We start from the raw sequence: 72089 nt of genomic DNA on the forward strand, positions 1-72089 counted from the left end.
GAAGCTGGAAGGAGAATTCGAAGGAACGCCAAGATCAAGGGATGATTACATTCCTACAAGAGGCGACCGTGCCGACATTAGGAAACCCATTGACAATCTTCAAACTGAAGGGCAATTTGAAGGAACTCCAAGATCAAGAGATGATTATCAACCTACCAGAGGTGACAGGGCAGATGTTAAGAGACCTCAGGATAACCTCAAGCCGGAAGGACAATTTGAGGGAACCCCAAGGACTAGGGACGATTTCAAACCGACACGTGGTGATCGTGCTGATGTCAAGAAACCTAGGGACAACCTTCGACAAGAAGGACAGTTTGAGGGAACGCCGAAATCAAAAGATGACTTCCAGCCCACAAGAGGTGATCGTGCAGATATCAAAAAACCAAAAGACAATTTGAAAACTGAGGGAGAATTCGAAAGGCCTCAGCCTCAGGAATATGGCCCTGGGGATCGAGCTGAAATCATTAAGCACCCAGACAACCTCAGATTGGAAGGGGATTTTGATCGACCCCAGCCCCAAAAGGTAGGACCGGCAGAAAGAGCTGACATCAAGAAACCTATAGATAACTTGAAGCTGGAAGGAGAATTCGAAGGAACGCCAAGATCAAGGGATGACTACATTCCTACGAGAGGCGACCGTGCCGATATTAGGAAGCCCATTGACAATCTTCAAACTGAAGGGCAATTTGAAGGAACTCCAAGATCAAGAGATGATTATCAACCTACCAGAGGTGACAGGGCAGATGTTAAGAGACCTCAGGATAACCTCAAGCCGGAAGGACAATTTGAGGGAACCCCAAGGACTAGGGACGATTTCAAACCGACACGTGGTGATCGTGCGGATGTCAAGAAACCTAGGGACAACCTTCGACAAGAAGGACAGTTTGAGGGAACGCCGAAATCAAAAGAGGACTTCCAGCCCACAAGAGGTGATCGTGCAGATGTCAAAAAGCCAAAAGACAATTTGAGACAGGAGGGTGAATTCGATGCTCACAGAAGTCGAGATGATTTCTTGCATGTGAGTGGTGAGCGAATGCCTGTTATAAAACACGTGGATAATTTGATATCTGAAGGAGATTTTATCGACAGCAGAACAAGTGATGATTTCAAACTCGTTAAAGGTGAACGTGCCGAGATAACGAAACACTTGGACAATATAAAACTGGAAGGAAATATAGAAATTTATCGGTCAAGAGATGATTACAGTACAGGCAATACAGACAGAGTTGAAATCAAGAGATACGAAGATAATCTTAGAATGGAAGGTGAATTCCTTGACTTGAGGACGAGAGATGATTATAAAATATGTGCTTGTGAACGTTCTGAAGTGAAGAAATATGACGATAATTTGAAACTAGAGGGTGAATTTGGTGGACCCAGGACACGTGATGACTATAAGCCAGTTCAAGGAGAACGACCGGAAATGAAGAAACATCCGGACAATTTAAAACTTGAAGGAGAGTTTATTGATGCTCGGTCCAGAGACGAATATGTCACCACTATGGCAGAGAGAATGCAAATAATTAAGCATGAAGATACTCTTAAATTGGAAGGAGAATTCCGTGTGCAAAGGACACGAGATGATTTTACAGGATTGAAAGGAGAAAGAGCAGAAGTTACAGTTCACAAAGACAACTTGAAAGTGGGGGGAGAATTTGTAGAACATCGGTCCCGAGATGATTATAAGTTTGTAAGAGGGGAACGAACAGAGGCATTCAAGTATGAAGATAACCTGAAACTTGCTGATGCCGAGTTTGGTGGAACGAGAACTAGGGATGATTACAAAACTGTGCCTATTGAACTGGTGCAACCAAAGAAACACGCAGACAATCTCAAAATTGAAGGAAATTTTGAAGGTAGCCCACTTTCTAAAGAAGATTTCAAGCCCGTTCAAGGAGAACGAGCTGAGATCTCGAAACATGAAGACAGTCTCAGAATGGAAGGAGAATGGGAGGTACATCGATCTCGCGATGACTACTGTGCTGTGAAAACAGAAAAAGTAGACATAAAGAAACACGAAGACAATCTGCGGGTTGAAGGGGAATTTGTCGATCATAAAGCCAGAGACGATTACAAACCAGTCAAGTTTGAGCGTCCTGATATCAAGAAATATCCTGATAATCTCAAACCGGAAGGTAGGTTCGTAGGCTCACGTACAAGTGATGATTTTCAACCAAGGAAAGGAGAAAGGCTAACACCTGTAAAACATCCAGACAATTTGAAAATGGAAGGCGAGTTCATAAGGCCAGAAGACAAGAAGCCAGTTGTAGGGGAACGGGCTGAAATCAAAAAATATCCTGACAATCTGAAACCAGAAGGTGACTTTGGAGGCCCAAGGTCACGTGAAGATATGACTCCCCAGAAAGGTGAAAGGCCATCACCTATTAAACAGCCTGATAACTTGAAATTAGAAGGCGACTTTGATAGACCAGTACATAAGAAGCCAGGGTTTGCTGATCGTCCTGATATAGTAAGACATCCAGACAACCTAAAACCAGAGGGAGGTTTTGGTGGCCCAAGAACTCGGGATGATTTTACACCTGGGAAAGGAGAAAGGCCTTCACCCATCAAACACCCAGACAATTTGAAATTAGAAGGTTACTTTGAGAGACCGTTAAAGGAGGCACCTGGTCCTAGTGATCGTGCTAATATTGTCAAGCATCCAGATAATTTAAAACCTGAAGGAGAATTTGGAGGGTACAGAAGTAGGGATGATTTCACACCTTGCAAAGGAGAAAGGCTGGAGCAGGTGAGGCATGCAGACAATTTAAAATTGGAAGGTGATTTTGAGAGGCCTAGTAAAGTAAAGCCTGGACCAGGGGAACGTGCTGACATTGTTAAACATTCTGATAATCTCAAACCTGAAGGAGAATTTGGTGGTCCCACATCCAGAGAGGATTTCCAGCCAAAGACAGCAGACAAACAAACACCCATTAAACCAGCAGACAACCTTAAGATAGACGGTGAATTTAGTGATCATCGCCCTCGAGATGATTTCAAACCCATTCACGGTGTAAGACCAAAGATGAAGAAACAGAGTGATAATCTGAAGCCTGAAGGAACATTTGAAGGGTACAGAACACGTGACGATTTCAAGCCTGTGAAGGGTGACCGATCACAAATTGTGAAACACCCAGATAACCTTAAAACTGAAGGGGAGTTTGAGGCAAGTCCTATATCAAGGGAAGCCTTCAAATATGTGAAAGGTGAACGCAGCGAAGTTAAAAAATACCGTGATAATTTGAAAGTTGAAGGAACATTTGATGACAAAAGATCCCGAGATGATTATACTGTTGTAAGGGGAGAAAGAGTCGAGGTAAAGAAACATGAAGATAATTTGAAGCCTGAAGGCACTTTTCAGGACACAAGAAGCAGAGATGACTATAGTGCAATAAAAGGTGAAAGAATGGAGGTGAAGAAACATAATGACAATCTGAAGATAGAAGGCAAATTTGAAGGCAGAAGGTCTCGAGATGATTTTAAAGTAATGCGAGGGGAGAGAGCTGAAGTGAAGAAGCACCCTGATAACCTGAAGGTAGAAGGAAGCTTCAGTGGGACTCCCAGTTCAAAAGATGACTATAAATCAGTTACAGGTGAACGAGTAGAAGTCAAGAGGTACCAAGATAACCTGAGAATTGAAGGTGAAATAGAGATACATAGATCTAGAAATGATTATAATGCCATTAGAGGCGAAAAATTAGAAATAAAAAAATACGAGGACAATCTGAAGATTGAAGGTGACTTCACAGACAGTCGTTCACGGGATGATTATAACCATACTGGAAAAGGCGAGAGGTTGCCAATTAAGAGACATCCTGACAATCTAAAAATTGAGGGAGAGTTTGAGGGGTCACGATCTCGAGATGACTACCGGCCAGGCAAAGGAGAGAGGCATGGAATAAAGAAACATCCAGATAATCTAAAAGTTGAGGGTGAATTTCATGGAAGCCCCAGATTTAAGGAAGACTTTAAACCAGGAAGAGGCGACAAAGTAAACATCAAAAAACCTCAAGATAATCTAAAAATTGGTGGTGACTTCCAAGGGGTATCATTACAAAAGACACAATTCAAAGAGGTGAAGGGAGAAAGAGCAGAAATTAAGAAACACACCGATACACTGACTGTGGGAAGTGGAACTATGGACATGAAAACTACTAGCAAAGATACTTTCCAACCAAAGAGAAAAGATTCTGTACCTGCAGCAGGTAGGTGTACTGGAACTGCCAACAGAAAACAGCATATGCAGTCACAGATAACTCTTGGAGATGATCATGTTTACGTGGCAGTGACCAATAAGACATTATATGATGCATCAAATAAGTCAGCACATGAAGACAAGACCCATAAACAGAATCAAAATACCAAGAGGTCTGCCGTCTCCACAAAAGAAACAAGAACAGAGGCTGATGGAACTACCGTGACAGTGACGAAGGAAGTCATAGGACAGGAGGCCAAGGCAACTGGCACTAAATCCTTTCAGCAACAAAGCATTACCCAGGCTATCAGTGGTACCTTGGGTACACAATCTTCATCTAGTACCATACAATATGAAGCTAAGAAACCTGAAATGTTATCAAAACAAAATGACATTTCTGATTCCTCTAAATCAGTCCACCTGTCAACAGCTAATATTTCTGATAAAAAATCTCATTCAGCTGAACTACACACATCAGCTGAATCAAAATGCCAATCCACAAACATCCAATCCTCCACTTTTGAAAGGAAACATTGCAAAACCCATGCCAACAGCAGTGAATTTAAACAAGCCATCAGTGGCTCTTCTGACAACAGCATTCACAGTACCGTCAGTGACGTTGGCATTAAATCAGGTAGTCATCACAGGAGAAGTGTTATAACTTCTTCCTCTACTGATGCTAGTAATGCAATTCTCCATCGAAAGAGCACAACAACCTCAACAGAAGCTCTGCATACTATCTCCTCAGCTGCATCAGCTCAGAGGAAAAGCATTTCCAACCTCTGTGAACTGGGTCAGTATATCAGCAACTCTTCACAGAGCCAGGACAGGAGAAGTTTAAGTGCCCTTCACAGGCAGGGTGTGTCCCCTGGAGAAGTACTTCACCAGCAGAGAAGTGGTCATGATGTTTCCACCACCCTATCCTCATCTGAGCAACAAAGTCGTCAGGGAGCTGTTCAGAGAAGCTCGGCATGGTCCTCTTCATCCATTCAGCAACTGCAGCAACATACACGCTCAGAGAGAAACACGAGAAAGGATAATCTGTTTGTTGGAGATGGAGCATTCCATGGACAGAGTGAAGCAAGGGCATATGGTAATTTCCACACCAGTACTGGCACAACAGAGCGTGTTACTCAAACTCGACATGCCAACACTTCCCATATAATGCTTGGAGATCACTCTGCTTCCTCCTCCCATACAGCTTCCTCCTACAAAAAAGAATTTGTCCCTAAGGTTACAGGACCTTGTCCTGCCACCTTACTTGAAACAAAAGAGCCTCCATTTAAACACACAAGAGACACACAGAAACATCGGTTTTACCTGCCAGTTGTTTCAAACTAGACTGTGAAATCATTACACAGATATATATGACATTCTCATGCATAATTCTTGTATGCTATCATACACAGTCTCACATCATTATGTATTGTACTCTATATACTCTAGCTCTCTGATAATTTTTCGGTTGATGATATATGATTTCTAGAGAAAATGCACTTAATTTTCCTTTACTATTTTCATAAATTATATGGCTTCCAGTCCATTCTTACACAGATTAATTTCTTTTTTTAATACAGCTTGAACTACAGAATATATAATAATTTACATTGAATCATAATACTCTTGCATTATATATAACTGCCTAATACAGTCACATTATAATACTATATAATACATCTGCAAATATGCCATGAAATTAAATCCATGGTCCCAGATTTTGTAAACACTGGTGAATGGTCCTTCATATACACATATCTTCAACCTTAACAACCAGCAGTAAATCTGTGATAGCAAGCCTACAATCCCTTGTTTTGTGTTTTATAAATGCCTCCAAATTTATACAATACTGAGATGTTACAGCTTCAGATTAATGTATTACATATATAGCAAATTTTTAATCACAGAATGGTGAAAGCCGTTATTTTAATAACAGAACTAAAGTGGTTTTGGAAGGAAATATTAAGACGCTTTTGAAGTTATACATATGTCAAGATCATTTTTAGTGTGTATATATATGCATGTGTGTGGCAGCTTGAGTGACATATATATATAGGTAAATATATTCCTCATCATAGCATGAAGAATTTTTACACACATATTTTACTGCTTGAAAGGGTGTAATAATTACACAGACAATTTCAAATTACATTTTACCACATTCCCATTGGTTTTGACTTGTCACACAAGAAAATACCTGCAAATTATATTCAGTTGGAAACTCCGAAATAAAAACTTTTGTAGAAATAAATAAGAAAAACAAGTTATGTTTATGAACACAAGACTTTGGAATTCGTTCAGTCATGGCTTCTAATAGCACTTTTGTTTTTACTCACCATTCATATTTAATTTTATGTCTAATCTTTAGGGTTTTGTTTTGATACAATGCACTTGTTTGTTATTTAACAGCTTAATTTTAAAAGTATGATTACTTAAGTTTGCAACATTTCAATGTAAAATATGTTAAAATATGGACAACTAATGTTCATGTCATTATATCTGCTTCCACAGTGTCTGATGATGTTAAGATTCAATAAATTAATGTAAATTACAAGTTTTCTTTCCTTAATCTTTTAAGAGTCTTTGCGGGTAAAGGGTGGCTGGTGCGTAAGGCTATCCACCTCACCACCATCTGTGAGCTGAGTGTCCATGATCTGTTACAGGGATGGATTTATCCTTTTTTTAAGTTTTTTTTATAGCTTTTGGTTTTTACACCACCATGTCACTCAGAAAATGAAGTTGTGTCATAAATGTGCTTCACTGCATAAACCATGCACTAGCATGTTCCATATCAGCAGTCAGCTTATAATAGGAAACACAAGTTTCGTAATTCAGCAGTCCAGAGCTATAGTGTCCTATGTATCATAGAACATCTGCAAGTTCTGCCAGCACTGAAAGACTAAATATTCCAAATTAATCTGTTCACTTAAAGCAGGAGATCTTAACCTTTTAAGACAAAGGACAACATTCACCCTTTCTTTTCACTTCATGAATTGTCAGGTTATTTAATTTACTGACACTTCATTACAATTTCCCAAAAATATACATACAACACAAAAGTTCAAACATTACTCAATAATTATCATATACAAATCGGTTGATTTGTCAAGATAGGGACCAGTGTGAGGCTCTTATGTACATGGTAGTGGACCTTTCAGTTCTGTATAAGGCTGAATAACTGAGCAACTGCTAGCTTTTCAAGAACGACACTGCTCAAAGGAGTTAGTTATTTTTATCAGTTATTCACTTACAATTAAATATTTAATTTTCAGTTTCATAATCTGAATGATGCAATATTACAAAATAATACATCAGGTACACAAAATCATCAGTGGGTTGCATATGGTCCACTGGTTGAGAACTCCTGAATTAAGTTCTTCATAATTGGCATTCTGCTTGACACTTCCCAGTAAGATAATAAGCTTACAGGACAAGTGTCCTGACAAATCTTTTATACACTGTATTCTAAAATAACTTTATACTACTGCACTGCATGTTGTGTATCATAGATGTTACTGCACTAGTAGTTAAGTGAACATCTGTCACATACGTGAACCACAATTTTTTCAGTGGCCGTAATCAGCTTTAATAATACTTGACTGATATTCTAAAATATACAAGTAGCTTTAATCATTGGATATTTAAAAGAGATGTTTTAGCTACTATGTTTATTCAAGGCATACAGGGAAAAAAAAACTACAGCACTGGATTGCAACATTATCCTTTTTTTCCCCTTGGCACTACAGGCCCAGTGGGCCTAGGCCTACCTCCATGAACTTCTCCGTTCACTTCGGTTTTTCTAGATCTTACACATACGGTAGGACTCCTTGGGCGAGTGATCAGCTCGTCGCAAGGCCTCTACCTGTATACAAACACAGATAAAACGCACACAAACATCCATGCCCTGAGTGGGATTCGAATCCACGATCCCAGCTTCCAAGTGAGCGAAGACAGTGCATGCCTTAGACCGCCCGGCTACTGAGATCGGCATTGCAACATTATAGCATCATGAATTATGTTTAGGTTGCAGTCTTCGCAGTATGACACCATGTCATCTTACAGTTGGGTACAGAATATAACCCACTTTTATTCTGAAGATGGAGGCAGCAAGCTTTGTCAGAACAGCTGTAATCCCTTACTAGGCTATATAGTACTATAATCTAGATGACCACAATCTAAATTTTTCCTGCAATCAAAATCTGAAATCTCATATTAATTAGATTATCTGTAATATTTTTGTAGTCCTTCATGAAAATAATTGATGTCTGCACTTGAAAATCACTGAGCTACAAAAACAGGACATGAGTTTAGGTACATTTGTTCCTGTGCTTAATTAACCACTGCACTATAAAGCTGTACGTGAGAAGAGATGCACATTTTCATGCATTCTTAATGTCAGCACTGGCTGGAAGTACCAGCTTCAGATCTGACCACTTTACCCACGGGGAATGTACCCTAGTGACAACTGGATAGGATGCTGGGCAGCCCCCAGAGCATTCTGGATATGCTGACAAAGAGAAAAATCCATTCTCCTGCTGGAAATAAAACCCTGTTCAACCAGCACATAGCCTAGTCATTATACTGACTTAGTTATCCTGGTTCTGTACAATCACTGCCTATTGTACACATATCTATAACAAGTATACCCCATGCATTCTTAATCAGCTTCACCATTAAGTGGTGATTAGTGGTCAGTCTGTGCTTTTTTTTTTCCCCAGGGAAACCTCTCTTGCCTTACTGGCACTCAGATAAGATGCTGGGTGAGTGCCAGAATCACTCTGGATATTCTTCATTCATTCATTCATTCATTCTTATTGAGAGAAAAATCATCATATCAGTGCCAAAATTCAAATTTCAGTCCTCCAGTTTATCATACTACTAACTGAGGTATAAAACTTTTGTCGCAATGTGCCTTCTCCTTCACACCTAAACACCGTTATTTCCTCTTCACCATATTAAATGAGGATTCTGTTATCTCAGGCTCCAATTGGAATTCCTGGAGAGACGGAAACATGTGTCAGGATTGCATTGATGGGGGGAGGGCTAACAGTGGAGGACGAGAGTAATAGTGATGATTATAATGAACATATTAAAATTATTTTTACCTGAAAAATAATTAGAGATTCATTTTATTAAATACTTCGATCACTGGTTCAATAGTTCATTAAAGTCAGAGAATGCAATTACAGTTCATTCATTCCACAGTTTAATTACATATTGTCTCTCAAAACTAGCAAAACTGTCACACAATTTTTTATCCACGTAAATCTCGTGCCAGGGGAGTGGGCATCAATGTTAACTAATGACAAAAAAGAAACTATTTTTTCATATAAAAACGCAGGATGACAAATAGTTTCCTCTACCTTTGACCAGCTAAGAACGATTGAACGAATTTCACCTTCCAGTACTCAGCTTGTCATATAACTGAAAGGGTCTTTGGCAAGGTTCAGTTGCCTTCAGTTATACTGTTCAGGTTTTTACCCCGTGAATCTGACTTTGATCATATAGAAAGTGGTTATGGACTATATACTATTTAACTATCACACTTGTGCTCTTTTTTTTTTTAAATTGAATTGCCTTTCATATTGAAAATATTCTAACCACGAGAATGCATATCAGAACTGACCAATGAGACATATGTGGACATTTTAAAATAAGACAGTCTTGCATTCAGTCCTTAATGGTTACCCATTCCTAATAGCAGCACTGCTTTCACTGTTTTTCACAACTCTACTGTCATACCACAGACTGCATGATTAGAACACTGAAATGCACAGCCAAATGTCTGAGGTTCATCCACAAATTGCAGGATAATTTTAATCAAAAATAAATACAATCTGTGTTTTTTGACAAGATCACTGGGTTGTGCATGAGAAGTATGGCAAGTAGCAAGGAAGTGGTTGCAGCTGTAATGTGGAAGGGAGATGAGGTGATGCACCATAACCGAAACCCTGTTATAGGCCATACACACCTTAGAATCTCAGTTAATGGGCTCAAGCATATTCACTGTGCAGTCTGTGCAGCCAGGTCTAAAAATGTGTAGAGTGTTCACACATTCCATATGACAAAAGGCAACCATTTTCTCTCTTCTCTTTGCCCATACTAACTGAGTAAAATTGTGTGTTTGTACTGATAATTATGGAATAATTAGGGAATAGATTCAGACTTTATATTTTGTAAGTATTTAGTGTAATATAGACAATAAGGGAGTCATTGTTATAATAGATTTACTAGCATTCTTTTCAATAACAGTGAAAGACAGCAAAATGTTTTATTCCAAATAAATCATTTACATTATTATTTTTAAGAACATTACACAGCCTTAATCAATATCAAAGAATCCCTACTGTAACCAGCAAAACCAAAGTCTGCCCTCAACTTGGAACTCAGCCCTGCCATGTGTGCATAATATTGTTCCTTTTCTACCTGGACAGTGAACTGGTAGAAACTAATCTCCATAAAAACTCTTGTTACCTGAAATAAACAAGTATTTGGTAAGACCTACAGGAAAATGTTGAAGAGGAGAATATTATTGGTAAGTTATTACTCTTCCAGTTTCAATGAAGAAAAGTAGGTATGACAGTTTACTGCATATGAACCCTTTGTAGCACAAATTTCATTTGGATAATACATAAATATTCAGTTCCTACTTCTCAAAAACACATGGTGTCTACATTATAAAGAAAAACTGATTAGTGCCATGTACAGACATAATCACTTTTTATTCTGAGAATCATACAAAACACTTAAATACACTGTGTGTGGAAACTCTTAAGTGTTTGTAAATGAGTAGGTACATACGTATAATAACCATTGTGCTTTAAATGATTAACCAATCAGTGCTTCCCAACTTTTCCATGTAGTGGCAAATAAACTTATGGTTCAGTATCTCACAACATATATTCCTGTAAAGACATAGAATTGCATATGCATAAATTATCTATATATTAGTCTACATACAGCCTTATTCTTTTCCAGTATGTAACTTTTTGTATTATGCATTACAGTTCATAAAAAAATAATAAAGTATCAAACTTTCTGTAAAAAGACTTACTCTAAGATACATTTTAATATTCCTCTCCCATGTATACAGTCTGAGTCCTACTATTCCTATTTTATTCTCTTCTATGCATCCAAAGTGATACACATCCTTGAGGTTGACAAAACAAATCTCTGTAGGCATTTCTGTCTTTCAAAACTTTTGTTACATGTTCTGACATCATTCTAATAATATTAGATACAAGAGTCCAAATTGTAAGACTCCTTATACACAATTTTCAATTCACCCATTCCATCATCTTTCCCAGTCTGCTTTTACCGGTTCTCATGGTCTCTTCGCTTGCGGATTTCTTATATTTTTTCCTTCTACCCTGAAGATGGAGGAGATACGTTCCTCCGAAACGTCGGTTAGCACCACATATACACGGTGCCAAATCCCAGAAGACTGCTTTCTTCTTGTTTACTATTTGTTTGGTATTATTATTATTATGTTATGTTTGTTTACTTTGTACTCACATGCCCCTGGTAGGCATGTTTCCTCCACAGTGTGTGATGTTGTGTTTACTAGTGCGAATGCGGTGTGTTTGTTCCTGCATTTATATGTCCTGGTTGTGTGGAGGGGAGGTATAGTGTTATGTGTTATGTGTAATTTTGTATAGTATTTCAAATGTAGGGTTGTGTGTGTCGATGCTGGTGTCATTCATATGTAAATCTTTTTTACTAGTTTTGTAAATATGGTATTTCTCAAGTGTAGTTAGATATTTTCCTTTTCTTCCCGTTGTTATAGTTTCCATGGTGTCCGCTATTCAATATGTAACTTGAATATCCTGAGTTACTATTGTTACTTTTTATGTCGTGAATGTGTTCTTTATATCTGATCTTGAATGTTCTCCCTGTTAGTCCGACATATTTCAATGGGTAATCTAAACATTTCATTTGATAAATTCCACTTCTATTATACTTATCTATTTGTGGCTGTGGCTTCAGTATATTTTGTATTGTGTTCCGTGTACGGAAGGCCACTTTTATTTCCGTATCTCGAAAAAGTTTTGTGATTGTTCTTACTTCCTTGCCGCTATACGTAAAGGCAACCCACTTTGTTTTTGTTGTTGCTGCAAGTCTGCACGTGTATTTTGTTTTAGTTTCTTCTGGGGGGGGGGGGATGTTGCTGGTTAAATTTATGTCGTATTCATTACAGTGTAGTATATTTTGAATTGTGTCCATTTCTATGTCTTTGCTTTTCCCGTTATTGGGTATGTATACAATCGATTCAGCAAATAGTTTATGCCTAATCGTTTATGGAAACCATAACAACGGGAAGAAAAGGAAAATATCTAACTACAATTGAGAAACTAGTAAAAAAGATTTACATATAAATGACACCAACATCGACACACACAACCCTACATTTGAAATACTATACAAAATTACACATAACACATAACACTATACCTCCCCTCCACACAACCAGGACATATAAATGCAGGAACAAACACACCGCATTCNGCTCGATAGCTGAGCAATCGCTAGCTTTTCAAGAACGACCCTGCTCCAAGGAGTTAGTGATTTTATTAGATATTCACTTACAATTAGATATTTAATTTGGAAAGTTTCATAATCGGAATCATGTAATATTACAAAATAATACAGCAGGTACACAGAATCATCATTGATTTACATATGGTTCACTGGTTGAAACTACTGAATTAATGTGTTCATAATCAACACTTCTCATTAAGATAATAAGCTCCTAGTAAAAGGAATTTACACGCTGTATTCTAAATCTTAAACGTTATATTTTGTATTGTGTTCCGCGTATGGAAGGCCACACTTATTTCCAAATCTTGAAAAAGTTTTGTGATTGTTCTTACTTTCTTGCAGCTATACGTAAAGGCAACACGCTTAGTTTTTTATTATGCGGTAAGTCTGCATGTGTGTTTTGATTTAGTTTCTTCCGGAGGGGAGGGGGCTATGTTGCTGGTTAAATTTATGTCGTATTCATTACTGCGTAGTATATTTTGAATTGTGTTCATTTCTATGTCTTTTGCCTTTTCCGTTATTGGATATGTATAAAATCGATTTAGCAAATAGTTTATGGAAACCATAACAACGTGAAGAAAAGGAAAATATCTAACTACACTTGAGAAATACCATATTTACAAAACTAGTAATAAAGATTTACTTATGAATGACACCAACATCGACACACACAACCCTACATTTGAAATACTATACAAAATTACACAACATAACACTATACATCCCGTCCTTCGCCCCCCGCCGCCTATTTCTCCCCCCCCACCCCACAACCAATCATATAAATGCAGGAGCAAACACACCGCATTCGCACTAGTAAAGATAACATCACACGCTGTGGAGGAAACATGCAAACCATGGGAATGTGAGTACAAAGTAAACAAACATAACATAATAATAATAATACCAAACAAATAATAAACAACATTAATCTAGGGATCTTATAAATTACAGATGGAAATCATAACTGAAAAGTAGGCTACGAACGTGAGGGGCAAGCTGCCGAGACAAAACACCCTGGACTGACATACGTGTACATTTACGAAAATGGACGACACCCCGTGTGAGGTGAAATAATATGCACCAAAATAACGTGGGTATGATGAAACTTTAAAGGATTTTATCTGGTTTCACCTTAAGAAGAGGACTACGGCGTGTGATTTTAAAACGAACTAAGACAGTTTAGCAGTTTTAACACAATTTAATAAAATAATTGCAACATATCAAGACACCTGAAGATGACCGTTTGGGACCGAAACATGTAGTGTCAAGGTGTATAATGTTAAACTAAAAATTGAGTGGTGAATGGAAGAGTGTTGCAATATTGACGGACGATAAATAATGAAACGGGATGCTGAAATACAGAATCATGAGTTTATCTTCTTCTTCTTCGTAACCAGTGTTGCATAATACTGATCAGAATGTAATGTGACATGACGATCGAAAGCCAAAACAGTGAAATCAGAGGAGACGTCCATTGCTGGGCAACGGTTCGGTAAACAAGTTCACGCGGATACAGATTCTTGGTGAACCCGTTACTGGGAGACTCAGACACATTCGCGTGGAAACAGTTAGTTACGAGAATGAACGGTTTCGAAGTCGAAGTCGAAGTCAAAGTCGGAGTTTCTTTATGCCTGGCGGTTTACAACTAATTTCTTCGTCTTGGCGACAAGACCTTGAGACTCACGTTCAGAGACATTTACATTTTTCAACTGAACCTTGCGGTCACTCTCTTTACGTAACACCATCTCTACGAGAAGATGGGATTCTCTCTTACGATTATGCTTGGCCTTTCATCAAGTGCAAGTATCGCACATATAGCATGACACTGACCATTTCTCCGTTTGTGCTATAAACAATTCCTCTGTCACTAGAGGCTTAACAAAGCAGATGATGCATACGGTACGTATCCTATGCTACAACAGCAGCCTAGAATCTTGAATGGTAAACTTGACCAACCGCCAAGTTCAAGCCTCTTATGTTTTCTATGCATGGCTGCGCCTCGGGGCGGACATACAGAAAACACCCTTCGTTCCCGTAAGTAACCGTTTCCACGGGAATGTGCTTGCGCAGTCCAACGTTTTTTTTACCAAGAATCTGACTCTGCGTGAACGTCTTTACCCAGTGATATGTTGGGTTTTTGGACTTTATCCATCGTCCTGGTTTTTAAGATAACAAATAAAAACACGACGTTTCGGAAACTGGATCTGTTTCCGCCCTCAGGTGAAGGAAAACACCTATTTAGTTGGGTCCCTTAGAAAGAGCTAGCCTCAATCACTGGACAAACCGATGTCACAAAACATGAAGATTATAAAAAAACCTGAGACCAGGCCGAACTTAAAAGACCACAAGATAACCTCAGACCGGAAGGAAAGTTTGAGGGAACTTCACAGACTAAGGACGATTTCAAAGCGATACGTGGTGATAGTCTTCTTATCAAGAATCCAAGAGACAACTTTAGACTTCAGAGACAATTTGAAGGAACGCCCATATACAGAAACGTTTTGCAACCCACAAGAGGTTTCCATGAAGATATCAGGAAGCTTAATAACAATTTGACACCCGAGGGAGAATTCGGGAGACCTATTGCCCAGCAGTACTGCCCGGTCGATCGAGATGATAGTGTGACTTATTTGCGCTATGCAGGACACACCCTCCCCCGCCAACGGTGATGTAACACCTTCGGAGCGTTGTCGCTGCTACGATAATAGGACAGTCAACACCCCGCCCCCTCCCGTGGTGATGTGACCAAAGGACGCCGCGGTTGCTATGCAGCAGTAAACAACTCCCGACAGCGTTGCTGGGCTACCGGCAAACACGGGGTCAGGCAACAGCGATACCTATCACGTAACTGTTTTCTGTCTTGTCCGTTTCGACGCTAAATAAGGAGCAGCGAACACCATTCAGAGTTAGTTAGTAGTGAGTTAGTAGTGTGTGATCAGGAGTGACACAGTTGAATTGAAACAGTCGCCGAGTTCAGTTGTAGCGACAAGAATACCGGAACGTGTGATTAGGAGTGATAGTGTGAGAAGCAGATGCTTGGCTCACAAGATAAATAATTGGGAGTGTGTAATACAGTGACACTGATATAGCTCCCGTATCGTACTGTGAATATGTGTAGACTACTGAGGACAGAGTAGACAGATTATTGTGTAGGGTTGTAAATTGTGTAAACTCGTAACAGTGTTATAATTAATTGTAGCCAAGACTTGTAGGTTGTTAAATAAACCAATTAACAATCTGAACGGCGTCTTCAGTGGCAAAACACGTTACAATATTATTGGACACACAGATAACCTAAGATTCGAAAGCGATTTTTTCGACCCCAGCCCAAAGAGATAGGACGTAGAGAGGGACGCGAATTCAACAAATTCAGAGATAACCTGAGGTCGGTTGGAGAGTTCCAAGGAACACCAACATCAAGGGATGACTTCGTTCCTACGAGAGGCGACCGTGCCGAAATTAGAAAACCCATTGATAAACTTCGCACAGAAGGGCAATTTGAAAGAACTTCAAGTTCAAGAGATCATAATCAATCTCCTAGAAGTGACAGGGTAGCTGTTAAAAGACCTCAAGATAACCTCAGGCCGGAATTAGATTTCCTGGGAACTCGAAGATCTATAGACGATTTCAAACAGACACGTGGTGATCGCGCGGATGTCAAGAAACCTACAGACAATCTTCGACCGCAGGGATTGTTTGAGGGGACGCTGTACTCAGAAGACGACTTCTAGCCCACAAGAGGTGATCATGAAGATAACAAAAAGCCTATAAAAATTTTGAGGCTTGATGGAGAATTCGAAAGACCTTGACCTCAGCAATATGGTCCGGGTCTTCGAGCTCGTATCATTAGGCACCCAGATAACCTTAGATTGGAAGGTAATTTTCATCGACCACAGCCCCAACAGTTACGACCAGCAGAAAGAATTGACGTCAGAAAACCGAAAGATAATCTGAGGCCGGAAGGAAATTTCGAAGGGACTCCTAGTTCAAGGGATGACTATATTCCCAAGAAAGGAGACCGTTACGAGACCAAAAGACCTATTGATAATCTTCGCCTTGAAGGGCCGTTTCAAGTGACTTCAAGATCAAAAGATGAATACCAATTTACTAGATGTGACAGGGCCGAACTTAAAAGACCACAAGATAACCTCAGACCGGAAAGAAAGTTTGAGGGAACTTCACAGACTAAGGACGATTTCAAACCGATACGTGATCGTCTTCTTATCAAGAATCCAAGAGACAACTTTAGACTTCAGAGACAATTTGAAGGAACGCCCATATACAGAAACGTTTTGCAACCCACAAGAGGTTTCCATGAAGATATCAGGAAGCTTAATAACAATTTGATACCCGAGGGAGAATTCGGAAGACACATTGCCCAGCAGTACTGCCCGGTCGATCGAGATGATAGTGTGACTTATTTGCGCTATGCAGAACACCCCCTCCCCCGCCAACGGTGACGTAACACATTCGGAGCGTTGTCGCTGCACATTGCTGTCAGTTCTCATATTTATACAGCACTCGCTGTCCAGCTCACTTTTCACCATCACGCGCGCTAACCAATCACATTGCTGCCACCACTCATATTTATACAGCATTCGCTGTCCAGCTCACTCGTAACCATCACGTGCGCTAGCCAATAAGCGCTCACAATAGCAACTACAAGTCTAAGCTTCGCCCATCAACTTTCGTATAAAAGGCGCAGCTCCAACCCAGAAATCATGAGCCCCAGCTGGGACTCGACACCAAGACAGACAGACTGACTGACCGCCAGTTGCAACATGACTCTGACTCTTGACAGAAATCATCAGTGACCACATCAGCCAGTCAGTCAACACACTTAGTCCAGAGCGATCGGTCTTCGGGGTCGTCGGCTCTTCACTGCGTCAGGGACGGCTGCCTCGGCTCTCCGGCGGTCATGCCCAACACACCGGGAAACTGGTGCATCTGACGCCATTCCAGCGACTGCGCTCCGTGACCAGACGTCTTCCAGCATCCACGCTCTGCGACCAGACAACTAACTCAGCTGCCGCAACATTAGCCAATACGCCGTAGCCAACATCTATTTCTACCGGCTCACGTAGCCCTACATCGTCGGCCAGACAGACCAGCCGAACGGCCGGAAAACTCTGCCTACCGCGGTGGATCAAACGGCCCTTTTCAGGGCCCGCAAATTTTTGGAGTGGTTGTCTATTGGAGTATCGACAAATCCCACAGATGAATACCAATCTATTAGGTGTCACAGGGCAGATTTTAAGAGACCACAAGATAACCTGACTGGAAGGAACGTTTGAGGGAACCTCACTGACTAAGGACGATTTCAAACCGACATGTGGTGATCACGTGGATGTCAAGAAACTTACAGACAACCTTCGACAGCACCCAGATTCCCTTAGATTGGGTTGCAAACCGTTTCTGTATATGGGCGTTACTTCAAATTGTCTCTGAATTCTAAAGATGTCTCTTGGATTCTTGATAAGAACACGATCACCACGTGTCGGTTTGAAATCGTCCTTAGTCTGTGAAGTTCCCTCAAACTTTCTTTCCGGTCTGAGGTTATCTTGTGGTCTTTTAAGTTCGGCCCTGTCACATCTAGTAAATTGGTATTCATCTTTTGATCTTGAAGTCACTTGAAACGGCCCTTTAAGGCGAAGATTATCAATAGGTCTTTTAGTTTCGTAACGGTCCCCTTTCTTGGGAATGTTGTCACCCTTGAACTAGGGGTCCCTTCGAATTTTCATTCCGGCCTCAGATTATCTTTCGGTTTTCTGACGTCAATTCTTTCTGCTGGGCATAACTATTGTGGCTGTGGTCGATGAAAATCACCTTCCAATCTAAGGTTATCTGGGTGTCTAATGATACGAACTTGAAGACCCGGACCGTATTGCTGAGGTCAAGGTCTTTCGAATTCTCCATCAAGCCTCAAAATTTTTTTAGGCTTTTCGATATCTTCATGATCACCTCTTGTGGGCTGGAAGTCGTCTTCTGAGTCCAGTGTCCCCTCAAACAATCCCTGCGGTCGAAGATTGTAGGTTTCTTGACATCCGCGTGATCACGTGTCTGTTTGAAATCGTCTATAGATCTTAGAGTTCCCAGGAAATCTAATTCCGGCCTGAGGTTATCTTGAGGTCTTTTAACATCTACTCTGTCACTTCTAGGAGGTTGATTATGATCTCTTGAACTTGAAGTTCTTTCAAATCAGAAACCATTAGACATCCTTTAGCCTCAGGGACCGATTAAAGAAACGCTCAAATCCAAAGACCACTTCCAGCCCATAAGTGGGTTTCTTGCAGATATCAGAAAGCCTTAAAGTAATACGAGACCTGATGGAGAATTGGAAAGACCTCGGCCTCAGCAGTACAGCCCAGGTGATCAAGCTAAGAAACTTGAAATTTTGTGAAAACCGAATGATATTTCTGATTCCTCTAAATCAGTCAACCTGTCAACAGCTAATATTTCTGATATTCCATCAAGTTCCCTCAAACTTTCCTTCCAGTCTTAGATTATCTTGAGGTTTTGTAAGATCACCTCTATCACCTCTAGTAGGTTAATAATCTCCTATTTATATTGAGGGTCCTTCAAGCTGCTGTTCATGATGAACGTTATCAACAGGCTTCTTAATATCAGCATGGCCACCTTTAATGGAAAAGTAGTCATCCCTTGATCTAGGCATCCACTTTTATTCTGCTTACAGTCTCACATTATCTCTCGGCTTCCTCACTTTAGGTCTCTCACAGTCCTGTCTGCTGGAGTGGGTCCTTATAGTCTAAGGATGTCTGGATGATAGCGATATCAGCTTGATATTAAAATAATTCTCAAATTTTCCATATATCAAGATAATTTTGCATACATACACACTATGCAAAATTATCTTATGTATAGAAAATTTCAAAATCGTCTTAATATGAAGCTTGAGCGACTAAAACATACTCCATGGTCTAGTCCACAAGAGAACTACACCGACCATTGGTAAACATGTTCCTAACTATATCATGAAGAATTGTACAACCGCATTTTTCTTCTTGAAAGGGTGCAAGAATTACATGGACAAATTTGAATCGTATTTTACCTCATTATCATGGGTTTGGACTAGACACACAAGAGAATTCATGCAAGTTATATTCAGTGGAAGGTCTGAAACAGAAGATTTCATAGAAACACATAAGAAATACAAGATAGGTTTATGAAAAGATGACTGAAATTCTTTCACTGATGGGTCTTAATAGTGCTTTTGTTTTTAATCAACATTTTTGTATCATTCATATTTAATTTTACAGTGTCACTACTTAAGTTTGCATCATTTGAATCTAAAATATGTTAAAATATGTATAACTGATGTTTATGTAATTATTGTACATCTGCTTCCACAGAGTTTGATGTTTATGGATTCAATAAACTTATGTAAATTACAACTTTTCTTTATTTTCATTCTTCTGAGAATCTTTGTGGGGGTAATGGGTGGCTGCTGCATAAGGCTGACATCCCAACAGCCATCTATGAGCAGAGTGTCCAGAAGATGTGGACAGCCTCAACATCTCACAACCTTATGTGCCTAAATGGCCTCTTACAAGGACAGCTTTATTTGCCTTTTTAAAGAGCTTTTGGTTTTCGCACAACCACATGATTCAAAAACTGCAGTTGTGCGACAAATGTGCTTCACTGCGCCAACCATGCACTTGGACCTTCTGTATCAGTAGTCAACTCATACTAGGAAACAGAAGTTTTTGTAATTCAACAGACCAGAGCTATAGTGCCCTATGTATCACAGACTGTGTTCTGTAGCAGCCCTGAAAGACTGAATATTCCAAATTAATCCGTTCAGCATTTTAAGACAATAGGCCACATTCATCCTTCTTTTTCACGTCATGAATTGCCAGGTTATCAATGCTCATAATTTACTGATACTTCATTACTTACTTACTTACTTACTCATGGAACTGAGCCCTTCTGGAGGAGCCGCCAATTCTGCAGCTACTCAACAATTTCCCAGCATTTTATGGAACCCAAAGGTTCATTACCGTGTTCACAAGAGCCTTCCACTGGTCCCTATCCTGAGCCAGATAAATCCAATCAATACAATCCCATCCTATCTCTCTAAGTTCCATTTCAATATTGTCCACCCACCTATGCCTTGGTCTTCCCAGTGGTCTTCTTCCTTCTGGCTTTCCCACCAATATCCTATACGCATTCGTCTCCCCCATTCGTGCTACATGCAATGCCCACCTCATCCACCTTGACTTCCATCATTCTAATTATACTTGGAGAAGAGTACAAGTTATGAAGCTCCTCATTATGCAGTTTTCTCCAACCTCCTGTCACTTCATCTCTCTTCGGTCCAAATATTATCCTCAACACCCTGTTCTCAAACACTCTCAGTCTATGTTGTTCCTCCCTTAATGTCAGAGACCAAGTTCCATGCCCATACAGAACCACAGGCAAAATTAGTTTAGTATATTCTATTTTTTATGTTTTTGGACAGCAGATGAGAAGACAAAATGTTCTGGACTGAATGGTAGGAAGCATTACCCGAGTTCAATCTCCTCTTAATTTCCTCCTGAATCAGGTTTTGATCTGTTATTGTTGTTCCCAAATATCTGAATTGTGCCACACTTTCAAAACATCTGTTTCCTATCATTATGTCATTATTTTGCCCTGCATTTTGGTGATGAGACAGCAACATATATTTAGATTTCTGGTGCAACCTCCTTAACAGCATCAGTTAAAGTTTGTGTGTTTTTATGGTATGCATTTTATCAGCCAGTGGACTCACAACATCAGCATAGACCAACAGCTGATGTGTCCCATTTAATTTCAGTCCCACCTGGTTTTCATGGACCTTCATAATGGCATTTTCTAAAGCAAAGTTGAAAAGGAGTGGCAATAAAGTATCTCCTTGTTTTAGACCATTCTGGATAGGAAATTTATCAGACAAAAATGTTTACCTACATTGACTTTACTATACGTTTTGTTTAAACACATTTTAATCAACCTAACTAGTTTCATGGGTATCCCAAACTCTATCAGAATATTGTACAATACTTCCCTCCTAACTGAATCATAGGCTTTCTTGAAGTCTATGAATAGCTGATGTACTGTCTCATCGTACCCCCATTTTTTCTCCAATATCTGACGAATGCAAAAGATCTGATCTGTAGTTGATCTGATACGTCGAAACCCACACTGATGATCCCCAATAATTTCATCTAAGCTACATATGCTCAATATTCAATCTAACAGTTCTAAGAATTCTACTAGTGCACGATAAAAAACAGTTTTGTAATATGAAGCAAAGTTATGATACCTGGTGATGGTAAGTTGACCGTTTACCAAACCAAAGCGTACTGAAATTGATAGAACATTTCAGAATCAGTTAAAGATGTCTAGAAGTAAATAAAAGTAAAAGGTAAAAGTATTGCCTGTGCTTAATGAATTAAGCACTATGCTATGAACGCATATAGGGGAGTGCATGTATAGATCCACATTTTCTTAACCTCAGCAGTAGCTGGAGGTGGGTGGTCAGTTTCATGTCCCGGCCGCTTTACTCCCAGGAAAGAGCCCTTGGTACCGATTGGATAGGAGGTTGGGTGGACCCCAGACCCCAGAGCCTATCTGAATGCCTTGGAGAAGATAAAATTCTTTACTTTACTGGGAGTTGCACTCCCACCCCTTGGTTGTCCAGCCCGTAGCCAGTCACTACACCAACTATGCTACAGAAGTATTTAAATTAAATGCATGTATTTCATTGGCTGTGACAATTAGCTCTGTTGACCCCATAGTTCTCTAAGCCAATCAAAATTAAATTAAGTAGGGGTTCACATCATTTTAGTCAATGATAGTTAACTTTGGGTGACGCTCCACAGAAAGTCTTCAACTAGCCTTCATGTAAATGAGACAAGGGTACGCTATATAACAACGGTGATAACAAGTGTAATAATATCAGCCTCCAAGGGCTGATTATGTACCTAAGTGTAGTTCTACAGTGTAAATAAATTAATTACTTTGTTAACTATGTGATCCAGTGACTTCTTTGTATAACTATCTCGTCAAAGCAAGACATGTAAGCAGCCTCCGTAGTCTAGAGGTAACGTTCCTACCTCATGACTCGTAGTACGCAGGTTCAAATACCCGGCGGAGGTCGTCAAATTTTTAAGGGCGGAAAAATTCAGGGAACAAGTCCTCCGGGAGGGACTTTAAGCTGTGTGTCCTGTGTCGTAACTTTACGGCACGTAAAAGAATCTCATATCCCCAAAGGGTATCACTGAGCCAAATTCCAGGACCTTTCCCGCCCAACAATAGTCTCTAAGGCCTCTGATAGATGGGGGAAGCATTATAGACACCGCTAAGCAAGTGGTCGAACTCGCTTGCTCGGCAGGACTGATGGTACGCACCATTTATCGGTAGGGTATAAAGACTGGTAGAATATCATAGAGGGAAGCACAACAGATCAAACTGGTCACGGTGCATGGGGAAACCCACCCTCTCTAAATAACTAACTAAGCAAGACATGTAAAGCCCTGTGAAGGAATTCTCATGCTTGTCTACTTAACATCGGTCCATTTACAATTCCACACAACTCCTGACTGACCTATTTGTGATTTCTCAATCACATGGTGCCCAAAAAGTGAGGAAGGAAAGTAGCTAGAAGACCAAATGTGACCAAACAGCCTTGAACCATGTAAGTACTGCTGGTTCTTTGGGGATCAGGTGGCCAGAGTGGAACTGACCAACCTTCTCCATTTAATGCAAGGTTAAGAATGTATTGATCTTTCCATCCACAGGCCCTGTAAGCCTTCATGTTGCAGGGATTGAAAATACCTTTCCTGTGTGTTTTCCATACCAATCAGCGAAGGCATATGCAGGTGTGAAAGTCAGGCTTTACACACACTTATCCTTCGTACCAGGTAGAGATTAGTAATCAGATTCATACTAGTATCTGGGTGATGCTTCAATTACACACTAGACAGAGTCCGGTTAAAATAACTGATTTTCATCTTTTTCTGTACATGTGCGACATATATGAGCTTAATCCATGAACAGGACACTAATCCATAAATGTTAATGGTATTTACACAGTAGTGGAAAGAAGTAATATCAGATCAATCAACAAATGCTGTTTAAAATTGTGTAACTGCAAATGGAATTCTATTTGATGAACAATCTAATATATCACATTACCATAATATTTACACAATTCTACACATCATCAACAACTACAGAACAGTTTAATTTAACTGCAATTCTATACCAACATTCAGTCAGAGTGGGTATGTCTGTAGTTCTTGCAATTACACTCAGCTACAAAACAGTATACATGTAAGATCTGATTTGTAATAAGTATATTCTATATATGAAGCAAAGAAAACAAGAATGAAAAATGATGGAGGTATAAAACACAATTTCAAAACCTTTCAATAGCCCTGTCAATGACAATGATAATTACTACATCATATCAATGTGCACATAGTCATAAGGGTCCATAAATGAAGTAAAACATATACTCCACCTGAACAATGTGTTAACTTATTCTGCCTACTTGTCCATCAACAAAGAAAAAGAGTAATATTATTACATAAACTATGTAATCTGAGAGACAATTTATGATTAATGCCTTTATACTGTATCTGCTATATCCCAAATGTTAAATTATGTTTGAAGTATGTAATAACACCATACTATAGTTACTAATTATTATTCTCAATGGGAGATGAATATTCTTGCTCTGGTCTAAAATTATACATACTACTCGATCACTGCCTAAACCAATGAAACAGCTGAAGTTCATGTAGACTGAGTGTCATTATTTTGACCATCTTTAGCTGCAACAAGTAAAGCTTCTATTAGGGTATGCACAGAACTGTTACTGGTGTCACCACCAGCAGCACTGTCCTCAGTTAACATTATGCTAATCACTTTAGATGGTTCATCATCTGCTCCACTAACATAATGTACGGTGCCACTGTCCCCGTCCCTTACATTCTGAACTCCTTCTTGCACCTCTACCATTTGCTCTTGTATTACACTTGAAGGGCAGTCTTCTATCACTTCTGTAGTCCCTGATGCATTCAGAGCGGCCTCATCATAACCCTGCGTTTCAATAACAATGGACCCTTGATCTTGTGACCCCTCTGCTTCTACAATCTCCAGCATATCTTGAGAATTTACAACATGAATAAGGTTTGGGGCTAACTGCTGCTGAAACCTTGATTGTACATGCTGAAGGGACTGCATGGCACTGCCTTCTGAATCAGAGCCACCGAACTGAATCACTACAGTTTCAATTTCCCCTCCCTGCTTTTGATTAACCACTTGAGCATATGACTCAATGTTCGCATCCATTTTTGTTTGCCCCACTTTCATCAAACTTGATAAATTTAAGTTTTTAACATTAATGAATTTAATTCCTTCCTGCTTTGAAACATGGTTAACATATGGTAAGGTAACTTCTGGGATCACTGCCTCTCCTACTGTGTGTTCCTTGTTCTGGATGGACTTCACTGCAGCCGCTGCTGCTGTTGGGTCATCCATAGCCAAATCATCCTCGCCAAGTAAGGTTTTGGTCAGGGTTCTCAAACGGTCTTCAGCCTCTACTTCCTCTCCTATTCTTTCAATATTATTTTCATCAAGTCCCAAAGCACCTGGAATTGGATGGATGAACCGTACGTGGTTTTCCCAGTATTCACGCTTCCCAAATTTGAAACGACACACCTCACACACATAAAAGAGCTTCTTATCATGATTCATGAGATGCCATCGAAGATTCTTCTTATCCCCAAAAGCTCGCTGACAACGACAACACTTAAATGGTTTCTGTTTATTGTGCACAATGCGTACATGGCGTTCGACATCACCTTTGCGTGTGAATCTTGCGTCACAAACTTCACATCCAAAAGGTTTCTCTCCTGTATGTGTTCGTAGGTGTTGTCTGAATGAAGATGGTTTCAGTAGCTTGTGACACTCATTACACTCAACCTTATCATCAGGGCTCAGCTGACTCAGTTTCTGAATTTCATCTTGACTCAGCTGACCTTTCTTATATTTGCGTTTCACTTTCAGTAGAGTTGTATTTCCCTCCACCCCATCATGTTCCTCCTCAAACACAGTTCCCTCATCAATGCCAGCATGCACATTCACATCTATTTGCACACCCAACCCTTCTTCAGGATCAGATTCAGGTTCAAGATGAATTCCATCTTCAGGTAAATTCTCCTTCTCCCCTTCTGGTAGAGAACTAACTTCTTCCTCCTGAAGATCCGTCACCTCATCTCCTGCTAATACATTCTCCAATTTAATTCGCTTCACTATACAGTTCACATTCTCGAATTCCTCTTCACAGGCCACTGTCAAAACAGTTTCACTTCTGGAACAAATTTCACCAACAGCTTTCGATGTTTCTGTTTCATTCAAATATTGCGTTCTAAATTTCTTGATTCTCTTCTCTTTCAAGTCCACAGTTTTGAGAGCAGAATCTGTAAAATCAGATCCTGGATTCTGGTTTGGGTAATTTTTTTTTGGTCTACCACGTGGCCTTTTCTCTAGAGACTCAGCACTCTTCATGTCTGACTTCCCACTTGGATCTATCAGTTCAGTCACTGTTACAAAGTGTGTAGGGACCTTGCCACCTCTTTGCTCCTTTACTGGTTTTGTAGCAGGCATGGCCAAATGTGAACCAATTTTTGAAAAATAATACTCAAAATCCTCATCCAACCTTTTCTTTGCTATTTTTCTACGAAGACCGTAACCACCATTAGATCGTTTCTGTCTGGAACTCATGGTACAGTAAGCCTGCCTGATCCTTAGCTCCCTTCACAACCTACAAGCAAAGAAAGAGAGCTGATTCAATATGAGTATTAAGTTATCAGTGAAAACAGTACATACATGTGGCATGAAGTATCTGACCATACAAACTGATGAATTTAGGAGTTTTGTTAAGGTTTGAAAGATTGGAAAAGGATCTCTTCTCCAACAGTATAATGTTCTTACTTGGAATCTTACAGATCCCTGTGGAAATCAGAAGACTTTAAACACAATTATTGTTTTAGATTATTAACCCTGCATCTGATTACTATAAAGCCAAATGTAACATGATCTGAGAAAATTAATCAAAATATCAAACTTACAATACTATCTGGTTTGCATTTCCAGACTAAAATTATAATAATAATTATTAAACAACAGCATTCAACAAAGTAAACTGCACAAATTCCAAAATCTAAAGGATTTTTGTGAAAATTCTATATGTTAACACATTCTACAAACATTCAAAACTATCTCACTCTAGCATAATATGCTTCATCTTGCTGCATACCAGTGTGACTGCTTCCCTTCAGCTGAAGTTACTAAAGCAAATGCTTATATTTTTAGTGTGAATCAACATCATTCCACATTCTTTAAATCTATGAAGTTTTTTCCAACATAACTTCAAATGAAAATTGAATCAACTCCCTTTCACAGACTTGCTTCTGCTGACTTACAAAAACTGAATACATTAAACTGTCGGTTATTGACATCCAGATTACCCACTTTGCATTTTAACCATGGAACCTTCAAAACACCCTAAACTGTTAATTTTGGAGTAGTGCTCATTGCATCTGTTTCAGTAATGTGTGTCAGTGATGCTTTTACAATAATTTGCAGGAAACTGTATGCCTTCTAACACTGTTGCAAGCTTTCTGTCTTATCATCCTGTTGCTTTCTATATGGCCCACACCCTGAACAAGAATTTCTTTCATCTACTGGAAAGGCAATGGTCTCAATATTTAGTGACCAGCAGGCTCTACAGTGATAAATGTTTGATGTGATTTTTGGAGTTGAATGCAGCATCGGTAACACATATTTCTAGAGTTCTGGATTGTCCTGCTTTTACTTCACCCCTCAATTACAGTGGATAATCAATATTTCACTGCAGAAGGATTCACATGATTACAGAACAAATCTCAGTATACAACAAGCCCTTGCTGCCACCTGCTCAGGATGCAAGCCAAGTTATATGCTTGGTGCAACTAAATTATACACTGCATCCATACACTACTTTACATTTTACTGACAAGGTGTAGTCATGTGATATGTCTCTGTATTCGTGATAGAAGGAGGTGATGGATATTCCTTCTGTCACACCAGTTCATACATCAGTAAACTTAACAGAAGATCTGTCTACACTGTGACACAGTAAAATAAACTGACTGCTCATTGATATTCTTTTTTTCTGCCACAGCTATTCACAGTGAGACAGAAGACAAAGACAGGAATGCAAAGATCACTTCTTCCAGATTATAACAATAAAGACATGGTGTTATATGTACACAATATTGTTCCCAGCATGGATATCAAAATTAACGTTTATATAGTGCCTAAATATCTACCCTGGCTCACATAAAGCACTTAAATTGACTTCAAAAATACAGTGCCTGTAAAGTATTTCCTTATCTCATAATCGGCATTTTGTACAAGTCCTTCCTCCCAATAAGGACAGCCTTTGAACTTAGCTTTTAAGATGCCCTGTAAATATATAATCATATGGACTGAGACTTTGAAACATGTTCACCTCAAGTCATAGCTACAGCACCTATGCAACTTGGCAACTTGGTCCAAGTAATAACACTTCTAACTTGTATTTGGCTGGTGCCTAGTTTCAATCTTGGACAGAACACCAAATATCGTGAGTGAGATATTTTGTGGTTTTCCTTAGTCCTCCAGGTGAATACCTTGACACTGGCCACAATCAGTTCATTCCATTTCCTTTCCAAATTACCATTCATTAATCATACTATTATTCAACACTATACAGTGTGAACTACTGATGGCATCATTAGATAAAACATAAATAAATATGAATACATGAATAATATGTTTAAACACATACACAGTGGATCCTGGAGCCCTTACAACTTGGTAATATTCATTTTCCTATTTATACCTCTATAGAGTACATTATAAATAACCTACAAAGGCTACTGATGGCAAAAGCATATATCTGCAAAACATTGGTACTGGAAACAGCACCAATGGATACCAATACACACAATTTGCAAAATCTTGCTATGCCAGATGACAATTCAAATTGTCAGTTCTGCCAGCAATCTCTACATTCACAACACGGCCCCTGGGCAATTATTTGTATTCAACACTGGTGAGGGTGCAGGCAAGTTCTTGGCACCTTAAAAATTAGAGTTTGTAAATTAAAGAAATCATAACTGAAAACTCTAGGTCCTCCAAGAACTACAAACCCACTACTGTAACAATGTATATGTATATATTACACAAACTGAAGAATGACTTGGTACAAATGGGTTACAATGAAGTTAAAAAAAGAGATATGGTCAGTTCTGATTATAGAGGCCACAAAATACCATACAAATTGCTACTCTGATTTGCAAATATACGTACATACAGCTACTTCGTCATGCAAATATACTTATATCACTAATACATGTACTAATACTTACACCAATTTGAGAAGGCAAACAAGTGGAACGGCATTGGCGCTTTTCAACAGATCATATGCCAAGAAAATTCACACACAGAACAATGCTTTACAGGTGATGATAAGAGTGACACACCAGCTCCATTTCGATGGTGGGTAAATTGCTCTTGACGTAGATTATCACTCATGAATCTTGCGGGAATACTTTTCATAACCCAAAACAGTGTTTCTAAATTGTAGCCACTCTGTAAACAAAAAATAAAAAACATACAAAATAATTAAAGTTTCTAAACTACATTTTAATAGCAGACTAGTGTCGTGGAGTTGCAACGTTTTATAACGTTTGGCAAAATACACAAATTACTTTCATGTTATTTATAAGCGCGTCAATATCTATTTAATGGTTCTGATTCCTAAAATCCTGTTCTGTTTCATACAACCACAAATCTTCATTTTTCAGTAGTGCTCGTATAATATTAATAACATGTGACATCTTACATTTACATTATTCCAGTCTTCAAATGGCTAAGTTTTCATAAAAACATGTCACGCAAACAGCCATCTTGCTTGTTCCTCGGCTCCTTGCTGGTATTTAGGATCCGTGGCTCTCGAGAATAGTCAATATGGCCAATTGCGCATTGAAATGTGTTTCCTGCGTTATATCGCAGAAGATTTCATATAGACCGCGCTGAGAATCCCAAATCTTACAAAGTGTTTTCCTCGTTTGCCTCGTTTCGTGCTACATTCGGATCACTACAAAGCAAAGTTCGATCAACAAATATTGTTAACAGCACACATAAAGAAACAGACCAATAGATTAAAACAAATAATTAATAATAAACCACATATATATTTTCTTACATAAATGTTTTGTACAGTGGTCCCATATTGAGTAACTCAACAAAATATGTATTGCAGCTACTGAGCCGTGTTCTATAATGTTGGGACGATTGTATATTAATGAAATTATTGATTTTTTTGATATTATCCAGCGTCATGCATTTTATGTTGTGTCTGATGTATATATCCTGTCTCGTGTTGATTCTGGTGCCCGGAGATCAGGCCCAACTGGGCAGGCTTTTACATAAGGACGGAAACGCAGTCCGCCCTCCAAATTTTTTCTCAAATAAAAACACAATGGATACTGTCCAAAAATCAATAACGTCATTAAGTTGTGGCTTGTGCTTCCAGAAAATGTATTTGAGCAGACGACTTACTTCATGGCTATAAAAAAAGTACACGTTGACATTTTTATGGGGAAATCTGAAAATAGAAGAGGCAGTAAGATCAGGAGAGAGAATCCGTGCCGCAGATGGAGCTTGGTATTGCTGTAACTATTGACTGTGTTTTTAGAGCTGGCTTGTCGCTGCGATAGAGAGGTATGGGAAAAAGAAAACGGGCAGTGGTTGCTTTATTGAATTGCAGCATCGTGTTGCACTGAGTAGTTCTGACTTCGCTTTCTGTTTTTTGTCGTCTATGTGCGACGTCGGTTGCACACAGACAGCAAAAAAGGGACCGCAAATTCAGTGGTTACAACCATATTGCGGGAATGAGAGATTTCTGCATTGGACTGTATAAAGCACTGACGACGGAGTCGGGAACACGCTACGAACAGAAAATTCATCCAGCATAAAAACAAACCACAGCAAATACACCCCGCCCCCTTCACACTAAGTACCCGCGTTTTTAGAAATCGAAAACATACTGATCCACAATGGCGTATATCCATTGCTGTATAACTTGCATTACTACATACTAACGCCCACACACCAACATACACATGCGTGCAAGACACGGGGAAGGGAACATCATGATCCTTTGAACATACCAGCAGTAACAGTTCCTACACGTACGTTATGCGTATAGAAATAATACAAAATATTTACGTAAAAATATTGTGGCGTGCCGCCAAAAAGCCTGAATGGTAGAGGAGATCGGGATTGATTTCATAGGCAACGAACAACATTGCCGTGACAATGCCTACGAATCAGAACGCATCCATTGCTATATAACAGCTAGCAACGGATTACTTGAAGCAGGGTTTGCATAGCAGCGGGCGAAATTAACAGTTCGACAAGGTATTCCTTATTTAGTCCGAGTGCAGGTTATAACAGTCCAACGTTGGCCAGAGACCAGCAAAGTTCTTATCCGACTTCAGCAGCAAAGAGTTCGTATCCGACAAGGAACCAAGGACAGCTGAGCTCCGAGCTGAGCTGAAGACACTTCACCAAGATCAGCGGTGCAAGTAATTGTAGTAGTGAAGAGGAAAATCTGTTAGTGTAAAAGTGACTGTCCAATAAAATATTCGTTCAAATCCGAGAACCCGCACAAATGTCTTGCTGCTTTACCTAGGAAACACCCTACAATACGAATACACCCCTCAAAGTACCAACCAGTATATTCGCGACTTATATATGTACGTTTTGTATCTTTCAACTTTACAAACTGTAGATTTCACATTTTACATCCCCCGTTAGAAAACTTTATTAATTAACAACTGATCCACCTAAAGCTACATATTGTCACATAGTATGGAGGGTATGGAATGGCAAGAGACGGGGTCTTATTTGGATTTATTGACTACTTACAGGTCGTAACTACAAACAACTGGTTCTCTTCTCCCCGTCGCTCTGCTCTCCAACCGCCACATCTTCCCCCTTTCTATGGTTGCTCGTCTCGAGCAGCTCCATGATAAGGCGCAAGCCGGTCGAGGTGTACAACTAACATCCTCGACCTAGGGGTCTTCTGGATTCGGTAAACCACACTGCGGGCTGAGAAAGACAGCATGATTTTGTAAAGTGTGGACATCAGCGATGAAGTTTCCACACCACGGACGTTCTTTCGGCCTCATTTACTTGATTTCGCACAATATCTCGTTATTTTAAATATTTTCTTCAAAGATATTTTATTGCGTACACATTACCACTAATATCAGAGCTCTGCTTTGTACCTACTTCATACTGGCTTCTGTATTACTTGCTTTTCAATCCTGACAATGGGGGCGACATGTTCCTCCGAAACGTCGGTTTACTTTCAGCGGACTACACGAAGTTATATCCCATTATATAGAACTCTTCACAATCATGAGGGAGATATGAAGTCTATCGACTGCCTACGGGAAGAGTAAAATACGTACCTCGGGTGAGAAGAAATGTTGGAATACCTGAATGAAGAAGAGATTGATGGGGACATCGGTCCTTTATCATAGCCGTAAATAAATCCCTTGAAATTACCAAAATGTACGGTGTCAAATTATATTACATGACTACATATATATTTATACAATGTCAGCTTCTGTTGGTTTATTGCTTTGCCTACTATTCGGTCTCGAAAATGGAAGCGATATTTTCTTCTGAAACAGAGTAATGAGTCAGATCACTCATCATGTCATGTCATGCCAGGTGGCTTGGGTTGCTGCAAATGAATCTTGAGGGCAGGATGGGGTTTGGACACGTAGACTGGGCAGCAACACAAGAAACATATTGTGACATGTTGCGCCGAGCCGAGCCCCCCCCCCCCACACCCGCAGGGACGCGGCGGGGGGGGCNTGAAGAAGAGATTGATGGGGACATCGGTCCTTTATCATAGCCGTAAATAAATCCCTTGAAATTACCAAAATGTACGGTGTCAAATTATATTACATGACTACATATATATTTATACAATGTCAGCTTCTGTTGGTTTATTGCTTTGCCTACTATTCGGTCTCGAAAATGGAAGCGATATTTTCTTCTGAAACAGAGTAATGAGTCAGATCACTCATCATGTCATGTCATGCCAGGTGGCTTGGGTTGCNCTTTACTAAACGTTTCCTGGTAACGGCTCTAATAATGGCTACTCCTCTGTTTCCGTGCTCAAGTCCTCTCTAAATGGCAGCTCCCTTACAACTGAACTATTCTTCAGATGCACTTTACGATTGGCAGTTTAGCGCCAATTAGTACGTTTCGGCGACAAGCCCCTTGAGACTCACGACCAGCAAATTCTATTTTCCAACTGAACATTTGCGGTTATAGCCCTTATGTAACATCCTCTCTGATAAGGTGATGGGTGTGTCGTTTACAATTGCTGCTGGTCCTTGCCAGCGCAGTCATTCCGAAGTCCTAGTCCTGCGGGACTCATGGCCATATTTTACTGTCTCAGACTCAAGATTCCCCAAACCTGGAGGGCCAGGTCCCCCTATTTATATCCCCCCGGAACAGGGTGGCCCGGTTATACCTCCGGCACTGGGTTCCCTTTTCGTCGCCTCTTACGACTCGCAGGGCTGCGGTGGAGGAATTAAACCTGCCTCCACATTGCTCCAGAGTCAGAGTTCTTTACTACTGGCGGTTTACCGTCACTCAGTTCGTCTTGGCGACAAGTCCCTTGAGGCTCATGGCCAGAAACTTATTTTCAACGGAACATTTGCGGTTGTAGTAGTCCGTATATAATATCCTCTCTGACGAGAGAATTGATCTGTCCTTTACAATTGTTGCTGGTTCTTGCCAGCGAAGTCATTCTCAGATCCGTGTCCCGCGGGACTCATGAACATACTTACTGTCTCATATTCGGGATCCCCCAGCCTGGAAGGCCAGGTCCCCGTACTTATATATCTCCCCAGGAACAGGGTGGCCCAGTTATACTCCCAGGCAGTGGGTTCCCCTTCCTTCACTTTTTACGATTTGCAGGGCTACAGCGGAGGTATTCGACCCTGCAGAAACACGGGATTGAGTCTGAGTCTTATGTTACAACCGACGGTCAGTCGGCCAGTCTGTCTTGAATTATAGAACTCATTTGGGGCTTAAGACCAGGCCTTTATTTCTGTCAGACAGTTGCGGGTTTTGTTGATGTAGGGCCCTCTCTCTGACGAGAAGACTGCTCTGTCGTTTCCAATTGCTGCTGGCCCTCCCCTGAGCAGTCATTCTCGGATTCGAGTCCCGACCATATATTACTGTCTCAGATTCGAGACTTCCTTTTCGTCGCCTCCTACGACTCGCAGGGCTACGGTGGAGGTATCTGACTCCGCCTCCCAGCACTCAGGATTGTCAAAGTCAAAGTCACATTGCGACTGACGGTTGGTCAGTCAGTCAGTCTTGGTGTCGAGCCCAATCTGGGGCTTATGACCAGACATTTATTACTGTTTAACAGTTACGGTCTTGTTATTGTGGGGCGCCCTCTCTGACGAGAGGACAGGTCTGTCTTTTGTCAGAGTCATTGTCTGCAATAGTAAGTCATTTGTCATAATGTAAAGGATATTTACATTTTACATGTCAATAAATGTATATAAAATATATACAGGGCATCTGTCGGTCCAGCAGACTATGCCTTATTTCTAGTAGCTTCCGCTACGACAGTTTAATCACTTGAACGGTAGTATGCTTGACCACCGCCATATTTAAGCCTCATTACATGGGAGTGTGTCAACTGTTCTCCTTATAACCCCTATGAACGGACTGAGTAGAAAAGTTTCTTACAGTATTTCTGTTTTTACATGCGTATTCGTTGCAGCGCGAACGTTTTTACCGAGCCGTGGCCTAGAAACGGCTCTACACGCTAGGATATTCAGCAAAAGCGTAATATAGTTGTGATATTATATGCATACACCTGAAGAAGGTCAGCAAGACTGAAACATGCAGTGTTTTTAATTTGATACAATAAACAGACTGACTCATTGGTAAATTCACTGGAATCGCTTATTATATAATTGCCAAAATCACATACTGTGCGATGGTACAGAAACACAGACTGAATGTCAAGATGCTCAGGAAGAAGAGTACATCCACAGGTTGGGGGGAGGGGATTCGAAGCACCGACTAGGGTAGGTGGGATGGAAGTTGGCAACATGAGACATACAATTGGTCTATGTTGACAGCTTTGACTTGTAAGCGTGAACAATGAGCATCTGCAGGGATAGTAGAGGTTCCTAATATTCTCCATATAGGCCAGGGTTTGATAAATTTCCAGAAATTATAAGAAGCGACTACATCTGTTAGGAGCTAGGTGAATGATATAAATTTCACACTTCCTGGTATTGTATTCACGTGTACTTATTATGACTGGTTCTGCGTCAAAAGAACAACATAATGGAGAAAACCGCACAAGGAGCTGCATAATTTTTCTTTACCAAATTTTATTAGTTCTTGAATGATGGTAATATGCAAACTCAAAGTTGTATGATAGGTAAACTAGAAACAATTGATTTCCCCAGACTTCTGTTGCAAAATTTTTTTAGATCTTTTTTTTTTCCTTTTAAGTCAGAAAACAAGTTAGGCCCCTTTCCTTCAACAATTACTGATTCAGTGGGTCTGCATGGCTCAGTTAGTATAGTGACAGACTGGACACCTAGGGTTCGGTTCCCAGCAGGAGTAAGATTTTTCTTCTCTTATAGCATCCAGGCTGGCTCTGGGGCTCAACCAGCCTCCTATCAAATGGGAATCAAGAGCGTTTTCCTCGGGGATAAAGCAGCCAACATGTGAAGCTGACCACTGACCTCCATTCCCCCATACAGTCTCATGACACAATGCTTAATTAAATAGGCAGAGCAACATCTTTACCTTAATTTACTGGTTCAATTGAGCTGAACCAATTACTGGCCATGGCATTTTGACCCAATTTGAATTTACACCTTCAGAGGCTTAACAACATTTCAGCAACTGTTACCGAATATCCAGTATACAACACACTTCAGGATAAAATTATGGAAAAGTTCTGAAGTAGGTGCCATGGCATAAATCTTCTTGCTCTCTTCTATTACATGTGAATTATCACATTACACACATGAAAGTACAGCTGCAAACCTCCCCTCTTGCCTTTACATAATGGAAAATATCTTCCCAAACCATATACACATATGTGAAATAGCCTGATGTGTTCATAACTTGAGTAGAACACAGTACAGCGTAACAAGTCAACTAATGCCTTCATTTCCAACAAGCCACTATCATTCATACAGTCCAGGTCTCTGTAATTTTCAGGTTGTTTCTATATCTTTACATCTGTGTATTTCATTATGACAAATATATTATCCATTATGAGAATGGTTCAGTGTCTTCACAAATATGAGAACACATGTTTGGATACCATACAATAATACTAAGCTGTATAGTCTAGATTGGCTAAGAACCTCTTTTGATGACCACCTAAAAGTATTTTTCCTATAAAAATTTCTAGCAACAGCATTATCTTATGGATCAACAATATCACTGATCTGTTCTTCTTCACCCCTGCTTTTAGCTTTCTTGTAATGACTATTACCAACTTTATAAAAACTGAACTATGATCACTAAGAACTCCAAAAATCTTTTTCACATTCATCTGCATCACTTCCTTCTTCATCCTCCAACTATCTTAAAACTGTTTGTTTGGAATTATGATTACTATGTATCATGTTACGCAAGGTTCCTGAAATATAATCCATAATGTTTGTAATTACCTCCATTCTGCCAAGTCATTACTTCAAGAGTGAATGATTTGCCTATAATAGATCCTGGTAAATTGAAGTGATCAGGAGGCTTATTGTGAGGTGGAAAGCAATTACAATATTCATGAATATACTGGTTGAGCTGATACTGAAATATAATCAGTTTTACTTACCACTATGGCCTCACAGAGATGGGCCAGGTACTCGTAAAGGTATCCCTGTAACAGGCCATGGAGGCCCATAGGGTTGTAAGATGTTGAGTTTCCCACATTTTCTAGAAAAATGGTTCACAGATGGCGGTAAAGTTGTCAGCCTTATGTGCCAGCCGCCCTTTACCCCCCAAGAATATTCCTGGTACTCATTTCTGCTAGAGGCTGAGTTGACCCCAGGGCCATAGTGCGGCTAGAAGGATTAGGTAAATTGAAAAAAGTACAATGACCAGCTACACATGACTGAAAGTAAATTAAACAATAGGTTACTTGAAGAACACTTATTTTCTTGAATGGACTAAACATGGATGTCTGGAGCAAGAATACACAAAATGCAAAATTAAAGGTAAAGGTACAGTTTTCACCATGCTTAACTAGGCACCATATACATAAGACACATGGAATAGTGGATATATAGCTTCATGCATTAACCTCAGCACTAGAGGGATATGACAAATGTGAATGGTCAGTGGCTGCTTTGCCCTGGGAGAAAGGGCTGCTGGAATTCAATGGCTGGGTGGGGTCTTAGGCCAGAAGAGGACAAGGAAGATTTCTGCCCCTCCAGGGAACTGAAACCCTGTCATTCAGCCTGCAGCATAGTCAGTGACTCAGCTAAAATGTCACAAAGTGTAAATACTGTGCAAAGAGATCATCATTCACAGCAACCGAGAATCATTTTACTTTTTTTTTTCAAATGTTTTTCATGGGGACAGTATTCTGATTATCCAGTCACCCACAAGAACCAATGTCAAGTCCTTGCTGATGATGACACACGTCACATCCCAGACAAACTGTAATCTTAATATTCACTGTCATGAGAACCTAAAATGTCGTTTAATTAATTGTTTGTAAGTACAATGAAAGGTATTTTATTGAACATACAGGCCAGTAACTGATGATAAAGGAGATATGCTGAATATCAGTTATTATTTAAAAATATTGACACTGATATTCTACATAGTAATGTTATATTTTAGCGTCCTGTTGCACTGACTTAAGACTACATAGCTTTGATCTTTCAGAAGCCAAAGAAAGAATCTGAACCTGCAGTACTTATGCATCACAAATGACTGAAATAGGACACTGTGTTGGATTTACTGTTATTAACTACCATATTTTTTTCATGTTCTCTTATAATGCAGTTTCTGGCATAAAGTTCTTGAACAACTTCATGAGAAAAAAGGTGCTGAAATCAAAAACATTTTGTAAACAGTAATCTACTGGATATTTATATTTTCTTCAACTGGGCAGATTGCATCCAACTGAAGAAAACAAATTCTAGTCAACATATTAATAACACTAATAGCTGCGATCACGATTCTTGGGTTAATAATAAGTCCATCATCATTACAAAAAATACTGGAGCATATGATTGGGCATAATATGTCAGAAAAACAAGGTATGAGATTTAGCACAGTAAACACAATTAGTGTATCAATCAAATACATTTTATCACTATATATTAGGAAAAGAATTACTTTATTTTATTTCTGGTAAAGAACATGATGCATCATATTTATGATTTGGTAGCATACTGCACACAGAAAATCGGCATCATGCTAACATTTTAATTTCACTGAAAAAAAAAGTATATTTAAGAAGAAACAAAAAGAGTTCTATTTCATTGATCACTAAACTTTAAAAGTAATTTTCTATTCAAATTTTTAAGTGAAGGTGAAATACGAGTCTTTGTGCTTTGAACTACCTGGCACTTCCACATTAATACTTACCCCATCTGCTTTCCTGAAATGCAAGGTGGTAACCTGCAAATCAACTGGGGGGGAGGGAGGGTTGGGTGGGCGCATGCACCCTTCCCATATTATACTTCATGGCAATTAATGTTACAAAGTTTTACCATGTTAAACATCATATCAGCCCAATCCACGTATGTGTACTCTGAAAGAACTACAAATAAGGTGCTGAATTGTGATACAGGGTTTATGTCAATAAATAATGCACTTGCTACACATCTGGAGAAGTTAGACTAATAAGGTTAAAAATTATACTCATGGTTTACCAGAAAAATCATTTAATGAAAATGGTATAGTAATAGTCTGTGTGGATGATAGGTAAATAGGTTCCATTATGAGCAGCACACTTAACAATACTGTACAAAGTTAGATCAATATCAGACTGTACAAATCATTAAGGGGAAGATGGTTACTCCAGCAAAATACACTGAGAAGTAATGTGCTGGTTTCTATTCACTATATAGCCCAAGCAGTCACAAAGAAACAAGAATTGTTAACAGCTAACAAAATTAGTATTTCTAGTAATTATTGTAAAATGATCTGGTAAAAAGTATCAAATATAATGAAACTGTGCAATTACTTTAAATTTTAAACAACAAGAAATAATGTCAGTGTGACATTCTAACATCTTAATAATGATTTAGTGCTTACAAAGTATAAGTCCATTCAGCTGGACATACCATTTATTCGTGGAAAAATATCATTATCTACATGTGACTAGTGCTTAGGCCCTCCATGTTCTGAACTGACAGAGTTACACTAAATATAAATGTAACAAGGTCAGTGATCGAATTATATAACCTCGAAAGTATTGATACAAGCTCAGCTGTTAAGGAAGAGACAATGCAGCCACACACAATGGATCACTGACATATTGGACTACCTGGATATTTATTGGAAATCAATTTTTAACCAGTACACATAAGAGTAACCTTGTTCTTGTAAGTTTGTTTGATTAGAAATTCTGTAAAATTCCATAAACATCTAAATATTCAACACTGGTTTAATTTCGCTAGTTGTGTAAACACGAACGTTATTTGATGGAAACATTTCCGTATCTGGGTACAAAAACAAAGCTAGTCTTGCAGCAATTTATGCTCCAATTTATATTTAAACAATGATACATGCCATTACTGGTATGTAGAAGGCATTCAGGAAAATCACATATTGTGTTTCCATACCTAACAAATTAATATTCTTAAGGGAACTGAAATATGTAAGTACAACAGGATAAAAGGATATATGCAGTGCTGTGTAAAGTTTCTGGTAGAGCTGTGTAACTACTTAAAAGCATGAGGGAGCAGGGAAGAGAAAACCTCTTCCAATGTATCATTCAAGGTATTATTATTTTAAAAACTTACTTCTTAACTTTTGTACTCACTCACACATTGTACGAAACATAAAAAAATTGTCATTATGCACAATATCTCACAATATAATTTAAAAATTATAATCTGTATTGNGGACCCTTACAGTTTGCACAAGCCCTTTTACAAAATTGGATTCAAATTAAAGGCTAAAAACAACAATGGCTTCATCAAAGCATGCTACATGACATTTTTAATTAAATTCACAAGGTCTATAATATATTTAGTTCCGTAAAAATTGTACAACTAAATATTTGTTTATCTAATATGTACAGTAAGAATGGGTGTCTTTTCACCTTTAATAACAACAGCTAGGAGTAACATTTTAATATTCCCATCAAACACCCTGGCCCATTCATGCATGCAAAACATTCACTCTCTGTGAACAAGAAACAATTTTTCTTTAAAGCATTTGAACCACATATTAACATGTACTTATCATATAGTACCATGCTTGTAAAGACTGATTGAAAATGACAAAGTCTAATTAACAATTCATGACATGCCAGATTATTTAACATCATTACAAGAAGTGAGATCTGATGTATTTATTTTTACTCTTTATTGGCCTTGCACTGCACTAACAGAATGTGCATGGTTCAGCTGGCCAACTGTCACACTTTTTCAATACTATTACCATTACACACAAGTTAAAATCTGGCTATCAGCCCCATAGTACTGGGGAAAATAAAATCCCCTACTCCCTGATGATAATGGTTAAACAGTCTGCATATCCAAAACACTGGAAATATAATGCACTTCCTCCTTAAAGAAAGATGATGTTGACAAAACTTTTAGGCAAAGTTATCATCTCAACTGGCACATAAATTCAATTAAATCTACTGATCCTGAAGGTCCAGATCAACGAGCATGAGATAGGCAGGGCATACAGCAAGCATGGGACAGATACAAAATGGACACAAAGTTTTAGCTGGAAAACATGAAGGAAAAGAGATCACATGCGAGACCTATGCATAGCTGGGAGGATGATATAGAAACACATGTTAAGGAACCTTGTTGTAAGGATGTGGATTCATAAGGCTCTGGATAAGGTTCAATGGTGGGCTCATACAAACATGGTAATGAACGTATGGGTTCTCTAAAAGGTGTATAATCTTTTGACTAGCTGAAGAAATATTAGCTTTTCAAGAAGGATTTTGCTCCACGGAGTTAATTAATTATATTGTGAGTGTACTATTATTATTAAATTTGCATCCACAGTGAGAAACAAATTACCAAAGTGGAGAAGGATTAATCATTTGTTCCTGTAGTTTAAGTTATGGGTGCTAATTGGTTCTCATTATAGTGTTTTAATAGAGAAAAGTGAAGTTAACATGTTAATAAAACAGTCTCACTGAAATGTATATATCTGAAGCTATATAAACCCTAAAATGGTAAAGTGAAGTTAACATGCTAATAAAATACAGCCTCATTGAAATATTGATATTTGAAGCTATATAAACCCTGAAATGTTGACATTTCAAGGTTTATACAATTTATTTTCTGTATAAACAGTGAATGCTACTCAATAAAGGCAAGATAGTGGACTACTGCAACAACTGGAATATCACACACGAGAAGGAAGAAGAGAAATTCAAATACTGATTCAGATTGTGATTTTAATGACACAAATGGCAATTATGTCAATAACCTCATGGCTCTTCCTGCAAGTAACAACAATTCTATTCTTCCTTGGTCAGTATTTTCTTGCAGTGGTGTCCTTGCGAGACTTGTATTTACAAAAAGTTCCTGAGAACTACACAAATAACACGAAAAAAGGATGAACATAATTGTTACTTCTCACATAATCAGTATTAAAATCACTTCATGGTGTCAATGTGCCAAATGATCATAAATGAAAATATGCTACTATATCACTTAGCCTCCTTTATGATAGGTATTTTTCAGCTTTTGTCAACATCACTTTTAAAACATGGGAAACAACCAAATATAAATATCTTCGATATAGTTTTGGCTGAAGTTTGTAATAAATAAGATTTACAATGACAGATAAAAGTAACAAGGAGATGAAACAAAATAGCAATACAAATACAGAGAGCAATGACACTGCTTTCTTTAATCTATCAACATCAAGCAGATATTTCAATTAATATAATAATTTATAAAAACAAAATCACAACATATTTCAATCTAGTCCTTTGAACCAGTCATGCCTGTCATACTGGATAACCAGCAACAATAAAAATAGGTTGGAAGGAAACCTCTGCTCTCCAATAATTACTCACAGGAATAATTCACTTGTAAGTAATTCACATTAACACACTTCAAGATATCCTGCTTAACATTACAGTTTATAAAAATTTAACACCTGTTTCAATAAAATATGACCAAATACAACAGACATAAAAACTCAACTTGAAAACAACATAACAAAAACTTGTGGGGAGGGGAAGAAGGGGCACTGAGTTTTGACAAAATCTGTGACTATTAATGTGAAAAATCCCTGAACATCTAGAGGCAAGCCAAAACCTGTGAGAGTATCCCTCCAGAAAATGAAATGGTTATACCAAAGTCTAAAATATTGATTCACATGGATTTTGTCCTAACTATTAATAAATAATGTTCAGTTATAACCATATTCTGCATATCATTAAGTGAATAAGTCATATAATGGTGACTCATCTTAAATTACTCAATTTCAAGCTTTCAATTTTTTTACTGACATCAAAATGCAAAATTCCCCCATACTTGTAAGAATTCCGGCATATACAAAAAAGAGAAAATCTTGTACACTGATTTCTAACATTTTCAAGCTTATGGTGTGTATGTGTATATATATATGTATACGCACATAAAAATGCATGTACACACATTCATTTCTCTAAGAACTTATCAACAACATTCAGTACTCTCACCTATATTTATAAATTAGAAAAATCTCTTTAATCTTGCTGTTATATTCATATGTATCTGAATACTAGAGCTTAAGGTAACAGAGTCTATATTTATGCAACATACTTTATATAATTGTTATAAAGTAGTTAAATTTGTGCGTTCTTTTGTATATATGTGACTATAGCCTATTGCACATTACTTTCGCGACATTTATTAAGAATTCCTTTGCCAGTCAAAACATATACTAAATCTCTCAAGAAAGTATGCTGTCTAAACTCCCATCAAATTTACAGAAAAAATCATTATGGATAACTGGGGGGAGGGTCTTGGCTTTTCATACTGTATGTTCTATTTAATATACATGTTCACAAAGATTTACTTACAATCCATCAAGCAACAGCAATCACAAAGATCTTGCAAAAAATACTGCATACCCTTAAACTTTTAGACACAAGTACTAAGTACTGATGGATCAACCATAATTGTATATTACTAATTTCACTCCTTCACCTGCAACCAAATTAACTACTTACCCCTCCCCCTCACTCTTTTTTATTCTGGCAGTGCAGTAGAAATGTCAGGTGACCAGAATATTGTAGTAGGTATAGATTGTATAAGAGACAAAGTAACAGCAATACTTTAACAACAAAAGTAAGTTACATATTATCAAAATTAAATTATTTATGAAGTGACTGCACACATATTTCTACTATTATTCTTCTATCAAATTCCTGTAAATCCTCTCACTGGATTAGTGACCCGATCAGGAGGCACCAATTATGCCTCCTATATATTAAATATATAATAATTTTCATTTCATGCATCCTATTGTGTTACAATATACAACCCTTTTATTATATCTGTCACAACACAACTAATATCATGATCAGACCATTTTCAGACCTGCTATATGTTTCGGCTATTGATAGCCATCATCAGGCAAACACATGATTTACACACATATACACACTACTGAACCGCAGCACCAACAAGATTTGATACAATATTATTAAAACATATAAAAACACTTGATGTAAAAAATACAAAAATCAAGTTATATAAAACAGAAGTATGATATAAAATAAGAATAAAATTCTTTTGGTGTTTTTACATCAATGTGTCAGTCACTGGTTTGTGATTTGTTTTTGTTTCGTTTCCATGGACAAGTTGGAATATTCATACTTATGCGTATATAAAATTGTGTATTAGGCTCGTAATGTAGATGTAGTAAAGTAAATTATAATATTAGTCAGTGCCTCATCTCACAAAGTATTGTCCATACTGTAGGGAATGTAAACGACTTGTCGTTGTTTGTGAGATGAGGCACTGACTAATATTATAATTTACTTTACTACATCTACATTACGCGCCTCATACACAATTTTATATACGCATAAGTATGAATATTCCAACTTGCCCGTGGGAACGAAACAAAAAACAAATCATAAACCAACGACTGACACGTTGATGTAAAGACATCAAAAGAATTGTATTCTTATTTTATATCATGCTTCTGTTTTACATAACTTGATTTTTGTATTTTTTACATCAAGTGTTTTTATATATTTTAATACTGTATCCAATCTTGTTGGTGCTGCGGTTCAGTAGTGTGTATATGTGTGTGTAAATCATGTGTTTGCCTGATGATGGCTATGAATAGCCAAAACATGTAGCAGGGCCGAAAATGGTCTGATCTTGATATTAGTCCTGTTGTGATGGATATAATAAAAGGGTTGTAAATATATAATAGTTTTTCTTAAAAGAAATGTGTGAAGGTCTACTTTGGGACTGGAATAGTGAAACAAAAGAAGTTGCAAATATAATCTGCTCCAAGCAGTGAAATGATTAATCACATATACAAACATAAATTTAAAGTTAATTAAGCATCTTTTTGCGAAGTGAAGATAAAGTCCAAAGTTTCCCTTAATCTCAGCACTAGAAGTGAGTGGTCAGCTTTATCTGTGGGGATAGAACTTTTGATACCTATCGGATCAGGATAGGTAAGCCCCAGGACTGAAACCCTGGTTGTCCAGCCCAAAGCTTCATAAGTGACTGACTGAGCTATCCTGGCGCTTGTTAATCATATAGCATATTTCGGATGCACATTCTTCATTAGATTATGAACAACATAAAGGTGTTTTAATTTTTCTGTTTTAGAGAGTTAGTAATATTTGCAAGACATATGGTAAATATGCTTCATTTGCAAACTCAGCACAACCTCAATGTCAACTTTTAATTCAGTGACATGAGGTACAGAGAACTGCTGCATGGTCCAGCCAGTCTTACAGGAGAAATGATTATAAGTGACAGTACACTCATTTATGTCCTAGCTAAGTAATATTTTCCTTTCCCATCACAAAACCCTGAATATTCTGATATACTTCCTGTACTGAAAGTTAATGTGGTCTGGTAGAAAGCTACAAAATATGCAGTGTTATCATTACATGGTTATAAATTACCAGTGATAAATACAAGCTTGTACTGGGAACGAAACAAAATGCAACCACAAATAGGAATTCAAGCATACAATTCAAATTGCTCTCAATCCAATTACAGTACGGCTCAAGAAAATAATCTCTGAAGGAAATTCTGTGTGACAGAACACTGTGAAATCAATGATATGTGGTCATAGAAAAAGACAATCTATGTTATTGTTTCTCCTCTGTGTAAAGAAAAAACTAATCCATGTAACTACCAAATTACCAAACATAAAAATAATTAAAAAAACAATTATTTTCATTAATTTCAAACAAGGCATAAAGACTGCATTCCTTTCTAAGTGATACTATGTCTTAAAGGGCACTAAAGGTTAGATTCTTTTCAGTTTTCCTGAAAAAGTTGCTGAAGCCGAATATTCATTTTCGAGTGACAATGCCATACTGTGACAGGATGGTTTGCCAGCACTTTGAAGAAAGTAGCAGTCTCAAACTTCAGGTGAAAAGGGACTTCCTGAAGTTGTCCAGAAGACAAAAATTGATAGTTTTCCTCAAATATTTCCATACAGGCAGCATCAGTCATAACCATACACAGTTGGAGCCATGGTGAACTGCTTAAATTGATGTGCAGTTTCAATTATAACCATAAGGTATTAAAAATTTCTTAAATTTCTTGTTAACAAACGGGGTCCACTTTATGTGGAAGGTACTGTGTTACTTGATGGAAATGCAGCTGTGAATTAATGGCATAAAATTTTGGCATTTTGGATCTTAAGGCATTGGGTTTGATGCAGCTCAGGGTCAGTAATTTTGCTACCAGAGCCATGATATAACGTTCATGTTTCTCACTGCAAATAACACTGAACAGCCGGTTTTGATACTGATTCTGATGTTGTTTACCTAAGAAGATTATGAAATTTAATCTGCACATCATTTATCAGAAAACTGTGACAGCAGTTTTTCGATAAATCGACAAATCTCTTGACCCTGGTGGGAATCAAGCTCCAGTTCCTCTGTCCTTCTGTCTAGCTGCTATACAGATTCTGCTATCTGAGTTTCCACGAGTCAGTTTGTACCAAAAATACCAAAGGATGAAATGCAGACTGCAGTGAGCTCTGAGTGCTGAGCCACTTTCTGTGGAGTGACCTGACTGACAGTTTATGACAGTGTATATTTCCAGCCAGCAAATGGAATACAGATTAGGACAATGAAGTACATTCACTGCATTATTTAGCTAGGAAAAAACGTTCCAATGTTGCCAGGCTGAATCCTCCAAAGGTAAGATGGAATGTGTCTTACAAAAGAAGTTCAATAACTTTATGAGAACTTTTGTAATTTCCATTTGTATTTTAAATTAGTAAAACAAGCAGACATTTAATGGACAAACAATGACCATATTTATAAATTTCAAAATGCTTTTTGTTACAATACTGCTAGGCAGTGCCAAACTAAACATGTTACCATGGCTCAATAAACATGTATCGCATTAAGAAAGAGTCAATACGTCAATAGAACTGTTAAGATAGTGTAAGATTTGAGGTTTTCATGGTGGTGACTATGAAGAAAGCAGTCTTCTGGGATGTGGCGCCATGTAGATATTGTGTTAATCGACGTTTCGGAGGGATGTATCGCCTCCATCTTCAGGGTAGAAAAAGAAGAAAATCCACAAGCTAGGAACCAGACAGTGTTTCCTATATGGTCCATGCTGAAGTTATATGAGGAGGAATCAGTCAGAGCTGAGAGACACCCCAACCCACTGAGAGATATGAATGCCCCCTCCCCTCCCCAAGGCACAACAAACAAGTACAAAGTCAATCAGTTCAGGCTCCTAATGCAAACAGTTCAAAACGATATTTCATGAGATCATGACACAGCTCGATAGGGCTGAGCCAGAAGAAGACAGAATAATGGCCCTCACAAGCTGTATTAAAACTCATACAGCAAATCACTGCTAGAGTTCAAAGGTGGTAAATACGACTGCCCTGGTGAGGCCCAGCAGCAATTGTAAATGACAGACCTTTCCTTCTGTCAAAGACAGTCCCCAACATCAACAAAACCACAACTGTCTAACAGTAATAAGAATCTGGTCTTGGGGCCTCAGATGGGTGCTTGACACCATGACAGACTGATCAACTGACTGTTGGTCATAATATAACTTTGAGCTGAGAGGCAGTACCCAGCTAGCAATGACATGATCATGAAAAAAGAGGACATCCTTGAGAGCCCCTACTGAGCAACACTAGTGAAAATTTGGCAGACTAAGAAGACTTAGTGTTTTCATCAGTGGATTGTTATGCACATAAATTAGCAAGAGCATTATAATTATTTGTAGCTGTGAGGTATGAGTGTTCAATGAATCCAACTGTCAATCCAAACCTCATGTCTAGTCACTAACGTGTGAGACTATCTTAAACCATTACAGAAATGTGACTAGTTTAACAGAAGGCACAGAAAAAAAATACTAACTACCTTCATGGAGCTGAGCCCTTCTTAAGAAGCCACCAATTGTGTAGATACTCAAGAACTTTCCAGCAATTTATAGAACCAGATGGTTCATTACTGTGTTCACAAGAACCCCCCCAGTGGTCCCTATCTTCAGTCAGATCGATCCAGTCCATACCACCCCATCCTATCTCTCTAAGAAACAAAATACTAGTGAATTTAATTCCATCCAGCCCATACCATTAAAGATTTCAATACTTTCGCCTGCCTACCACGAACATTTTTGCAGCTGGGCCATCTTTAAAGGCTTAACCTTCATTGGTCATGTGTTGCAGTACCACAATGCCACATGTGGACAGTCAAGCTAGCCAAGCATTGCATTCTGTCAATATAATGCTGGTAACCCAGACTAAAAATTCAGCTGCTAGCTCTGTAGTACTGTGGAATACAGGATTCCCTTATTGTCGTCATCCTCCTCATTTCCAGTTTTCTGCCTACTGAAACCTATTATTAATACTGCAAAACCTTTTCAACATTTCAAAGGCCTTCCCTAACTACTTTTTCCTTTCAGCTGGTGTCTTGAAAACTTCTCTAAATTCCTGTCAACATGTTCTTCCTACATTGGACTTCTATCCATCAGCAGTGACTATGAAGGGTAAACTTCTGTGATAATGATATTAGTTCAGACAGGAAAATGTTTTGGAGGACCATACCACTTTCATCTTCTGGATCAAAGAGTGGCCAAGAAAAAACCAGCATATGCAGGAGGCTTCTTCTGGCATCTTGCTTGGCTTACTCTTTTTCTCTGAAGATGTAGGTGATATGTTCCTCCTAAACATCAGGCTCTCTACAAACTACACAGTGTTATAACACACAAGACCATACGAAGAATCTTATTTATAATTATTCTGTACTGTTCTATAAATTATTATTTATGGAATCAGTAGTTATGCCACAGTTTCTTCATTATTTTAGGGTCCTCCTCATGAAACACATTTCTGCTGATATATTAATTACTGAATGAGCCTATGAAGAGGCTCTAATGTAACAGGTCTCATGCTGTAAAATTCCCTATTCCTGTGCAAAAAACTTTAATCACTGGCATGCCAAAACATCACTCATGACATGGTATCAACACTCAAAAATGAAATCTTCAGTCTCAAAAAGTCACTGTAAAAGTCTGAAGACTTTCAAAATGTATCCTGTTATTTTCTGTGTGTCCGTGGACCAACACATACACAAATGTAGCTGTCTTCCCCACTTATGCAATATGTGTTCTCCATGTAGTTTTATTAATTTTAAAAACATACAATGACAGAGGAATCTGTTAAATGTCACGTAAGTAAGAGATCTATGGAAGAACATGATGTGAAATGACAGCATTTCACATCACAGTTCTCCTACCCAATGGCTACACTTAGAACAGGCTCAGAGCAGATCTACAGTACTATTTAATTATGAACTGACATCACTCATATGACATCACAATACTGAACTTTACATTTAAATCACATCTGTTTCATTTTTCTAATATGGTATCTAAGAAGGGGAGAAAAGAAACATAACTTGAAACTGGGCCTGAGTCATGAATTCTTTCTGAGAGCTTAGAAATGAAGTGGGGGAAGCTTTGATATAGTCAGGAAGCATAAACTTGTTTATACCTGTAAGATTTGAGACTTTCACGGTGGTGACTATGAAGAAAGCAGTCTTCTGGGATTTGGCACCGTGTCTATGTGGTGTTAACCGACGTTTCGGAGGAACGTTGGTTAACACCACATATACACAGTGCCAAATCCCAGAAGACTGCTTTTTTCATTGTTTATACCTGTATTAACCATTTAATGTACAATGGGAAGTATATGTATCACCTGCTTTAACATTAAAAAATTCTGATCCTTCCCCACAGAGCATATTTGAGTGTCATGTGATTCATAGAATAAACAGTAATTATCTCCCTAAACAGCATTAGCCAGGTGATGTTTGTAATGTAGGCATTGCGCTTCTGTAAGGCAGGAACAGAATTTGTAAATACTGTTTAAACAATTTTAGGCTTCAAAATGGTTAAATAATCACTTCAAATTTAATATTATGTAAAGTATGTAATAACCTAAATATCTGAGAAAGTTTCTGTGCATTCTTCACATGAGATGAATAAAATGAGTGAAGAATGAGGGAGTCATGTCCACACATCTGTCCACATGTTTCGTCTCCAGTACTGCTATACAGATTATAGTGAAGTTTGGTATTGGGGGTGCTGCCATGCAAATTTCATTTTGATCTGTAATCAATTCACAACAATCACTACTTTACAAGTAGCTAGAATTAAGCTTTACCTGAGTTCTCAAATATTATTCACTGTATAAAACATGGAATAAGACAAACACAGGTGTCATTAAGGTTTACAACTTGAATTTTAAATACAATATGTTCTTTGATATGGTGTACATGTATAGAAGTAGAAGGAAAAATAATTTATGCCTCTAAGCAAGGATGATCAGCTTTGTCAGTATTAAGAGTTATACCATTAGTCTTAATTAGGTATTTAAATTTGTACAGAATGTATTTTTAAAATATGTGAAATGACAATTCAGAGTTCCTGCATTCAGTGAAATCCCATATTTAGTGAATTCTGATATAGTTAATAAACCACATTCAGTGTACCTGACAAATTTTCAACCTCCCAAAACTCATACCTTGACTGGCAGTGGCGGTGGTTGAAATAACTGATATTTATGTATGACTTCAGCTTTTGGAAATACACAACATGGAATGTTACAGGTTTTCAAATGTTTCAGAAAACACTGCCATTCTCATCTTCAAGGTTAATTTAAAGTCTGGGGGGGGGTGTTCATCTCACCATGGGCATTGAGTTAGAAGTAAAGCTCTGATTGGATGAAACACGGTAGTGCTGAGCTTGAATAGTTACTGCACAAACCATAATACCTAGCACGTGATGTCAAACATCAAACATTCACTGAAACCATGCCATTTCTGACATCACAGTCACTTGGATTCTTGACTGAGGTTCTTTCACTATTTATTTCATATGTCAATAACTATTTCAGGAATTCATGTGACTTTAACTACTTATGTAAAAATTATTTTGTCATAATTACACCAGCAAGTCTTATAAAAAGATTAGGGCTTTCTTGATGCAATTTTGCAAAATTATCATTCAGCTTAAACTTAAATTTAGTGTGAGAATTGTGAAGTTTGAGGTTCTCACAGTAGTGACTTTGAAGATGACTGTATTCTGGGATGTGACACTGTGTAATGTGGTAGATCATTATTAACATTCTAGAGGAACCTGTTACCTCTTGAGGATGAAGGTGACAGGTTCCTCTGAAACACTGGTAATGATCCACCTGATCATGTGCCACTGCAACCCAGAAGATAGACATCTTCATAGTGAATTTTTCCAGAGATTCATTAAGTAGGGATTTCACTGTTATGTGTACTCTAACTGCATGCAGTACACCTCTTCCACTTTGCCCCGTTGGAATAGGAACAAAGTTGATAATTTCAATTAAATATCACATTACTAACAATTACTATATTATGAATAATGGCAGCTCATCAACTTCATTCTGTTCAATTTTCTGCATAAAACTTTCCACCCAATTTTGTATCAGTTTACTAACTCACATTTTAACATCTGACATGACATTCATGGCAAGAAAACACATGGAAGCCAGCAACTTGAAGATTGTCACTGTAAATGCAATATTCAATGACAGAGCTAAGTCAAAGCAACTATCAGTTGGTCGGTCAATCGGTGAATGAAGATCATTATCAAACTATCAGTTCTGCCTTCTAAAGATATTCCTTTAACATAGAAAACATAGGTCCAGGGTAATATAACTTAAACAATATATTCTGATACCTCACATGCTTCATAAACAGAACCCACAGCACAATATAGAATTTTGTATCTCATGAATTTATATACCTATGTATTCCAGTCAGGGAAGTACAAAAACCATGTGGAACTGAGTAGGGCTGACAATATTGTTTAGAATGAGGCACCACACTTCTTATAATTGCCAATTTCCAATACAAGGACAATACCTGTCAAAATATTTCTACAAAAGGAAGTGCCTTTAGGCACCATATAAACTGTTATTTACTGTATTTTTCTGTGTGTGAATGACAAAGGTAAAACTGACCCTGTATCTAAACATAACACCACAAGGTGTACAGTGGACATGGATGTAAAAGCTCCATGCATTCTAGAACTTGGTACTACGGGGTGAGTGATCAGTTTCATGCTCTGGCCACTTAAACATTGGGGAAAGAGCTCATGGTACCCATTGGATAAGAGAATTGGTTAGCCTCAGAGCCAGCCGGATATGCTAAAAAAATAATAATTCATGCCTCTGCCAGAAATTGAATGCCAGCTGCCCACATCATTGTCAGTCACTTTACTGATTCTACAATCCTAGCTTATGATGATCACCATATTTATTAATTATTTGGCACTCATTTTTATCTCTAGTGCAGGTCCTCATTTTTAAATCTGCTTTTCCACTTAACCAACTTCATTCTTCCTCCAATCAGAGAATCCTTATAACTCATTATATCATGCATACTTTCATTGGTCACAATTTACTGCATATGTGTAACTGTAAGTACAGTACTGCTGCTTTTGTAAGATTCTTTGCTCCATCTGATGTTAGTCACAAAACAGTCATGAAAGCATTTTAAGCAAATTAACTGCAATTTGTTCCAATTATGCAAACCTGTCATATCTACATTACATAAATTGCCACATGCCAGTTTATCTGAAACCACTTTTAACTTTGAGCATTTCACAAGATTACATTTCAATTAAACTAAGTACATCCTCAGTGACTGCTTCTCAACAAAGAAACCCCATTTTTAGGACAAAACAAGGTACTACAATTTAAGCCAATTATTGTCTCATGTTTGGTTAAATCTGGGTAGCAGTACGTAAAATTATTCAAAACTGAAATGGTGTTCCTCAACAAATATTCCTCTAGAACTTGATCTATTCCAGTGATTTGCAATTTATGAATGTTTTAAGAACTGCATTGCATTTAGGTACTTTCTGATGACATGCTTTAACTTAATTTACTGTCACTCAATTCCTTATGCAAACTTCTGTAAAGACAATATATATATATATATATATAAACTTAAAAAAACATGCCCCATCAAGCAAACTGACCATAGGTTGGCACACTCAGAACACACATTCTATAAAAGCATAGCTCTCTTCAGTAGGAACATCAATCAGCAACTTGATCTACATTCTTTGTATTATGATGAACTTATGTAAACACACCTTGTGATTTGAAACTGGAGAAATATTCCTTGTGTTGTACATACACAGAAAATGTTAAACATACCCCAACAAGTTTTTTGTAATTCTGATGCTTAAACAAAGAACAGGACTTCTGGGAAAAACATGGTATACACAGAAGGTACACAAAAATATGTGCCATCAATATACTGCCATATGGCATTACAGGGAAAGTTGGTGATGGTGTAAGGAGAGGAATGCTAATATCAAAAAGAGGAGGAAAGATTTATATTTCCATGCTGTATTCTCCATAATACACGATGAGCAGCTCTTCACCTCAAAGGGTTCATAACTCTAGGCATGGCAGCAGGTGCTCGTCTAGTTCATCCAGACTCGCGGACAACAAACACTATGAATGGCACACATCGGAAATGGTCACTCACCTTGGACACACAAACACTCTTCTTGGCTTGGTTGGTCTGGTCATGGGGCAAACCTCAACTTGGTTCGGCACTCTGGCCGTCATGTTGCTACTACAACTTATCTAAACGGAAATTATCTTCTGTTGCAGGGTCCGTTATAACATTCATGTCTGGGTCTGTCAGCATTTGCAGACCATCGAAGTCAATGGGGACAAGACCTTCCCTCAACATTTCATCTGAAGGGAGGAGATCTGTGTCAAACGAGCCTGACATTGCTGAACCCAAGTCTTTGACAAACTCTTGCCGAGAAAGATCGTCTCCTGCACTTGAAGAGAAGTCTGCAAGTACAAAGCAGAATGTTACACTCTACACAAAGAACACAACATATGGCCACACAACACATTCAAAAGAAATAAAAAGTTCTGTTAAATGTTTATGGCATCCAATTTAAAGCAAATGCCTGTCCTTACATGACAAGGTCTGTAAAAATTATACATTACTAACTGCAACAGGATTTGAGGTTCTCTTGGCAGTGAATAATAACCTGTCATCCAGGAACAGGGACTTCGAATCTCTCAGTACTATGAGGGCGACAGCCATATTTTAATTTGGGGTAATGGCAATAATATTAAAAAAATGCAATTCTTGGGCACCTGCACTCTGCACCTGCACCACTGTAATAATGCAATACATAGCTGGTAAAGGTTACACAGTGTCTTAGTAATGATATAATTTACTGAATTATTTCTGTGCATAATTTCCTGTAGTACAGGGTCTTACTACAATACATTTTTTACATATAATCTAAAACTTTCAGTGACATCAAGGTTATAATTTTTAACATATAAAAAGAATGGTAAAATGCGACCTCTGAAAGGCATTAAGGTGTTACATCTCTCTGATGTAAAGGTAAAGAAAATGTGTTACCATTTCAGTGGACATGAACTGTAGGACAACAGGAGGAAGTTAAACAATGCATTCAATGGAGCACATTTAATTATGTTACATCTCTCTGATGTAAAGGTAAAGAAAATGTGTTATCATTTCAGTGGACATGAACTGTAGGACAACAGGAGGAAGTTAAACAATGCATTCAATGGAGCACATTTAATTATTACTGTCATTATAGAACAGATTTTCTGAAATTACTGATAATTTTATTCAATTACTGTACAGGACATAACAAATATAACTATTATTTTTCAAGACAATTTTTTCTTGGGTCAGTACTTAAATCAGATATCTGCCAAAACAGATTTACTCCCTTAACAAATATGAAAATAACCATGGAAACAGAAATGCCATAACAAAAGCATGATGTATCAAGGATCGTCAAAATATGTCAAGGAACTCACAATATATATATATATTGTGTATATAAAGTTCATTTTGGACCCCTAAGTAATACAGCTCTTGAAATGAACCTAAACATGATTTAAGTATGTAGAAGATAACTTAACATGAACAGTCACTTAGTCCTTAAGAAAAGTAGCCTTTATAAATGAGTATTATACTCATACAAAGTTTCATAAACATCTACCAAAGGATTCAAAAGTTATCCATGAAACAATCAATTAGACCCATAAATAAAGTGGCCCTCAAGACCAACTATAAATCCTGCTGCAGTACATGTACCACACTGCTTGTCTCACCAGGAAACTGGAGGCAGAATATGTACCATCATGAAATTTAAAAATCTGCAGTAACAATTTTACCTAAAATATCAACATAGAATTTTCACTGTTCAACAGCTCAAAGGTGATAGTTTTATGGTTCAACAGTAGAGGTCCCTGTATAATAGCAATATGAAGTGGTGCCACCTACAGTCAGGTGCTGCATTTATTATTATGCCTCAATCTTCATATTCTCTGTCCATCAGCCAAGGTAAGAAGTATTGCACCAAGGGCTGAACAGGGCTGGAGCCTAGATGAACAATCCAGTGCATGCATGGCAGCACACTGTTGAATTCATGCCTTCTATCCATATATGACTTTGGAGACACTGACATTTAATTTCCCCCTGACTGGATACCTTTACTTACTTAACTCATACTTACTCATGGAGCTGAGCCCTTCTGGAGGAGCCGCCAATTCTGTAGCTACTCAAGAATTTCACAGCATTTTATGGAACTTGAAGGTTCATTACTGTGTTCACAAGAGCCCTCCACTGGTCCCTATCCTGAGCCAGATCAATCCAATCAATACCATCCCATCCTATCTCTCTAAGATCCAATTTAATATTGTCCACCCACCCATGTCTTGGTCTTCCTAGTGGTCTCTTTCTTTCTGGCTTTCCCACCAATATTCTATACGCATTCCTCGTCTCTCCGATTCGTGCTACATGCCCTGCCCACATCTTCCTCCTTGACTTCATCATTCTAATTATACTTGGAGAAGAGTACAAGTTATGAAGGTCCTCATTATGCAGTTTTCTCCAACCTCATGTCACTTCATCCCTCTTCGGTCCAAGTATTCTCCTCAACACCCTCAGTCTATGTTCCTCTCTTAATCTCAGAGACCAAGATTCACACCCATACACAACCACAGGCAAAATTATACAGTAGTTTTATATATTCTAATTTTTATGATTTTGGACAGCAGACAAGAAGACAAAAGGTTCTCGACTGAATATTGGATACCCTTAGTAATAAAAATATCATTATGGCTAAAAAAAAAGTAAGGATTCCTTAAAAGGAATGTACTTACGCACTAAGGTGTATGCATCTATGAAGGGAGTTAGGGGTTTGAGGGCATTATAATGAGGTGCTGGAGCCACTGGCAAACCTGTTGTTGAGGGATCGGCCAAGGGCAGGGACACCTGCCTGTGGAGACATCAGGGATCTCTTTCTTGGCAATCAGCAGTTCTGGCATACTACTATAGGGAGCAAGCAGTTCCAGTATACCCGCAGAAGAGATCTACTACAACATGTAGTCTCAGGAGAAGGCAGGCTTCACCCAGCAAAGACAAGATTGTCTGAATGTGTTAGGAGGAAACTGAAAAGAAATGGGAGGGTCAAGGAAGAACTGGGGGCACACAGCAACCAGGGCACCAAAGGAGGGGGAAACCTTGACTGGAGTAAAGGGTGTAACCTACAAGGAAGATCAACCTTTCTAACAGGCCCAGGTACTCTAGGGGACCAGGGGTCTATGAAGACGCCTTCATTAGTATTAAGATGGCATTCATCGAAGAGAATTACCTTGAAGATAATCTAACCGAGGATGAACAAGACCTTATCCTCAAAGAAATGGGAACGGTGTTCAGCAGGATCTCAATGGAGGAACTGCTGCACTTGGAGTCCTTTGTGATGGAGGCAGCACTCATATGCATGTGGCAATCAACAATCTGTATAGTGGCATATCAAACCAGCTGATGAGCAGAATCTGGGGTAAGGGACAGGCTGAAAGCAATGGATGCCAGACGACATGTATTATAGCAGTTCTTAGGAGAAGGCACAAAGTGGTCAAAACTACTTCTGAGCTGCTGAAATGGATCAAGAATTTCAAACTAGGACTTCAAAAAGAAACACTGGATAATGCTGAGCAAGCAGCCATAGCTGAAAGGCCAATGTCTTATCCTAATTCTAAGACTGTAATTATGAAAATATCTATCAAGGAGACTGGCTACACAGTCAATATGGGATCCACTGAGGGAACCTTTAGGGTCCTCAGTGACCATGTAGAAAGGCTCAGGACACTATAGAAATCCTTGGTGAGCCAATCATCCTTGGGATCTAATGTGAACACACGCAGGACTGCTATGTACAATCCTTCTGAGGCCTATACAACAACACAGTTACTGTTGGAAATGGTGTTATACTACTCACTGCTAGGCAGCTGCAACAGTAGGACTAGAGCAATGGAAACAGGGGTGTTTTCTACGTGGTCTGTGCTGAGAAGTTATCTTGAAGACAACTGCGGTGAACCCGTGTATCATGAGAATGAAAATGTTCACAATATTGGACAAGGCGAAGCCTGACAAAGAAAGTATATGAGGCTTAAACTTGGTGGCAATGAAGCATACAACTGTTCAAGTGACTAGACTGCTGCTGTAGTGGAAGCTACTAGAAATAGGGCATAATTTGTACTGAGCCTGGACTGACAGAGGCTCTGTATATATTTTATATACATTTACTAACATGTTTCACATGTAAAATGTAAATATCATTTACATTAAGGCAAACGACTTACTACTGCATCCTCTTGTCAGAGAGGGCACCCCACAATAACAAGACCATAACTGTCAAACAATAATAAATATATGGTCATAAGCACCAGACTTGGCTCGACACCAAGACTGACTGACTGACTATCAGTTGCAATGTGACTTTGACTTAAACCGTGTGGAGGCAGGGTCAAAGACCTCCACCGTGACCCTGAGAGTTGTAGGAGGCAACAAAAAGGGAAGTCTCAAATCTAAGACAGTAAAAACTATGGTCCTGAGTCCCAAGGCACTTGGACCCAATAAAGACTGCACTGGCAAGGGCCACCAGCTTATACAAAAGACAGACCTGTCCTCTTGCCAGAGCAGGCACCCCACAAAAAAGACCGTAACTGCCACACAGTAATAAATATCTGGTCATGAGCCCAAGACTTATTGACTGACTGCAGTTGCAATGTGACTTTGACCCAGCAAGTTATCAGCTGAAAGTCAGCCTGTGAAGAGAAGACTATGAGGTTTGTTGTGAAATGGCCACCAGACTGGGAGTTAGTCAGCTGTCAGCTGATAGGCAGTTTTGCATGGGAAGCTGTGAGGGTAGAACCTGAGCACATGAAGCTGAAGAATCTCCATTGTTATAAGATGTTGTCAAGCAATGGTTGATGAAGACACAGCAGGCTGGAAAAAGGCTTAGCTAGTGCTGTGGTTATTTGTAAAATGTGGAGATTAGTGACAGCTCTGTAATTACTTGTAATTCTGAGTGGTGTGTATAAATGGCAAATAAATCAATTCACCAAGACATAGCCCATCTATAGTTGTCAGTCATACACGTGAAAATATTAATGCCTTGCTGGGAGCTTTGTTTCAGGGACATGATGATGGTGATACCATGGATGCCAGTGACTACAGCAGCAGCAGAAGTTGTAACTCATAATTAGACATGGCACTATGAACACCGGTATGGGGAACAGTGGTACCAATTTAAGACAAGAAAGCTTAACGCGACATTTGGTAAGTCTGAGCCTGCCTGTTCTTAATCAAGGTAATTATCATAATTTGTGATTTGCAATAGGAAGGGTGTTATTAACCTCATGCTAGCAACCAATGAAACAAGAAACCTGGCAAGTAATTGACATGTGTCAGATGAGCCTTCTTTGTAAGATGACACATATGCTTTCAAATAGGTAGCACAAAAGTCACTTCATACCAATTGATACGTGAATCATGGCAGGTGAATTTTCCATTTGAATAAAACCTGGCCTGCTGATAGGCTGATACGGTCTAAATAACACTGCAAAATACTGTGCCCAATAACTCTGTTGTTTTGAATATACAGAATGCTGAAATCTGTTGGATGTGGGTTGTTCTTCACTTTGTAGTAGCACACAGTGTAACAATTAAATTCCCAAACTGAGGCCAGAAGAAAACCACACACAAAAATGACAAAAAAAAAAATAATAATACCATCATTCAATACAGTCCCTGCCTACTTCCACACGTTGTTTACGTAGCTCATACAAATCAAATGCCCGAGAAAATTCTTCTTCCGCTATCGGCTTCAGTTCTCCCATCAGTCTGCTGGATTGATGAAACAGCCTCTAATCTCATCCCTTTCACTGCAATATTTAATTTAGGAAATAAAAAAAAATCAGCCAGCACTAAATCATGGGATAACAAGGGGATCATTTGTTTTGACAAGAACTCAGAGAAAATGCTGAAAGAATGCGCTGGTGCACTGAAGTGCAGAAGACACCAGGACCCACTTCCCTGAAACTCAGGCCTAACACGATGAACTCGAGTGATCAATCTATTAATCACCTCTTTATAAAATCTGCAGTCTGCTTTTCTGGCACAAACTCGTGATGAATGACACTGTTAACATAAAAAAATGCAGTCAACTTTGTTTTTATTAGAGTCAATTTTACCTACTACACAACACGTTTTTATTGTTATCACACTACATGTTTCGATCTCAAGAGGTCATCCTCAGGTGTATGAACAACTGTATAATTGCAAGCAATCACATTTGTTTTTCCACTTATTCAACCCTGTATCTTATTCAGGCTTATGCTCAATAATATATCAAGTTCTTCTTATAACACATAAGTTAGAATATTATTCTAAATGTTAAAAGTTAAAATTTAAAATTTCGTGAATCGAAGTTCAATTCAGATCACTGGTTATACTTTCACTTTCCCTTGTTTTTCAGTCTCTTCATACTTACGCTCACCACTGCGTCTAGTTCACTTTAACTAGTTTAATTATTATTATTGGTTAAAAGTTCATGAATTGAAGTTCAACTTTATTATAGTGGTTGCATTTTCACTTTTTTGGAGGTATCGCTGTTCTTCCGTGTCCTCTGATGCTGCCGGATCTGTTACAAACCTTGTCGTGATCCTTGAGGCCGAAACATGTACAGTTACAGGGGCGTCCAAAGTTCACTCTTCAATCTTAATGCAGGTTAATGTGCGTCCGAATGCAGTGAGTACACTGAAGTAACTGTGCGCTTTGTCCACTCCTTGCTGTCAGCTGTGGCAACGTGGGGCTTCCTTTGTTTACGCTGTCTCATCTCCGCAAATGGACTGTAGTTTGGTATCTTTACTACTAAGGCCTCTGACATTACAAGCAGCCTTTTAAGTTGATCTGGTATTTCAGAACTCTTATCTTCCTTTTTATTGCTGCTGCTATCATAAAACTAACGAACTGATTATGTCTTCACCTTAGTTTATGAGTGGTCTTCATTCCCAAGGATTGTTTACTGACCCACTGAACAACAGTCAACTTGAAGAATCATGAACTTCAACTTCAGGGTTACTTTCCCCTAGAACAGTTACCTTCACTGCGGTTTCCAAGCCTACTCTACCCGTTATGTGCACTTAGCTTTACACTGTCTCCTCTGACTGGCTGGTTAGCATCACTTTGCCAGTAGCATAGTGGTATAAGACTTGTAACTACCTATGCTGCCATAATGTGGTGGCCTAGGGCCACATACAAAACCAGCAAGGATAAACCTAATAAACTGCTAAGGCTGACTTCTCTGGTTATAACCAGAGGCATAAAGCCAACTTCTACAGCTGTAGCTAATATCCTCCTTAGGCTAAAGAACAGCTTAAGAACAGCTGCAATGAACAATGGAAGCCCAAATCCACATGGTCATACATCTTCAGACAGGAAGAAAGAACACATCTAACACATAGGTGCTGACAAAGTGATACCAATGTAAGAATTATTGGTCAGGTTTTCTGACAGAAGAGAATGGGAAGAGTGGATTTTATTTTGACAGAAATGGGGACTAGCTTAGCTCACAGACAGGCACAAGTCAAATGAAGGCATTGCTGCTAGGGCAGGATGAATATGACACAAAGAAGCTTAGCCTTAACCTTGGACGATATGCCAAGGTATTCCAGGCTGAAGAACATGCCATGATTGAATCTGCAGTAGAGAATATAGATGGAACATGAGAACAGGACCATCTACATACTGTCAGGTAGTTAGGTTTCTATCAGAGCACTTGACAATTACTATATCAGTTATAAACATGTTGGGACTGCCATCAATCCATAACAGAACTGGCTGAACAGGGTTCAGCAGATGTGTGTGCTGAACACTGGTGAAATGAGAATCAGACTGCTGACCAGCTGATAAGTTGGATCTGACGTCCATTTACAGGGTCCAAACAAGCACGTGGCACCTCAGAAAGGTGACTAGAGAGCACCATGAACAATGACAGTCTATACCTGGACAAAGGCATATGATAGGCTTCTTTCATGAATCCTCTGCAAAAAACTAATGAACTATGAGGGATAAGCAGGAACCTGTTGAGATATGTCACAGGAATATATACAGGACACTGTCACTTGAAGGGACACCCATTCACACTGGGACTACTAAACAGTCCATGTGTGAAAAGTGCCACAACACAGAAGAAACAGCCTCAATACTGTATGTAATTGTGAGTTTACAGGTAAATTCATTTTGTCACATGGCAGTCCATTTCATAAAGCTGAGTGACTATCATAATGCACCATTAAGCAAAGTACTCTGCTTCATTCAAAGCATGGGTCTGCTAGAGGACTAAAGTTAGGAGATGAAAAAGTGATCACTGATGATTGTGGTGCAAGGGTTAGTATGCCCACCTCTTCAGGATCAGGATACCAGCCCTTGGAAAACCCATTAATGTTTTGCCAATCCATGAATAAAAAAAGTTGAAAACCATCAACTTATGGGATGATACACTTGAGAATAAAGTGGTTTGTAAAATTCTCAACAAATTTAACTTTGCTTGTAAATATTTACCAGCAAATATACCTGTCAGAATGATGTCTGGAATACTGGAAGGAGTGTTAGGGGTCTGTGGTGTTGTCTGCTGTGTGCTGCCTCCGCTGGGATTGAAGCTCACTGGACGGTTGTACTGCAATTGTGATGGGGACTGGCTGTAATACCCTGGATCTGTAGATAAATCTTGTGTTCCAACTTGAGTCAACCCATCGTCTGGACTGCCTTGACTAACTGCCTGCAAGCAATGACACAGTTGCTAATGAAGTTTTAGTTCTAAATACTCTTAACAAAACGTAGCATAATCAGAAAAAAATATGAGACATTACAAATAAGAATACATTTTGAAGAACAACATTTAAAAGAATTAGGCACAATATATACATTGTCAAAGAAAATGAAAAGGAAAAACTAAATTTCACATTTTTAGAAAAAAAATACTTACAAATATTTATATAAGTAGTAGTGAAAGTGCCTATCCTTCTCCCCATTTTCTTAAAATAAAACAGTACTGACACAATGAAATTACATATCTATTACCCATCTGACTACAACAGCTCTTTGTATGTTAACGTCTTAAACTCACTCACTATTAAATTACGTAGCATGTCCACAAAGTAAGTTTCCCACTCGTCCCACAGCTAGTAAACCTTATATTGCGCAAAGCGACTGCACGTACTTGATAGAGCAATGACGTAGCATGGCGCATGCACTAACGGAATTTCCCGCGTTCCCACAGTAGCATCGTTGTAGCTGTTGAAGATGGAGGCTCTTATTGAATCTCCGGCCGACTGTGAAGTGCGGTCAGTGATAAAGTTTTTGAATGCACAGAGCACAGCACCGATCGAAATTCATCGTCAGCTGTGCCGGGTCTATGGGCCTAACATCATGAGCAAGCAGATGGTGTGTCGCTGGTGCTGCAGACAATTTTCAGCAGGTCGACAAAGTGTGCATGATGAGAAGCGCAGTGGGCGGCCATCCATCATTACAGACGCCCTGGTGGAGCTTGTGTGGGAATGCATTATGGAGAATCGTCCGGTCACAATTACGGAACTCAGCAGTCATGTCCCGCAGATTTCCCGCTCCTTGTTGCACGAAATTGCCATGGAGCACCTGTTGTTCAGGAAATTTTGTGCCAGGTGGGTGCCGAAGCAACTGACACCAGAACACAAAACAAAGTGCATGGAGTCAGCATTGACCTTTCTGCAGCGGTACCATGTTGACGGCAACGAGTTTCTGGACCAGATCATCACAGGTGATGAAACGTGGATTGCACACATTACTCCAGAAATCAAGCAGCAGTCAATGCATTGGCGTCACAGTGGATCTCCCTGTAAGACGAAATTCAAGCAGACATTGTTGGCGCGGAAAGTGATTTGCATGGTATTCTGGGACAGATGGGGCGTTTTCCACGTCGACTTCCTGACCAGAGGTGAGACGGTGAATGCTGAGCGTTATTGTGAAACACGGAAAAAATTGCGACAGGCCATTCAGAACAAGTGGCGTGGGATGCTTAGTGCTGGTATTGTCTTCCTGCACGATAACACTAGGCCACACACGGCTCGACGGACAGCAAGTCTCCTGCAGGAGTTCAGCTGGGAGGTGTTTAATCATCCACCCTACAGCCCAGACCTCGCTCCCAGTGATTTCCATCTTTTCCTACACCTCAAGAAATTCCTGTCCGGTGAGCGTCAGCATTTTGAGAATGACAGAGAGGCAGAGATGGTTGTCACACAGTGGTTCCAATCCCAGGTGGCAGACTTCTACAACACAGGTATTCAAAAGTTGGTCCCATGGTATGACAAATGTCTCAATTCTGGTGGCAATTATGTTGAAAAATAGCTGAACATTTGCTGTATCTGTTGCAATAAATATTTCCATGAAATTGTGTTTTGTTTCTGTAAACAGCCCCAGGGAAACTTGCTTTGTGGATGAGCCTCGTATGTTCTAAAACTGAAAAGATATCATACCACCATGTATCAGATGCTGATCACTTTATATTGTAACGTATTTTGCTACTAAAGACACCGTTCAAATTGTTAATTGGTTTATTTAACAACCTACAAGTCGTAACTACATAGTTGCGGGTTTAGACAATTTACAAACCCCTCACAATAATCTCTTCAGTAGTCTTCACGTATTTATAACGCGGGAGCTATACAAGTGTCACTGAATTACAAACTCCCGTTACCTTCTCAGTTATCACCAAATATGACTGATTATCGCATACAAACTCTTCTTATCATGCATTCGGTTCTTCTTCTTCCACGGCTGCTAAACTTATGTCTTCTTCATGTTCACAATTCACTCGCTGCAACTGAACTCAGCGACTGCTAGACTTCAACTGAACTGCTTAGGCATTCCAGTTCTCTTATAAATCCTCAGCCAGACAGCGAAAAACGCACTTCGCTTCCCTGTTGCATAATCGCCATGTTTACAGGTGTTGCTCGGCAACGCTGCCTAGAGTTGTTTATTGCTGTGTAGTAACCGCGGTGTCCCGTTACATCACTGTGGGAAGTGCTGTTATGTCACCATGGGGGAGGGGTGTTTACCGAGCATTGCATAATGATGGAAGGAGTGGGGGTATGTGACGTCACTTGCGAGACTGCAGAGTTCATGTGACCCCTACTTCCTCTTGTGCCATCCATGTCACAATATATTCAATTCTATACTGTTGTTTTGTACTTAGGATCCTACCAACCACAGGGCAGGGGAGGAAAGAGTGGGGACATAGAAGGATTTTCTATAATAGATCACAAAGCTTTTAAAATGCACTATATAAAATACTATATTTGCCTCAACATGATGTAAACTTCTCCTTCCCGCTAAAACCTCCTAGAAGCATTCACTGTGCACTACAGACATCTACATTCTCTCAGATATGTATTCTATTAGAAGCCATGACATAAAATGACACGAGTTACTGAAATTTGGAGCAGCCAGGAAACAACAACAACAACAACAACAACAACAACAGCAACAACAACAACAACGATGATGACGGCCAATGCCGCCATCGCCGCTGCCTCCACCACCGCCACCACTATTACTACTACTACAGCCACATCATTCATGTGCAACAACTTCAGAAGTGCCAAACACATTTCATGAAATTTTATATCGTGAGTTTAATTAAAATTTGCTAAAAATTTCACATTTAAACAAAAATATATGTATCTCTATGCATATCTCAAGTATAACCTGCTATTGGACCAAAAATGTTTTGAACAAACATTGTAAGGAATAATGGAACAGTTATTTCACGCCCAATACACTTTTCCTACAAATCTAACCATATCTGAGAAAACTAAAAAAGGTGTGAATGCATCAGAATTGTTACACTTTGAGTACTTATTCTAACATGTTATAAACAGAGCTTAAATATTTGCTGGAAGTAAACAATTTTGGGCTGCACTGGAGACTTCATCTGACTGGACTCTTGCTAACATACTTCTTTGGAGCTGTATGGATTACTCAATAATTATTGTATTCCTGTGTATCTATTATAATAGATACACAGGAAGGAAATTAAGTGTGAAAAATTTAGCATTGTGATACTAAATTTGCACACATCAAGTATTACGTGGATCAAATTGAACAGTATATAATCATGTTCACAAGTCTGCATGATGCAGCACTTACCTGTGAATAGTGTGTGGCATTATTTTGCGAACCTATGTAATTGATGCTTGTAGACACAGGATTGTCCATCTGAAAAAAACAAACAAACAATGTTTCACAGTTCATAAAATTTTCAATCATACAGTGAGTCCCATGTATCTTGGAGCCCACCTGGCAGTGATACTAGGTTACCACTGTCACTTATTTACTCTGTGGTAGGACTTGCCATTTGGATGTGGTTGATCAGTCTCACATCGTAACAACTGTGAAACAGATTGTTTGTGTTACTGAAGATGGAGCAGACAGTGTTCACAGCTGAAACCTTAGTATAAGAAATCTTTTACAAGATGTCACAGGAAATTTGGATGAAAGTTTCCTGTATATCAGTTCTTTAAAAACAGCAGCACATTAAACAGTAAACAGATTCTGAGTAGCTCTTTTTGAAAGAGAACTGTACATGACATGTTCTTGCAGAAGAAACACTAGTAGTATCAGAATTTGTTTAAAGTGCATCAAAGCTGTCTGTGCAAGAGAACAAAAGCTGTTTCATCTTAAGCCTTATAAAACTACACTGGTGGAAAAACTCTATGAGATACATTCTGCTGCAAGGGTGCAGTTTTGTAACTGGTCTTGTGAGGCGAGTGTGTGTTGGTGAAATTGACCCACTGCCAATTTATATTTCAGATGAGGTAGTTTCATTTGAGAGCGCACATAAATAACCAGCATATGGTCATCAGAAAATCTGGACCGCTATATAAAGTGTTTTTACAGGTTATTAAAGCTGGTGTAGAGTGTAATATAACTGGAAGAAGACCTACTGGGTATCCTTTTTTTCAGAGGTAATAAATTCAGAAAGATATATTTGCCAGAACCTAAGTATCATGCATTCTTTCAGGAAGCTGATGCAAATGGTCACATAGCAAATAGTTCAGTGACTGCCCTATGCAACATTTTTTGTGAATGAATAATTGATCACCCTTTGTGGCCATTCACTCACCCTATCCGACTCCATGTGATTAGTATCTATGGGGAAGTCTAAAAGACAAAGTTACTAGGACATTCCACACAGAGAGAATCAATAAAAAAGAAATTGAGTTTGCAATATTGTCAATTTGGCTCTAAGAACATCAAACTGTTTTCAATACCATGTTCACCAGGTGTCAGGCATGTCTGACAGATGAAGGTTATTTCCAGTACCTGCTATAACATGTGGTTACATCACAGAACACATCACACTAATATTGGTATTACCAACTAATCACAATCTGATGGCATGCTATCATAATGGGTTTCACGATAAATGGGACATCCTGTATATGAAGTACATTAAATGGAACAACTATTGTATAACTATCATATATGAACTACACTAAGCAGAACTATTTAAAGAAAAAACTTATACACTGTATTCATTAGAGTATATTATTACTACATTCACTATCAGAGCCATTAATGAATGAATAATGTTCCTCATCTGTTTGCTCCATCATACAAAAAAATTATACAAAAACATCTCATCCAAATTATGTCTGCTTTCTTCAGGATGTGACTACACAGTTTACCACTTCACTCAGTCACTAAATTACAAAGGAACACTGTAAAGATATAATAGTAAAACACATGATATAAACTGAAAATATTATGTTCAATTTGAAACAAAATTTTTGGGCAATTGCCATTCAGACTGGAGTGCTGCTCATGTGTCTTTGTGCTCACTCATGCATGGGAGCAAACATGCTCAGTATATTTAAGCATCCTGTTGCACTCTATACGATATATGATACAAACTCTGTCCTAAGTGCAACAATTTATTGTAGGTCTTTTGTCTTGCTTTCTTTTACACTACATGTTTCGGCTGCAAACAGCCGTCATCAGGTGTAAACACTCACATAGCTGTTACACTGCACTTAGTTTAAAATTTAAAACACCGGTCTTCTCAATTGTTCCCTTCATCGTTGCTAACAGAATCTACTTTGCTGATATTTGTCTGATTCGTGCATTATCTTTGTTACCTACATACGTCAATTTTGACTTTCATGAACTGGCAATTTTAAATCTTCAGTTCCAATTTTAAAAATTTAAAATTCTCAGGGTTACTCGCCCTATGTCTATAGTGCTGCAGCGGCTACTTCTTGTTTTCAGCACTTTACAGGTGTTATTCTGTGTAGGCTCCTTGAGCACATGTAGTAAAGATAAGCAGCAGCACGCACACAGGGAGCCTACACAGAATAACACCTGTACAGTGCTGAAAACAAGAATTAGCCGCTGCAGCACTATTGACATAGGGCGAGTAACCCTGAGAATTTTAAATTTTTAAAGGAGTTTTAAAATTGGAACTGAAGATTTGAAAGTGCCAGTTCATGAAAGTCAAAATTGACATGTGTAGGTAACAAAGATAATGTACGAATCAGACAAATATCAGCAAAGTAGATTCTGTTAGCAATGACGAAGGGAACAATTGAGAAGACCGGTGTTTTAAATTTTAAACTAAGTGCAGTGTAACAGCTACGTGAGTGTTTACACCTGATGATGACCATTTGCGGCCAAAACATGTAGTGTAAGAGAAAGCAAGACGAAAGACCTACAATAAATTGTTGCACTTAGGACAGAGTTTATATCGTATATCGTATGCTGAGTAAATTTTATCACTGATCTTAAATTCTACAATTGACAGAGTGATCAAGAGATCATGCAACACTCATATTCCAATGTAGAATTTACTTGGTCCAGGATTTTGACACATCTACTAGGCATGTCAATACAATGTAAACCCCTTTAAGATCACTGTAACTGAGAAAGATCAATCTGTATTCATTTTTAGACATTGCTCTATTCCTTTGCTGGGTGATATAAATTCCCATATGAAGAGTTAATTAAAATGTTTTTTGTTTAAAATGTTTAAATACTTTAAGGACAGAAACTGCGTAGAAGGCAAAAGGTAAAGCTCTCTATGTGCATAATGAAGCAAGATACCTCTGATAAGTACAGCTCCACACATTCTTAACAAAGGTGAATATCCAGCTTCACACCTTGGTGTCTTTACCCTTGGGGAAACATACCTCAGTACCTACTGGACAGGAGGCTGTATGGGCCTTAATGCTGGCCTGAATTGTAGAGAAGAGAAAAATCTCCCTGCCCCTGTCAGGAATTGAAACCTATTCCTCAGTCACATAGTGTGTGAGAGCAGTAACCATGTATTTGCCTGATGATGCCTTTAAAAGCCGAAACATTTAGCTAAGGTGATGCTGACCTAGACCATTTCGTTGTTGTGTTATGACAGATCCCAATAAAGAATTGTAGTAAACAATAAAAGTAAGTAAAGTGAAGTTACCCCTGTACCAGGCCGTGAAGGCCCATAGGGTTGTGAGACGTTGAGGGTCCCACATTATCTAGACAATCGGCTCAAAGATGGCGGTAAGGTTGTCAGCCTAACGCGCCGGCTGTGCTTCACTCCCCAGGAAAATTATTTAATTAATTCCTGGTACTCATTTATGTTAGAGGCTTAGTCGGCCTCATGGCCATAGTGTGGCTGGAAGGATTTTGTCAATTGAAAAAAATCAAATGACCTCATCGGGACTTGAACCCGCGACCTTCCAGCTTGTAGCATAGCCCCTCAATACAATACTTAATTTTATTACATTATGTGCATGTGTATTACAAAAACAGAAGGCATATATGCAAACATTTCCAGATAGCCTAACTCCAAAGAAATCAATAAGAATACAGTCTTCTGAAATATGTTGCTATTTGGTAGACAACTACCTATCTACCAAACTACATAGTGTCACATTTCAGGAGGTTACAGTCTTATTTCACTACTGTAAGAACCTCAAAACTCACAAACAAACAATAGGACAGAGAGCACAGAACCAGCTGGGAGTGAATTTTGTGCTGTAAAGGAAAAATCACTTTCAGTATTTTTTAGAATGTGTTCAACAGAATATGGACTGAACTGGCTCAGGTTGGGTCCTGATAAAGAACCTTTTGGAATAATAAACGGTAGGGGGCTTTTTTGAGTACCTCAGGCATTGGTAGCTACTCAGTAAGCACTTTTGTTTCATTGGAATTAGAAAACTGAAATGATATGGCATAAATTAGTGTAGTTCAAACAACTTAATATATAATCTTTATGGTATGCATCCTGTTGTGTTGTATTTATTAAAAGATAATATACAGGGTGTCCCAGGAGGAATGTGCCAAACTTCGGGAGGGTGTTCCTTATGTTAAAGTATGCTGATATAACCCAAAACACCTATGTCCAAAGTTGAACGGTTATGGAAATAATTGCCAGAGAAGTATGAAACTTTGACCAGTGTTACACACTTGTTGATTACAAAATACATATTAAAACTGGCAGGGATATGTGGTTTCTGTAATGTTAATAATGTACGTAACATCAAACTAACTTGTGAGTGACATGAAGCCATAAAATTGAAGTACAAAATACTCGCTCGCCATGTCATAATTGTCCTTAGGTTTCCAAGCACTATACATGACACACGACTGGCAAGCGCTGACGTAACATGGCTGACTGTGCATAATGGTATAAACAGACTACATAACTGTATTAAACGTACATTCATGGAAAATCTCTTTTGGAATTTCGTTTCCATTATCTCATGTGGATTATTATGGGACCATGTATGCACATTTCGTAAATTATTTACACCGTCCGGGGTAAAAGATGCCTCACCACTGAATAAAATGACGCTTAACAGTTCGGGATGAGCTTTTATCCAGTGGCACAAATCCATACGCTGAGCATGGTCGCCTGGTTCCAGATGTTGTACCCTTTGATCATGGTAAGGATACAACTCTTCATCATGTAAAGTTCGCCACACCTGCATACGTGATACACCGATGCGAGAGGCCATTCTACGAGTGGACAGACGCGGACTTCTCTGAACCATCTCAAGAATGTTCTCTCGTGTGTTTATCATTCGTACATCCTCCCTTTCAGAGTGCACAGAAACATTCGAAGAGAACCAGTATCACACAATGTCTGGTGAATTCATGTAAATACACTTCGAGATGGAATCCTTCGATCGGGAAAACGCCTTTGGTATTCTTCGACAGTAGCACATGCATTGCCACCGCAAAATCCACACACAAAATGCATATCACAATATTCCACGTGTGAAAACACAAGAGGCATTTCAGCAACTCCGCACAACTAATTTACCAACCATTCACGACCCGGCCGCAACGTACTCTGTAGGTAGTGCATGAGCTTACGCCTAGTGTGAATCACCACACTCAAGGACAAACATAGATGAGACGTCTCAGCTGACAGGTATAGTGCGTGGACCCGCCAGAAGACCACACTTTTCTCGGGCCATTATCTCTGTAACCGTTCAACTTTGGACATAGGTGTTTTGGGTTATATCGGCATACTTTAACATAAGGAACACCCTCCCGAAGTTTGGCACATTCCTCCTGGGACACCCTGTATATAATTTGGGACAGTCGCACAACACAGATAGTCCTCAACAAGCAGTGCAGACAGAACAGCTAGAGCACAGCTATAACACTCAACATGAGGATCTGCATATATACATAATATAAAGTATGAACATCTCAGTCCATGTATAAACAACCCAAGTGGAATACCCCGAACGTGTTCAGCCTTCACACGTTTAATATGAAGGTCAAAAAACCAACATGACCTATATTCTGAAGAAAGGTCCAAGCAAGCAGTCACCCTACAGCACAATATCACCACCATAGTGGAACAGCAAGCAACACACATATGATATGTAGTAGGTACAGGGTTTAAATGGAATTTGTAATATTCACTATAATTACCCTAATAGCCATTTTAATTGTAATTTTGATTTTTATCCATTTAATATCAAGTTTAATGTCTAGTTTTAACTACATTTGAATCACATTTTAAAAAACTGAGATATAATTGTCAGTATAGAATTACTATACAGACACAATATGAATTCATATTGATTAATGAAGCAATTCTGAAGCTAAATAGTATTCACGTACACCTGATGATGATCCAGCTAAAGGGTCAAAACATGTAATGATATCATCAAAATCAAATAAAAATAAATGTTGACACAGTAGTGTCTATTTTGTTTCTTTCTGATTTGATGTGTCACTGTCCCAAATAAACTTAATATAAATAACTTATATCTCTCACAGATTGCGCCCCTTTTTGATCACTCTGTATTCTGCCAGACATTAGCCATTCCATTTACTGTGATTTAAATATAAGCAAGAAAATACTGAAAATGATAATTTAAAGTAAAGCATTACAACATATAATACAAGGACAGGTGGTATGTCAATAGATTTGGGAGTGCAGGAAGTACTTTTATGATTAGGCCCAACATATGCTAACTTCCCAAAGAAAAGTAACCCAGTATTTCTAACACTAAAATGTAAACCATGCTCTCTGCCACACACACGCACAGAAATAACTTAGGGCTAATTTGCTCTAGGTCAACTCATCATACCATTTAACTACCATACAAGTAGTGCATGCTGTTTTCGGTCTGCAAATTTCAATATGCTGTACCTATTTGTGTGTCTCAGTGCTTCAGAAGGGTGAAAGAGCTAAATATATCTGCAATATACTGAATACAGTCTAAAAAGTGGTAATGTATACAGTATCATAATGTATGTACAAAGTTGAAATATAACAAAATCACAAAATCATGGTACACAGATAGCACAGATAATGAATACTCATGGCAACAGGAGATCCTGTAAAAAAATTAAAACACACAACTG

The 72089-nt window shown here is 38.6% G+C and overlaps 3 protein-coding genes across 6 annotated transcripts in view; 1 reads left to right on the forward strand and 2 right to left on the reverse strand.

The window, feature by feature from the left end:
- Window positions 1-4: 4 nt before the first annotated feature.
- LOC111871545 (titin homolog) lies at window positions 5-6746 on the forward strand (the record flags this gene model as incomplete). Its single annotated transcript, XM_023864715.1, has 1 exon — window positions 5-6746. A coding segment is annotated over one exon (5532 nt), but the record flags the coding sequence as incomplete, so codon positions are not given.
- Window positions 6747-9898: 3152 nt separating this feature from the next.
- Window positions 9899-29728, reverse strand: LOC111871542 (zinc finger and BTB domain-containing protein 24). Of its 4 annotated transcripts, none has more exons than XR_002844046.2 (4): window positions 29649-29728; window positions 29173-29395; window positions 10994-11097; window positions 9899-10666 (listed from the first exon to the last, which is right to left on the reverse strand). XR_002844046.2 is itself a non-coding variant. In XM_023864712.1 (3 exons), the coding sequence occupies exon 3, from the start codon at window positions 26498-26500 to the stop codon at window positions 24509-24511; it is 1992 nt and encodes a 663-aa protein (XP_023720480.1). In that variant the 5' UTR covers window positions 26501-26540; window positions 29173-29395; window positions 29649-29728; the 3' UTR covers window positions 23697-24508. The 4 variants fall into 4 exon arrangements, 1 of the variants encoding a protein (XP_023720480.1); XR_002844047.2 differs by adding an exon at window positions 22032-22071 and having other exon boundaries at window positions 9899-11097; XR_002844045.2 differs by having other exon boundaries at window positions 9899-11097.
- Window positions 29729-49376: 19648 nt separating this feature from the next.
- LOC111871541 (CREB-regulated transcription coactivator 1) overlaps window positions 49377-72089 on the reverse strand; it is a 168186-nt gene continuing 145473 nt past the window's right edge. Inside the window, exons 12-14 of the mRNA XM_033754296.1 lie at window positions 65364-65432; window positions 61755-61959; window positions 49377-53629 (exon numbers count right to left, since the gene is read on the reverse strand). Of these exons, the coding sequence (XP_033610187.1) occupies window positions 53403-53629; window positions 61755-61959; window positions 65364-65432 (501 nt within the window). The 3' untranslated portion in view covers window positions 49377-53402. The remainder of the gene's footprint in view (window positions 53630-61754; window positions 61960-65363; window positions 65433-72089) is intronic.

The sequence above is a fragment of the Cryptotermes secundus genome, unplaced genomic scaffold, assembly GCF_002891405.2.
Source record: "Cryptotermes secundus unplaced genomic scaffold, Csec_1.0 scaffold1066, whole genome shotgun sequence".
Lineage (NCBI taxonomy): Eukaryota > Metazoa > Arthropoda > Insecta > Blattodea > Kalotermitidae > Cryptotermes > Cryptotermes secundus.

Coding starts and splice junctions, on each gene's coding strand:
- LOC111871542 (XM_023864712.1), bottom strand. CDS start 26,500: ATGAGTTCCAGACAGAAACGATCTAATGGTGGTTACGGTCTTCGTAGA.